Source organism: Rhinoraja longicauda, chromosome 1, assembly GCF_053455715.1.
Source record: "Rhinoraja longicauda isolate Sanriku21f chromosome 1, sRhiLon1.1, whole genome shotgun sequence".
NCBI lineage: Eukaryota > Metazoa > Chordata > Chondrichthyes > Rajiformes > Arhynchobatidae > Rhinoraja > Rhinoraja longicauda.
In genome coordinates, this window is record NC_135953.1 from 142,564,554 (window position 1) to 142,636,642 (window position 72,089).

Below are 72,089 nucleotides of genomic sequence, written 5' to 3' on the forward strand. Positions count from 1 at the left end.
GCACCCTATACAATTTAAAGGATGCTAGTCCTCCTCTACTCCCCCTCCTTCCCCTCCCTCCATCTCCCTCCCCTCCCCCGCCCCCACTCTCCCCTCCCTCCCCTGCCCCCCAACCCCACCCCCTTCCCCCCACCCCCTCTCTGCTCCCCCCCACCCCCCTCCCCCACTCTCTCCTCCCCCACCCACACTCTCCCCCCACCCACACCCCCCCTCCCCCACTCTCTCCTCCCCCACCCCCACTCTCGCCCCACCCACACACCCCCTCCCCCACTCTCTCCTCCCCCACCCCCACTCTCCCCCCACCGCCACCCCATCCTCCCCAACCCCTCGCTCCTCCAACTACCCCCACTCCCCCCATCCCACCCTCCACTCCCCCCATCCCACCCTCCACTCCCCCCACTCCCACTCGGCCCCGACGCCCACTCCCCTCCTTGGATCCGTTGGTGGCGAAAGCCACTTCCCAGCGCTGATTGCCGGCGAGCGGCAGCGGCGGGGTCTGGGGCCCGTTGGGAGATGACACTACACCTCCCATCGGGCAGCGCGGCGGCAGGAACTGGGACTACACCTCCCAGCGGTCAGCGCAACGGCGGGTTTTGGACTGCACGTCCCGGTGGGCAGCGCGGCGGCAGAAATGGGACTGCACTTCCCGGCGGGCAGCGAAACAGCGGGAGGTGGGACTACACTTCCCGGCGGGCAGCACAGCTGCGGCGGGAGCCGGGACTGCATGTCCCGGCGGGGAGCGCGGCGGCGGGAGGCGCACACAAGATGGCGGAGCGGGAGGAGGAGGAGAGCGGCCCCCATTTTGGGGAGTCGTCGACGGCACCGTCGATTGAAGCGGCCGTCGTCGTCAACACCGTCGGTGGAAGCGGCCGCTGGAGGGGACGCAGGAGGAGGAGGAGCTGGAGCTGTATTACGGTGATGGCGGGAACGGGGACTTGATGACGACGTCGGTTGAAGCGGGCGCTAGAGAAGACAGAGGGGAACGTTCAGTGGATGGGGTGAACGACCATCTCCCTCCCGCTTCGAGTCTCTCCCGGGGCCGAGTGCGGGCGAGGGGAGAGGGAGCCACTGACCCGCGTCCTGCCAGCGGCCATCTTGTTTGGCCTTCTCAATGGCGCCGCGCAATTAAAGTCGTACGTGTCCCATTGTGACGTCACACGCTGAGGACCTTGAAGAAATCGGATTGAAAGGTGATTTTAAAACTTTAAATACACAAGATCTGAGTTTTAGCGATAGATAGATAGATAGATAGATAGATAGATAGATAGATAGAAATATAGATTGATAGATATAGATAGATAGATAGATAGATAATATTGCCCAAAGATACTAGAGGAACAAGATAGACCACTCGACCCTAAAAACCGTAGTATGTCACGGCCCCATTTTAGTAGGCAGAAACTTGCAGAACCATTTTAAAAGAAAAATAACAAAAATCTGTGAGTTGATAGATGAGAGATATTCTGCATTTTAATAATATCATCACACATACTGTTCCCCCAAAACACTGATTACACTGCAAGAGGCAGAGCAAACGGCAGGTTTTGCTTACTAAAATGGAGCCTTTGCGTACTACACTTCAGCATAGGCGATTTCAACGGAGTGGTCCATCTTGTTCCACTTGTATCTTTGATATTGCCATCCATTCAGTATGTTGAGCCTTAACTCTTTTACAGTAGTTTGGTGTTGTGGTTTCTTTCCACATCATACTTTACACACTTGCACCAACACGTTAGTCTGACATCGGTGGTGGGGAAGAGGCTGGAGTCAATTATAAAAGATGAAATTGCGGAGCATTTGGATAGCAGTAACAGGATCGATTTACGAAGGGGAAATCAGGCTTGACTAATCTTCTGGAATTTTTTGAGGATGTAACTAGGAAAATGGATAGGGGAGAGCCAGTGGATGTAGTGTACCTGGACTTTCAGAAAGCCTTTGATAAGGTCCCACATACGAGTTTATTGTGCAAAATTAGAGCACATGGTATTGGGGGTAGGGTGTTGACATGGATAGGGAATTGGTTGGCAGACAGGAAGCAAAGAGTAGGAATAAACGGGTCCTTTTCAGAATGGCAGGCAGTGACTAATGGGGTACCGCAAGGCTCGGTGCTGGGACCGCAGCTATTTACAATATACATTAATGACTTGGATGAAGGGATTAGAAGTGACATTAGCAAATTTGCAGATGACACAAAGCTGGGTGGCAGTGTGAACTGTGAGGAAGATGCTATGAGGTTGCAGGGTGACTTATTTGTTCCAGTGCTTGCCAGTCTTCCTATCTTCCTATCCAAGTCATCTTTTAACTTAGTTAACCAATCTATAACCTCCTTTATATGGGGCAATAAGGTTCCAAGGGTTAATAAGTGTACTCTCCAAAGAGGTCGTGAAGTAGGTGGACAGGGCCTTCCTAGTTTTATTCATTATTATTGGGCATCTAATATCCAAAATATATTATTCTGGCTCCACCGACCAGATACAGACTGGTATCTGCTTGAGTCACAGTCTTGTTACTCCACGTCTCTTCCAGCTTTAGTATATTCCTCCCTGCCATTGAAATCCTCTCGATTCACATCCAATCCTGTCGTACTATCCACCCTCAAAATTTTTAATCAATTTCTCTGTCACTATAAGTTCACATCAACTTCAGTTCTGGGTCCCGTTCACAGTAACCATTTATTCCCCCCCTCTACACTTGATTCAACCTTTAGACAATGGGGTTTGAATGGTCTTACGTGCATTAAGGATTAATACACCGACAACATATTTGATAGTTTTGATAACCTGTGCAGAAAATATGGCCTCCCACATAATCATTTCTTTAAATATCTTCAGATCCGCCACTTTGCCATGAAAAACTTTCCTTCTTTTCCTGATCTCCTGCCTGTCACAGTGTTGGATAAACTCACTTACCGTTGCAAATAAAGGACTGATCTCTCTATTATATTCTCAATTGATGTCTTTAGGAGATCAAAACCTGAACAAAATTAAAACTAGGTGGGAGGATGACCTTGGTATGGATCTGTCTGAGGAATGCTGGGCAGAAGCACTGAAAAGAGTCCATTCCTTGTCATCATGTGCAAGATTGGGGCTCATACAATTCAAAGTTTTACACAGGGTTCATTTAAGCAAAGCCAGGCTTGCCGACATATATCCGGGGACAGACGCTGGCTGTGACAGATGCTCCTTCTCTCCAGCCAATCTAGCTCACGCATTCTGATCTTGCCCCAAACTTGGTGACTACTGGGCAGTGGTTTGTAAAACCATCAGTGAAGTCCTTGGGGTGACAGTGAGGCTTTGCCCGCTTGTAGCTGTATTTGGTGTAACAGATGGAACTGGGTTTAATTGCAAACCAATCTGTCATCATTGCATTCACATCACTTTTGGCCCCGTAGGAGAATTTTGCTGGTCTGGAAATCTACAACTCTTCCATCTGCTGCCGCTTGTCTAGAGGACGTAATGTTTTTCTAAAACGAGAAAAGATCAAATTTACACTGAGGGGGTCTGTGAAAAAGTTTTATTCAAAATGGGAACCTTTTCTGTCATACTTTGAGAGTCTAAAAGAACTACCCACTGACTGAGGGCACTTGATTGTAGTTGGGGATCTGCCTTTAATTATGTTTTACTTTTATTTATTTACTTATTTTTGTTTACATAAGTGCCGATTACCTCACAGGATGGCTGATACATAGTGAATGAGTGTATCCTGAACCATCTGACATGTTGTGGATGTGTGTGGGCCTGTGCCTTGGAGGAATGTGGAGGTTTTGCTGTCGGGTTGTGCATTTGTGGTGTATTGTGAACATATCAGCTGCAGCGGGGAGGGTGGGTGAGGGTTATTATTATTATTTTTGTTACTGTGTATAAAAAACAAAATGGAGGGGAATAAAAAAAATTATTTTAAAAAAAGAAAGCCAATGGAATGTTGGCCTTCATAACAAGAGGAGTTGAGTATAGGAGCAAAGAGGTCCTTCTGCAGTTGTACAGGGCCCTGGTGAGACCGCACCTGGAGTACTGTGTGCAGTTTTGGTCTCCAAATTTGAGGAAGGATATTCTTGCTATTGAGGGCGTGCAGCGTAGGTTTACTAGGTTAATTCCCGGAATGGCGGGACTGTCGCATGTTGAAAGACTGGAACGATATATATATATATATATATATATATATATGGAATGTATACACTGGAATTTAGAAGGATGAGAGGGGATCTTATTGAAACATATAAGATTATTATGGGGTTGGACACGTTAGAGGCAGGAAACATGTTCCCAATGTTGGGGGAGTCCAGAACCAGGGGCCACAGTTTAAGAATAAGGGGTAGGCCATTTAGAACGGAGATGAGGAAAAACTTTTTCAGTCAGAGATTTGTAAATCTGTGGAATTCTCTGCCTCAGAAGGCAGTGGAGGCCAATTCTCTGAGTGCTTTCAAGAGAGAGCTAGATAGAGCTCTTAAGGATAGCGGAGTCAGGGGGTATGGGGAGAAGGCAGGAACGGGGTACTGATTGGGTCTGATCAGCCATGATCACATTGAATGGTGGTGCTGGCTTGAAGGGCCGAATGGCCTACTCCTGCACCTATTGTCTATTGTCTAATTGACCCAGCCGAAGTCAAAGATCGAGCCAGACACTATTATAGAGTACAGCCGTTGTTTAACCGCAACCTTCATCAACATATCATTGAAAATCAGTACTGCCATATCTGTGAAGTTGAAGTGTAAGTGCCAAGAGTGTTTTATTGTCATGTGTCCCGAAACGGAACAATGTAATCCTTTCTTGCACCGTACTCTGGAAAAGCTATAATAAATAACAGAAAAGGTTCAGTATACTGAATTTTTGTTGTTTATTCTGGTATACTTGTATTAAATATATTAAATACTTGTATTAAATATATTTAGTACATAGTACTCTGTAAACACAATAATAAATGTTTTCAGAGTATTATCCTTTTGTAACTTGTGCTGCTATAAGTATATTTAATATATTGAATACAAGTATTTAATATATTTAATACAACTATACAATAATATATATACTGAACTTTTGTCGTTTATAATGTTCACAGAGTACTGTGTGTGTATGTACTTATATAAACATATTAGTCCTAGAAGTAGGATTTTAACCTATAAGTTTGTGTCAGGGGTTATGGGGAGAAAGCAGGAGAATGGGATTGATTAGGGAAGATAGATCAGTCACGATTGAGAGGCGCAGTAGACTGGATGGGCCGAATGGCCTAGTTCTGCCCCTATAACTTATGAACATTTCGGACACTCTGTACAAACATGGGTTATTTGGCTCCCTGCTTTATCTACTCTGTCTGAATTTTGTGAGAATTCTTCACAGTCATCTCTCATTTGAATTTTGGTCTCCCATTTTTTCTGTCTTTTTCTGATATCCTCACCTGAGTCACTCAACCTGGGATTTGGAATAGAGTTGTATGATTTATTGTTTTCAACCCATTGCTTAGATCACAAACCTTTGTTGATTTAGCAATTTAAAAAAAATGTATCCTAGGTCAAGCTGTATCTCTAGTTTTTAGTTTAAGAGATACAGCTCAGAAACAGGCCTTTCGGCCCACCAAGTCCACACTGACCAGTGATTCCCGTACACTAGCACTATCCCGCACACTAGGGACAATCTTGCAATTATACCCTGCCAATAAACCGATAAACCTTGCGTCTTTGGAGCACCCAGAGAAAGCCCACGCAGGTCACGGGGAGAACGTACAAACTGTACAGACAAGCACCCCGAGTCAGAATCGAACCTGGGGCTCTGGCGCTGTGAGGCAGCAACTCTACCGCTGGGCCACCATGCCACCCTAGACTAAACTAAAACTATCAGTCAGTCAAAGGCCCATTGTCTTGGTGGCAACACTGAGTCTGTATTGAAAGGGTTAGCCTGGCAGAACTGGGAAGGAGAAGAAGTAGGATTTTAACCTATAAGTTTGTGGTCCATCAGTCTGGATTATATTTTTCCCACTAGCTCGTGTTTATGTGAACACGGCTACTTTAATTACTATCATTGTGATCACCGCTGGACTAAGTCTGACTGCACTTATCGCTGAAACTCAGCTTCTGTACTTCCACATCCGCATGTGCAAGTAATGTACTAAATGTCTACTCCACTATTTTTAGCTATAATATGGACCACTTGTATACTGCTTTGTTAAGGAAATTAAGACCTTCTCACAAATATTAAAATATACCTTAAAATTCCGTTACAAGTAAATGATTGCTAAAAATTAAACTTGATCAAATCTCTGCCATTAATTAGTTAGCATCTACTTTGATTGATCATAGAAAGGATGCCAGTCCATACAAACTAGGCCTCTAATACAGTACATGCTCCTCATGCTTGACAGGTGTTTGATTTCGTGTGTTTTTGAAATAATGCGCTTCATTTAATACCAAAGCTTATTTTACACGCTTGTATTTTTGGAATAATGCACACAATTTTACACCTGGCAGACAGTGTAGTTGTGTATATGTTTAATTTACTCATTTTTGATCTTATGTACTGATTTTCAAGAAGGTAACCCTGTGTTTTCTATAATTTCGCAGTTACAACATTCCAGATGTACTCTGTTGACTTCCAGTCATGAACCGGGGCACTCAACGCTGGTATATGCATGCAAATTAGACTTAACTGAGGTTTTGCCAGTGATTTTTATGTCCATTAAACTATGCAGTACATCCCAGAGGGCAAAAAAGGTACCGCTGGCCTTCTGGCCATCTGGCCATTCAGGCATGAGCATTGAGCTGGAAAATATCTTCATAATATTCCTTCAAGATTCCTTCAGCGTTTGTGTTGGAAACAGTTTGATTTACAATTCAAAAATTAGGCTTTAAGCGTGGATGCAGTGAAAACATGGCATGCATGCAAAACCACTGATGTACCACTCATGTGGAAATACAATACACACGTTGGCTTTTACCACACGAACTTCACGGTTTCTTTAATAAAGGTAAGATCTTATGCTGGGTTTATGAAGCATACATTTTAATCAAGATCATTTAGGGCATTTTTCCTACATTTTAACATCATAATCTATTTTACCCACTGAAGAATTTGATTTTTCATTCATGTTCAAAGCCATCATAAAAAATAGAATAAGAAAATAACTGCAGATGCTGGTACAAATCGATTTATTCACAAAATGCTGGAGTAACTCAGCAGGTCAGGCAGCATCTCGGGAGAGAAGGAATGGGTGACGTTTTGTTTTTTATTCTATAAAAAATAGAATTTTAGTTTGTGATTGCAAATGGTACATAACTTGGATTCCATTCTTCCCTGATAGTGTGGTACTTTTGAATATATGATGAGCCAGCGTCCACTGCCTGTGGCGGAAGATCTCCCTGTGCTTCCGAATGCAAATGAAGGGCCAAAGTCAATTCCAGATACAATGCCAAGTACAAGTTCCAATCCAAAAGCATCACCCACAACATCTATTCAGGTAGGAAAGTGTGAGTCTTCTAAAATGTGATGCAGACGTTTATATTTTTAGATGCTGTCATGTTCAGTAAGCGTTTTGCCTGTGTTCTCAGGTTAAGCTGATTAAAATATTCGTGGTGTGTTAAAATAGTAGAGGCAGCTCTTGTTTTGATGCAGTTCGACTGATAATGGCAGCTGAACGGAAAATAATCTCTTCAAAGATAGACACAAAATGCTGGAGTCACTCAGTGGGCCAGGCAACATCTCTGAAGAAAATACACAGCTGACGTTTTGGGTCGGGACCCTTCTTCAGTGTGACCCGAAACGTTACCTATATATTTTCTCCAGAGATGCGCCTGACCTGCTGAATTACTCCAGCATTTTGTGTCTATCATTGGTACAAATCAGCATTTGCTGTTTCTTTTTATTACATTAAAGATTATTTTTCAGATTGGTTTCAGATTTCCACATTGTTCCTTATATTCCTCCATTCTGTAATAAATTGCTTCAGATGAGGCAGACGTAATTTTAGGTTCTTGGATTGCATCCAGGATAATTATTTTATTTGATTTAGTTTAGAGATACAGCGAGTAAACTGACCAAGCTAATTAGTCTACAAACCAGGACGTCTTTGGAGTGAGGGATGTAAGATTTGAGAAGTTTTCCCTCATTCTACAATCAACAAAACCAAAGAGCTGCAGTTTGGACATTTTATACGGGACTGGGGCTGATAGTAGAGAAAGGCTGCGGTCAGTTTTTAACAAGGGATGTCACAATCAGTGGGTCCCAAGATGGCCGTGGGACCTCGTGACCAGCCACAAAAGCGAAACCCCACAGCCCAGTCTCTAGGTTTCTGCAAAGTCACGGCCAGAACAATAGATAGATATTGGCCGTGCAGAAACCCGCGAAACCAGGTCGAAGTCCAGACACTGGGGCGCTGACATCAGCATACTCACAATGCCCCAAGTCGACCTACACAGTTAATCTCGTTAAGGGGGCACAATAGCCCATAGAAATCTACCTGGCAGGTGATGGGAAACCAGTTAAACCCATCACCTCTTAACGAGAAACAAATTAACAGACCGTCTAGCCATCACCGGTACTCCCGGACATAACGCAGAACAAAGAGAAAGCTCGAAACCCATCTTTGAAGCAAAAAGATCCCGAGATCTGGCGGGAGATAGGACGGGTCAGGATTAGAATAACTGCCCACGATTTTTGGGTTTTAGACAGACAGGAAGACAGACACAGCTTCAGTCACTGAACGAATATTGAGACTTGCGGAGAGAGAGAGAGGACACAGGACAGCGCTTGACGTTCACGGTGGCTATAGTGAGGCACACTCCGGCTGGAGTCCCTGCCACGTGGAAAGAAAAAGATAAGGACTCAGACCCAGAGATGAAAGTTGAGAGCAGTTAAGGGCTCACAAGTTTAAGTGTGGGCTGAAGGAAAGCAGTAGAGAAAAAGGCTGCACGATTAGAGATCGGCTAGACAAGTGCCGGTCTGGCCTAAGAGCGGTGCCAGAAGGCCCGGAAGGCAGTGTAGTCGGGTGCGCTGAGCGGAGACGATCGCGAACGAGAACGACCCCTGGGCAAGGTGAACCCCGGGACCACCCGAAAGGCCGAGACGACCGCCGACGACCCTTCCACAGCTACCTAATCGGAGGAAGCAGCACGACCAGCCAGTAACCCCAGTAATAGCCCCATGGTGAGCATGTACCCCGATCCTGCACATCCTGGACATAGTTTAGTGTAGAGGGGAGGGTGGTTTTTATTAACGTGGGTGTAAGTGAATATGTGCTGGCCAATTTTACGATGTGTCGTACGTTCCCCATCTTACACTCAAGTATTGTATCATAGTTATTGCGTTTATGATTCAGAAACAAGAACTGTAATTATGCATATGTCTTATAGAACTGTGTCAAAGTATTCATGTACCATAGTCCCAACCGCTCAATAAAAGCTTTTCCGTTTAAACCCTGGTCTTCAAATCTGGTCTGGTTGAATTTTCTGCACTATCAACACTCCTGCATCTAAGTCTAGTGTCTAGAACCGTAGGGGGTGAGTGGGTCGAGCCACTCACGGGGAACCAGTGTGCGCGGCCTGGTCGAGGGACCAGAGCAAGGCACAGGGACCTTAGGTCGGGCGAAAGCTCGGCGCAGAAACCCCTTACAGGGAAGAAACCAGAGCATAAGAAAATAACTGCAGATGCTGGTACAAATCGATTTATTCACAAAATGCTGGAGAAGGGTTTCGACCCGAAACGTCACCCATTCCTTCTCTCCCGAGATGCTGCCTGACCTGCTGAGTTACTCCAGCATTTTGTGAAGAAACCAGAGCATCCGGTTTAAACCTATGCAGTTCAAGGGGAGAACCTACAAACTCTGTACAAACAGCACCCTTAGCCCGGATTGAACCCGGATCACTGGCGCTGTAAGGCAGCAACCTTACTGCTGCGCCACCGTGCTGCCCTGTTGTTGCGAAAGGAAGTTGAGAAAGGAAAAATGCTGGATTAATAAACTAATGTTAAATAAAAAGTAAACTAAAAACAAAATATTTCAGGGTTACTAAAAGATGCATATGTTTTAGTGAAGATTATTATAGAGGCAGAAACTCAAAATTGAATGGTTATTTCTCTATTTTCCAGAATATTGAAAATAATTGTGTTCAGTCAGTTGGCATTGGTGGACTAATCATTCAGAGCACTTCATTGACTGACCCAAAGACAATGAAGTAAGTCTTCTCTCTAATTTACCTCCCCACCTGTATTTCAATCGATGACCATTTTAACAGAGTAGGAGGGCAATAGCTGGGAGTCAGTGGGTTTGTAGTAGATGTCGGTCACTGGTCTGTCTCCTGTGATGGAGATGGTGAGATGATCGGTCTGAAGAAGGGTCTCGACCTGAAACATCACCCATTCCTTTCCTCCAGAGATGCTGCCTGACACGCTGTTACTCCAATATTTTGTGATACCTACCATTTTAACAAATGAAGAAAACTGCATTATGTAAATTTGCCACATTTCGTCAGTTCAAATCAAAATTATTTTATAATGAAATTACAATTCAGAAAAGATAAACAGATAACATACGAGAGAACTTTATTGATAAAAGATAACAAAAAAATATTGGTGGCATTAATATTCTGTATGCATTTGTAAGTCTCCAAATTAAACTGACTGGAAGGTTGTAAGGAGTCGAGCTGTAAGCTATTTAGATGGGATGTAGTTTACATTGTCTGTATTGTGCTGATTTGCCCTGTGGGAGGTTCCTGTCTGTCCTGCCTGTCTGTCTATCAGTCTTTCTCATTGCTTGAGTGTCTAAGTTCTGAACACTACTTTGAGTTGGTTGGTCATTGCATGCATGAATATTAAATTCTTTGTGCCATAAAGAGTCCACATATTTTGGGCAGGTGTTGATTCTCAGCTTATTTTCTAGACAGAAACCTGTTTGAGGTATATATTGATTCTTTCCAGTAAACTAAGCAAGTGTGGAAAGTACTTAAAAGAACTGCAATCAAACATGCTCCATCCACATGGGGATTATATGTCGTTTTTATCTTTACTTGCGTGAAAAATCCCACACTTTATTGCTTAAATGGACAAAACGGTCTAGACAACCTTATTATTTCTTCCTTTTCATTATTACTACCTAACAGTTGTCTGTTTCATTATTGGGCATTGGGGCAAAATCAGAGTGCTGGCACAACCATTATCAACATGGAGGATGAAACTCTGCCAATCAAAGAACAGAAACTTAAGGTCAGAGGAGCAAGATTTAATAGGAACCTGAGGGGTAACTGTTTCACATAGAAGCTGGTAGATATTTAAATCGATCTGCCAGAAGTAGTTGAAGCAACTACTGTAAACAACTTTAAAAGGCAATTTTTTTATTCACAAAATGCTGGAGTAACTCAGCAGGTCAGGCAGCATCTCGGGAGAGAAGGAATGGGTGACGTTTCGGGTCGAGACCCTTCTTCAGACTGATGTCGGGGGTGGGACAAAGGAAGGATATAGGTGGAGACAGGAAGATAGAGGGAGATCAGGGAAGGAGGAGGGGAAGGAAGGGACAGAGGAGCTATCTGAAGTTGGAGAAGTCGACGTTCATACCACCGGGCTGCAAACTTCCCAGGCGAAATATGAGGTGCTGCTCCTCCAATTTCCGGCGGGCCTCACTATGGCACTGGAGGAGGCTCATGACAGAGAGGTCAGACTGGGAATGGGAGGGGGAGTTAAAGTGCTGGGCCACCGGGAGATCAGTTTTGTTAATGCGGACCGAGCGCAGGTGTTCAGCAAAGCGATCGCCGAGCCTGCGCTTGGTTTCGCCGATATAAATAAGTTGACATCTAGAGCAGCGGATGCAATAGATGAGGTTGGAGGAGGTGCAGGTGAACCTCTGTCTCACCTGGAAAGACTGTTTGGGTCCTTTGATGGAGTTGAGGGGGGAAGTAAAGGGACAGGTGTTGCATCTCGTGCGGTTGCAGGGGAAAGTGCCCGGGGTTGGGGTGGTTTGGGTAGGAAGTACCAAACTTGGTACTTGGACAGAAACATGGATTGGAAAGGTCCAGCAGGATATGAGCCAAATACGGGCAGGTGGAACTAGTGTAGTTGGAACATCTTGGTCGGCCTGGGCAAGTTGGGCTGAAGGGCCTGTTTCCGTGCTATGTGATGGATGATTTCTGATCCTATTCCACAAACTAGGGTAAAAATGTCTTTCCAGGTAAAGGAGGCTGGTGCACAGAAAATAAAAAAATATGTCAAATAGTTCAGTAGCTAAAGCAACTGGACTATTGATTTCCAAACAGAAGACCCCATATTTAACATGAAAGGTTGATAGCTGATGTTGCTTCTGTAGTCAGTGAGATTTAATAAGTTTGTGACTCATCTGAAGTGCGGTAATCATTTAATTTAGAAACAGTGAAGCTAAATCCATGAGTATAAACAGACATAATGTTCTGGAATAACTCGTCAGTTCGGGCAGTGTCTCTAGAGAACATGAATAGGTGATGTTTTAGGTTTGGATTCTTTTTAGACCAAAATGTTGCCTGTTCATGTTCTCCAGAGATGCTGCCAGACCCTGCTGCGTTACTTCAGCACGTTTTTGTAAACCAGCATCTGCAGTTCCTTGTGTGTCCTTGCAGTCTAACTCTAACGAGATCATAAAACTGCAGCATTAACATAACCTGCATTAGTGATTCGCAAATGTTTCTGCACAACAAGAAACTGAGTATTGATGCTAGTTTACACCCAAGATAGACACAAATTGCTGGAGTAACTCAGCGGGTCAGGCAGCATCTCTGAAGAAAATGATTAGGTAACGTTTTGAGTCAAGACCCTTCCTCAGACTGAAGAGGTCAGGCTGTTGTTGCTCGAACTATGCATTTGTAATTTTCCTGCATCTTAACGTTCCATATAAAAAAAACAATGGAGTAACCCCATCAAAATGCCAATTATCTGATATCTTTTGCCTAATGACACAATTGTTGCATTTGTATTACACCATTAATATGGTGAACTCAACAATACCACAAAAGCACAAAGTGCTGGAGTAATGTGGCAGGTATCACAAAGTGTTGGAGTAACACAAGGTAGATGGCGGGGAACTTCTTCCACTGGTGGAAGGTTCAACAACGAGGGGACATAGATACAGGGTAAGGGGAGGGAGGTTTCGGGGGGATGTGAGAAATAACTTTTTCACCCAGAGGGTGGTTGGAGTCTGGAATTCACTGCCTGGGGTGGTGGTGGAGGCGGGAACACTCACAACGTTTAAGAGGCATTTGGATGGGCACTTGAAATGCTACAACATTCAGGGCTACGGTCCAAATGCGGGAAAATGGGATTAAAATTAGACTGTGTTTGGTAACGGGCGGCGCGGACACGATGGGCCGAAGGGCCTCTTTCTGTGCTGTAGGACTCTATGACTCTAACAGGCAGGTCAGGCATCATCTCAGGAGAGAAGGAATGGGTGACGTTTCGGGTCGAGACCATTCTTCAGACTGATGTCAGGGGGTGGGACAAATAAAGGTTATAGGTGGAGACAGGAAGCCAGAGGGAGAACTGGGAAGGAGGAGGGGAAGAGAGGGACAGAGGAACTATCTAAAGTTGGAGAAGTCAATGTTCATACCGCTGGGCTGCAAGCTGTCCAAGCGAAATATGAGGTGCTGTTCCTCTAATTCCCAGTGGGCCTCACTATGGTACTGGAGGAGGCCCATGACAGAATGGTCAGACTGGGAATGGGAGGGGGAGTTGAAGTGCTCAGCCACCGAAGGTCCGCCTTAACCAACCTGATCTCCCGGTGGATAGACTTTTTGCAGGAGACAGGGTGGGAAGAAGTGTAGTCCAGATAGCTGTGGGAGCCAGTGGGTTTGTAGTAGATGTCAGTCACTAGTCCGTCTCCTGTGATGGAGATGGTGAGATCCAGAAACGGTAGGGAGATGTCGGAGATAGTCCAAGTATATTTAAGAGCAGGATGGAAATTGGTAGGGAAATGTATGAAGTCAGTGAGTTCTGCATGGGTACAAGAGGTAGCACCAATGCAGTCGTCAATGTAGCGGAGGTAGAGTTCGGGGATGGGGCCAGTGTACGTCTGGAACAGGGATTGTTCGACGTACCAGACAAAGACGCAGGCATAGCTAGGGCCCATACGAGTGCCCATAACTACGCCTCTGGTTTGGAGGAAGTGGGAGGAGCCAATGGAGAAGTTGTTAAGGGTAAGAACCAGCTCTGCTAGTCGGAGGAGAGTGTTAGTAGATGGGGATTGGCTGGTTCTACGGTCGAGGAAGAAACGGAGGGCTTCAAGACCATCCTTGTGGGGGTTGGAAGTGTAGAGTGACTGGACATCCATGGTAAAGATGAGGGAGTGGGGTCCTGGAAGTTATCGAGGAGACGGAGAGCATGTGAGGTGTCATGGACGTCGGTGGGGAGGGATTTGACCAGGAGGGATAGAATGGAGTCGAGGTAGGTGAAAATAAGTTCGGTGGGACATGAAGAGACCGAAACAATCGGTCTGCCAGGACAGTTCTGTTTATGGATTTTAGGTCGAAGATAAAATCGGGCCGTGTGGGGCTGGGGAACGATAAGGTTGGAGGCATTAGAAGGTAGAACGCCGGAAATGGTGAGATCCGTGATGGTGCTGATGATTAAGGTCTGGTGCTCGTCGATGGGGTCATGGTCCAAGGATAAGTAGGAAGAGGTGTGATGATAGATACAAAATGCTGGAGTAACTCAGCGGGACAGGCAGCATCTCTGGAGAGAAGGAATAGATGACGTTTCGGGTCAGGACCAGAGATACTAGAGGAGAATGATAGACCACTCGACCCTAAAAACCGTAGGGATGCTGCCTGACCCGAAGTTACTCCAGCTTTTTGCGTCTATCTTCGGTGTAAATGAGCATCTGCAGTTCCATATCCAATGATATCCAATGACTTGGCCTTCGCAGCCATTTGTGGCAATGCTCTCCCTGTGACCGTGTGGGTTTTCTATGGGGTGCTCCGGTCTCCTCCCACATCCTACTGTGCAGCTTTGACAATAGACAATAGGAGCAGGAGGAGGCCATTCGGCCCTTCGAGCCAGCACCGCCATTCACCGTGATCATGGCTGATCATCCACAATCAGTAACCCGTTCCTGCCTTCTCCCCATATCCCTTGATTCTGCTCAAAGATACTAGAGGAGCATGATAGACCACTCAACCCTAAAAATTGTAGTATGTCATAGCTCCATTTTAGTCTGCAGAAACTTGCAAATATTTTAAAAGAAAAATAACAAAAATCTGTGAATTGATAGATGAAATATATTCTGCATTTTAATGGTATCATCACACATACTGTTCCCCCACAACACTGCGAGAGGCATAGCGAACGGTGGGTTTTGCTTACTGAAATGGCAGACGTTACGCTCCTTTGCGTACTACACTTCAGTACAGGCGAATTCAACGGAGTGGTTCATCTTGCTCCACTGGTATCTTTGATTCCGCTAGCCCTAAGAGCTCTATCTAACTCTCTCTTGAATACATCGAGAGAATTGGCCTCCACTGCCTTCTGAGGCAGAGAGTTCCACAGATCTCTGGGTGAAGTTGTAGGTTGATTGGCTTCTGTGGAGAGCCTGATGCTTGTTTTCTATTTCCCCGTGTCGTTCAGGGAAAGGATGGGCAGACTGGGAAGGATCTTCTCCCTCCGGAGGCTCCTGCTCCTGGTTCCCGGCTGCACCCTCGGCCTGTTCCTGGCCCAGCGACTGCTCAGCGTGTCCAAGGTGGCAGGGCCGGCAGAGGGCCCGGGCCAGCCGATCTCCAGCACCGCCATTCTTTGTGATCGTGGCTGATCATCCACAATCAGTAACCCGTGCCTGCCTTCTCCCTATAATCCCTTGATTCCGCTAATCCCAAGAGCTCTTAACTCTCTTTTAAATTCATCCAGTGAATTGGCCTCCACTGCCTTCTGTGGCAGAGAATTCCACAAATTCACAACTCTGGGTGAATAAGTTTCTGCTCGCCTCAGTTTTAAATGGCCTCCCCTTTATTCTTAGACTGTATTCTGGACTCCCCCAACATTGGGAACAATTTTCCTTCATCTAGCTTGTCCAGTCCTTTTATAATTTTATACGTCTCTATAAGATCCCCTCTCATCCTTTTAAACTCTCATCCTTCTAAACCAATCTTTTGCATTCAGTTCAGTAAAAATCATTCAATGTATATGCACAATAATACTCAAATACTTTAGGTTTAGGGTCAGAGTTAGGGTTATAGGGTGTCAGAATAGAGGGTTTTACTATCTTTCCATTCACATTGAAAGAAGTTAAAAAGTGTAGAGTGTTAACTTGGCCATAAAGGCGTTGTCCCGGCAGAGGCGATGGGTTGGAGTTAAGGAGATGGCCTGGCCGTACGATATTTTTGATCTTCTCCATGCCACCCTGGGCTGTTGCAAGCCACATCCGCTCAGCACCATCGGCCTCTTGGAGTGACGCCTCTTGGAGTTCATGTGACAGGAGCAGAATTAGGCCATTCAGCCCATCAAGTTTCAGCGAGTTTTCAATTAGGTCCCCCCTCATCCTTCTACACTTCAGTGAGTAGAGGCCTAGTGCTGTCAAACGCTCATCATATGTTAACCCAATCATTCCTGGGATCATTCTCTTAAACCTACTCTGGACCCTCTCCAGCGCCAGCATATTCCATATGGGGGCCAAAATTACTCACAATACTCCAAATGCAGTGGGACCAGTGCCTTATAAAGCTTCAGGAGTGGTAAGAACTCAGCCTCCTCACCTGCACCTCACTTGCCGCCATCTTGAAGAAGATGAATCTGTGTAGTCATATTTCCTATTCCGCTTGGGTAGCTTACACCCTAGCAGTATGAACATTGACATCTAACTTCAAATAGCCCTTACTTTCCCTCTTTCTCCATCCCCTCCCCCTTCCCAGTTCTCCCACCAGTCTTACTGTCTCCGACTACATTCTATCTCTGTCAGACCCACTCCCCTGACATCAGTCTGAAGAAGGGTCTCGACCCGAAATGTCACCCATTCCTTCTCTCCAGAGATGCTGCCTGTCCCGCTGAGTTACTCCAACATTTTTTGTCTACCTTCGATTTAAACCAGCATCTGCAGTTCTTTCCTCCACATTAAAATTACATGTTTTTTTATAGAACATAGATAAACGATATAAGATCATAAAAAATCGGAGTAGAATTAGGCCATTCGGCCCATCAAGTCCACTCTGCCATTCAATCATGGCTGATCTATCTCTCCCTCCTAACCCCATTCTTGAACCTTCTCCCCATAACCTCTGACACCTCAGATCTAAACATGGTGTTCATATTAAAGAGATTTATTCTGTTAAATTGGAATGAGGGAGGAAAGTAGAGCACCCTTCACAGGGAGAACATACAAACTCGGGTCTCTGGCGCTGTAAGGCAGCAGCTATATTGCTGTGGCACTGTGCCACCCAAATGTTGTTTTTCATATCATATCATATCATATATCTACAGCCGGAAACAGGCCTTTTCGGCCCTCCAAGTCCGTGCCGCCCAGTGATCCCCGTACATTCTCACTTCATTTCTGTGTTTGCAGTTGTTTGAATTTTATTGCTCTTCCTCCAACATTCCACCAATATTCCCTGTAAATATTAGTTACTTACCTTAAATGTCAGTGGTTGAGTGATTTCCATCCCTTTTTATACCATTACACACTATTTATCCCCAGAAAGCAGCCTTTCATTGTGCCTCTTCAGTTTAATCACAAGGATATCTTTTATCTCTTTTATTAAGCTGTTTCATCCTAAAATGAACTCTCCATAGTACAGTATAAGAAAATAACTGCAGATGCTGGTACAAATCGATTTATTCACAAAATGCTGGAGTAACTCAGCAGGTCTGGCAGCATCTCCATAGTATCTCCATACTATCTCCATAGTACAGAATGTGTAGTAGGGAACTGCAGGTGCTGGTTTAAACCAAAGAGACACAAAATGCTGGAGTAACAGCGGCACAGGCAGCATCTCTGGAGAGAAGGAATGGGTGACGTTTTGGGTCGAGACCCTTCTTCAGATCTGATCTGTAGCTTTATCTCTAAAGTACAGCCCTTTTAAAGTGACATGGCAGTAAGTCAGCTTGGGCTGTCACACCAGGCAGGGGTGTAGGAGGAAGGGACCATACATTGTTAACCCTCCTCCTCTAGCTCCCCCTTTCTCCCCCAGACCACACTCTCCCTGCGGGCCGCTCAGGGGCACGTGTGGCATTGTGATGTCACAAAGGGGTGTTTGTGACGCAGGCGACATTGTCGTGGCACCTGGAATGTAGCTGCAAACAAAGGCGATGGTGCACCAGTTGGTCTCAACCGCGCTGAAAGGTGGAAGCACCAGTTAATGTCAAACGCACTGAAAGGTGGAAGCACCAGCTAATCTCAACCGCCCTGAAAGGTGGAAGCACCAGCTAATCTCAACCGCCCTGAAAGGTGGAAGCACCAGTTAATCTCAACTGCATTGAAAGGTGGAAGCACTAGTTAATCTCAACCACTCCTGAAAGGTGGAAGCACTAGTTAATCTCAACCGCCCCGAAAGGTGGAAGCACCAGTTAATCTGAACCTCGCTGAAAGGTGGATGCCATGGACGCTGAAGTGGTCGAAGCAGAAGATGCTCCCATCTCTGAGCGGTAGGAAGGTTTATGTTTTTAGCTCACAATTGAACTTGGGACCTCCTCTAGCCAAATTACCAGAGACAGAGAAACCTTGTTCGTGGTGTTGGCTGACGGCAGCATCGTGCTGCAATGTGAATTGACTGCCCGCCATTAAACCGTGCACGGTGGTGCGGGGAAATGGCCACAGCTGGGTCAGTTCATCAAGCGCCAACCCCAGGGCCAGGCTGGTGATGGAAAATGGGCAGTGGTACATTGTGGGCCTGGTTGACTTTTTGCGAGGATGAATTAGACGGTGATGATCATTGTGTGGTTTCTCAGGGCCTAAGACCCAGAGCCAAGGCTGGCTGTTGCACCAAGCAGTTATTACTTACCAAGCAAGAGGGATGACACAGTCAAATGGCACTTGCATTCCAAAAACCCAGGTATTGATGCCCAGTTTGGGTAGGGCCAAACATGTTGATCTGTTTCTTCAATAACAAGGCAATAGTGGAGGTTTCTTGATGATTGTGCAAACTAATGAAGAGCAGTTAGCGAGAGGAATCGAGGAACCAGCCAAGTGACAAGTATGTTATTACCTGAAAGTAGACACATAATGCTGGAGTAACTCAGCGTGACAAGCAGCATCTCTGGAGAGAAGGAATGGGTGACATTTCAGGTTGAGACCCTTCTTCATTACCTGAGCAGATAGAAAATTGAACTTGTGACCTCCTCCGGCCAAATTACCAGAGTCAGAGAGGGAAACAAGCAGAAGGTGGCCACAGCCAGGGACCCCTGAGATAATCAGTGGTAGAAAGGAGACGTGGCTGTGGTGAAAGATTGGACTTGGGTAGTCAGCATGGTGCATCGTGTTGGGTAGACTGATGGGGAATGAAGGCTAATAAATCCCATGGGCCTGATGGTCTGTATCCCAGGGTACATTTTAGGAAGTGGCTCCAGAAATCGTGGACGCATTGGTGATCATTTTCCAATGTTCTATAGATTCAGAATCAGTTCCCGTGGATTGGAGGGTGGCTAATGTTATCCCACTTTTTAAGAAAGGAGGAAGAGAGAAAACGGGAAATTATAGACAAGTTAGCCTGATATCGGTGGTGGGAAAGATTCTGGAGTCAATTATCAAAGAAGACATTGCGGAACATGTTGATAGCGGTAACAGGATCGTTCCTGTTGCTATTGATGGCGTGCAGCATAGGTTTACTAGGATAATTCCCGGAATGGCGGGACTATCATATGTTGAAAGACTGGAGCGACTAGGCTTGTATACACTGGAATTTAGAAGGATGAGAGGAGATCTTATCGAAACGTATAAGATTATTAAGGGGTTGGACACGTTAGAGGCAGGAAACATGTTCCCAATGTTGGGGGAGTCCAGAACAAGGGGCCACGGTTTAAGAATAAGGGGTAGGCCATTTAGAACTGAGATGAGGAAAAACTTTTTCAGTCAGAGAGTTGTGAATCTGTGGAATTCTCTGCCTCAGGAGGCAAATTCTCTGAATGCATTCAAGAGAGAGCTGGATAGAGTTCTTAAGGATAGCGGAGTCAGGGGGGTATGGGGAGAAGGCAGGAACGGGGTACTGATTGAGAATGATCAGCCATGATCACATTGAATGGCGGTGCTGGCTCGAATGGCCGAATGGCCTCCTCCTGCACCTATTGTCTATTGTTCCGAGTCAGCAAGGGGAAATCATGCTTAACTAATCTTTTGGAATTTAAGAAAATGGACAAGGGAGAGCCAGTGGATGTAGTGTACCTGGACTTTCAGAAAGCCTTTGATAAGGTCCCACATAGGAGATTAGTGGGCAAAATTAGAGCACATGGTATTGGGGGTAGGGTACTGACTTGGATAGAAAATTGGTTGGCAGACAGGAAACAAAGAGTAGGGATTAACTGGTCCCTTTCAGAATGGCAGGCAGTGACTAGTGGGGTGCTTGGTGCTGGGACCACAGCTATTTACAATATACATTAATGACTTAGATGAAGGGATTAAAAGTAACATTTGCAAATTTGCAGATAACACAAAGCTGGGGATGCAGGGTGACTTGGACAGGTTGTGTGAGTGGGCAGATACATGGCAGATGCATTTTATTGTGGATAAATGGGAGGTTATCCACTTTGGTGGTAAGAACAGGAAGGCAGATTATTATCTGAATGGTGTCAGGAAATGGGGAAGTACAAAGAGATCAGGGTGTCCTTGTTCATCAGTCACTGAAAGTAAGCATGCAAGTACAGCAGGCAGTGAGGAAAGCTAATGGCACGGTGGCTTTCATGACATTAGGAGTTGAGTATAGAAGCAAAGAGGTCCTTTGTACAGGGCCCTAGTGAGACAACATCTGGAGTACCGTGTGCAGTTTTGGTCTCCAAATTTGAGGAAGGACATTCTTGCTATTGAGGGAGTGCAGCATAGATTCACTAGGTTAATGCCAGGAATGGCGGGACTGTCGAATGCTGAAAGACTGGAGTGACTGGGCTTGTATACACTGGAATTTGGAAGGATGAAAGGGGATCTTACCAAAACATATAAGATTATTAAGGGATTGGACACGCTAGAGGCAGGAAACATGTTCCCAATGTTGGGAGAATCCAGAACCAGGGGCCACAGTTTAAGAATAAGGGGTAGGCCATTTAGAACGGAGATGAGGAAAAACCTATTCACTCAGTTGCAAATCTGTGGAATTCTCTGCCTCAGAAGGCAGTGGAGGCCAATTCTCTGGATGCTTTCAAGAGAGAGTTAGATAGAGCTCTTAATGATAGCGGAGTCAGGGGGTACGGGGAGAAGGCAGGAACGAGGTACTGATGGTGAATGATCAGGCATGATCACAGTGAATGGCGGTGCTGGCTCGAAGGGCCAAATGCTCTACTCCTGGAACTATTATCTATTGACTTTGTGAGGGGGCAGTGGGAGAAAGAGATCGCACATTGTTAACTCTGCAGGTAGGAACTGCAGATGCTGGTTTAAACCGGAGATAGACAGAAAAACCTGGAGTAACTCGGTGTTCCTCCCCTCTGTGCCACTTTCTCCCAGACGGCGCAGGCGTGTCGTGGCAGTTTGAGGTGTTTGTGACGTTGGCATCCGTTGCCAGGGGCGGGGCCGGCGTTGCTGGGGTGCAGCCTGCGTTGCCAGGGGCGGGGAATGACGCGTCATCAGGCACTCTATGGCGCGGGGAATGACGCGTCATCAGGGCTGCTGCGCGCGACCATGCAGAAAGGCAGATGCAATGGGCGTCGATGCGAGCCCGAGCGCCCGGCCATATATTAATGGTGTTGAATGGCTGCCGGCCATTCAAACCTGAGCGGGGAACTGGCCTCGGCCGGTCCAGGCCGGCCTGCGGATGGGAAGTGGGCAATGGTACATTTCAAAATTTAAATGGAACGGGTTGACTTTCCGCAGGGATCCATTCATGATGATTATAATCGTCCCGCGGTTCCTCACCACATTTATCTATATACGAGGAGTGGAGAGAGTGGGGGTGTAGGGAAAAGGGGGGTGGGTGAGTGGGGGTGGAGGGAAAAGAGGGGTGGGTGATAGCGGGTGGGGGAGGAGAGTGGGTGTGTTGGGGAGGAGTGAGTGGTGGGTGGGGGAGGAGAGTCAGGGAGGAGAGAGTGGGGGGGTGGAGGAGGAAAGAGTGGGGAGGAGAGACGGGGTGGTGGTGGAGGGGAAGAGAGAGTGGGGGAAAGGGAGAGTAAGGCTCGGCAGGAGGGTAGGGTGGGGTTTGAAGGTGGGAAGAGTAGGTGGGGGTTATATATATATATATACACACACACACATATATATATATACACGCACGCATATATATATATACACATATATAGACACAAACATACATATATACATACAAATACACACATATATACACATATATGTGTGCATATACACATATCCATGTATGTACATATGTATACATGTATACATACATGCATACATATACATATGTAAACACACACACACATATATATATATATATATATATATATACATATATATCCATACATATGCATATATATTACATACAAATATCGTTCCCCAGTCCCGCACGGCCCGATTTTACCTCCTACCTAAAATCCATAAACAGAACTGTCCCGGCAGACCCATTGTCTCTCTCTGCCTGTTCATGTCCCACCGAACTTATTTCCACCTACCTCGACTCCATCCCATCCCCCCCAGGTCAAATCCCTCCCCACCTACGTACAAAACACCTCACATGCACTCCATCTCCTTGATAACTTCCGGGTTTCCAGGCCCACACTCCCTCATCTTTAACATGGATGTCCATTCACTCTACACTTGAAGCCCTCCGTTTCTTCCTCGATCGTAGAACCAGGCAATCCCCATCTGCTACACTCTCCTCCGCCTAGCAGAGCTGGTTCTTATCCTTAACAACTTCTCCTTTGACTCCTCCCATTTCCTCCAAACCAGAGGCATAGCTATGGGCACTCGCATGGGCCCTAGCTCTGCCTGCCTCTTTGTCGGGTACGTCGAACAATCCCTGTTCCGGACGTACACTGACCCAAACCTCAAACTCTACCTCCGCTACATCGACGACTGCATTGGTGCTACCTCTTGTACCCATGCAGAACTCACTGACTTCATACACCACTTCCAATTTCCATCCTGCTCTTAAATATACTTGGACTATCTCCGACATCTCCCTCCCGTTTCTGCAGCTCACCATCTCCATCACAGGAGACAGACTAGTGACTGACATCTACTTTGAACCCACTGACTCACACAGCTATCTGGACTACACTTCTTCCCACACTGTCTCCTGCAAAACATCTATCCCCTACTCCCAATTCCTCCGTCTACGCCGCATCTGCGCCCGGGATGAGGTATTTCACACTAGGGCATCAGAGATGTCCTCATTCATCAGGAAACGGGGCTTTCCCTCTTCCATTATAGATGGGGCTCTCACTAGGGCATCCTCTATATCCCGCAGCTCCGCTCTTGCTCCCCCCTACCCCCATTCGTAACAAGGGCAGAATCCCCCTCGTTCTCACCTTCCATCCCACCAGCCAGCGTATCCAACAAATCATCCTCCAACATTTCTGTCACCTACAACGGGACCCCACCACTGGCCACATCTTCGCATCCCCTCCCCTTTCTGCATTCCACAGAGACCGTTCCCTCCGTAACTCCCTGGTCCACTCGTCCCTTCCTACCCAAACCACCCCATCCCAGGGCACTTTCCCCTTTACCTCCCCCCTCAACTCCATCCAAGGACCCACAGTCTTTCCAGGTGAGACAGAGGTTCACCTACACGCACACATATATATGTATAAAAATATGATACTGGAGAGATTTTTTAATGTTATTTTCATTTGTATGCAAAAGTATATTCTGTTTACTTGATGGGAAAGTTTTGCTTGTATGTGGTACTTCATATAGCCATGTAATACATAATATAAACTTATGGTTCCAGACTTTCTTCAACTGTTGTAAAATTAAAATTTGTTTTTGATTTTGACCCATAATTGGAAACAAAAATGTGACGTTTTTTACACATGATAACTTATGTGAAAATATATAACATAACATAACATAACAGAACAGAACTTTATTGTCATTCGGTATAAATACCGAACGAAATTTCAGCAGTCACAAGACACAGCAAAAAAGAAAAGAACACAGGACACACGACCCCAACACAAACATCCATCACAGTGACTCCAAACACCCCCTCATGTATCTTAATGGCCTACATTTGTCTCAACAATTTTTTTTTGAGGACCTTTGATATGCCTTTCCAAACCTGACTTTGCTTGGAGAAATTAGTTGCACATATTCATTTGGGAGAGTAAAAAATATCATGCTCATGTACGTAATTCATCGTGTCCTGAGAGTTAAGTACGTAAGATGCCGTTGGAAATCATGAAAAATGAATATTTTTCGGATCGATATTCATTTGTTTCAATGATGCTCAAGCCAAGTAAAAAATATATATGTCCAAAAATTCTTAACTCAACATACTTTAAAGCAAACGAGACATAATGTGCTTACTTTGTTCTCCGTGTCCAAATCGTTACGTACATAAGCAGGCATCATTAACCCGCTGTTTTCATGTCTGGTGGATTTGTCAACTTATAAAAACATTTTATAAGTAAGTGTAAGTGTAGTTTGTCAGTTTTCTGCTGACGGTGCTGCAGCCTGATGACCCTTCGTGTCTTCGGATCGTCTGCTGGTTAAATACAGGAGACTTTCAATTGTCCAGCGCTATCTTCCTAATGAAAGTTGCCCATCGGACACCATCTTGTTTGCGTTTTGAAAGGTAAGATTTTGTTTGTATTTTAAATGTATTTTGGGGGAAATACTAGCCGAGTCAGGTCGAGATTACACCGTCTTCTGAAACATCGCGAAAATTCCCACACTCAATGCTTCTCCGGCGTCCTAATTTTCGCTGAAATCACTGACAAGTCGGTAAGTACTTGAGAGTTTTGAAATAAAACATCTTGTATGGGTTACTTAAAAACCAAGCTTCACTGTAACAAGGAATAAACCGGATTTACTTCCAGTTTACTAAGAGCTGTATTAAAAACAAATTTTTTTAAAGTGGTTACGTGAATTTTTGCGAAAAGTGTGTGGGCATTCTTTGAAAATGTAAGGGAGATGCATATCAGGTTTCTGAGTTGAATATCTGGGTTTGGAGCCCACTTTACATGTAATGGCGGAGGCCAAAAACATCGCGAAAATTTCCACGCTGTCAAACTGTTGCCTCCAATCTACCTGTCAAATGGCCTGACGGTAAATAAATTGGTTTACTGTCCAATTTCATTGTGGACCGCCACGGATAGGATGTATAACTACACTTTAATGAATTAGAAAAAAGAAGTTCTACCATTGCAATAAAATGCCATTGAGACACCATGTTACGTACGTTAACACTTTTGTGGTAAATTTTAAATTACCTGAAAAAACTACTTGCGGTTGTGGAACTATCTTTCTTTCTTTTTGATAGAGTCAGACGGTTGTCAAACTTGTAAATAAATGTGTTTGCATTGGTTTTTACAACAATTAATTTTTGGGTGTCTATGTCATATCATATCATATCATATATATACAGCCGGAAACAGGCCTTTTCAGCCCTCCAAGTCCGTGCCGCCCAGTGATCCCCGTACATTAACACTATCCTACACCCACTAGGGACAATTTTTTTTTTTTACATTTACCCAGCCAATTAACCTACATACCTGTACGTCTTTGGAGTGTGGGAGGAAACCGAAGATCTCGGAGAAAACCCACGCAGGTCACGGGGAGAACGTACAAACTCCTTACAGTGCAGCACCCGTAGTCAGGATCGAACCTGAGTCTCTGGCGCTGCATTCGCTGTAAAGCAGCAACTCTACCGCTGCGCTACCGTGCCGACACGCTTCTATGTCCCAGTATCATATTTATACACATATATATAGACATACACATACATATAGACACACACACACATATAGACATACACACATATATATATATATATATATATATATATATATAGACATACACATGTGTGTATATAGACACACACACACATATATATATATAATGTAAGAAGATAACTGCAGATGCTGGTACAAATCGAAGGTATTTATACACAAAATGCTGGACTAACTCAGCAGGTCAGGCAACTTCTCAGGAGAGAAGGAATGGGTGACGTTTCGGGTCGAGACCCTTCAGACAATATATATATATATCTCTCTCTCTCTCTGAAAATGTGAACCTACAGCCAAAACGGTAAACCATAGCGCCATTGCCCCACCTTAATCACCACTCTCCTGCCGACTGTTAAAAGCAAATGTTATTTAGATTGGTCGTATATTTTTTAAGTTAGAGACGTTTTAGAGTTTAAAACATTTCATTTGTAAACACATTTTCAAAGTGCTGTGGTGCGTCTGACGTCACCAGAGGCCTCTCTCCTCACTCGCACAAACAAGATGGACGCCGTTAGCGGGGCCGCCCGCCCGCAATCACGGGCTCCCTTCTCACCTCACCTCTCCCCACTCTCCCACACCCGGGGGACACTCCGAGCGGGAGGGAGATGGTCGGACTGATGGTCCACTCATCCGTCCCTTCAACCCACGACGTCCTCGAGTCCCCCCTCCCGCCCGGGCCCAGCACCGTCACAGCACACGGGCCTCAGCGCAGCGGGCAGCTTCTCCTCCTTCAGCGGCCGCTTCCACCGATGGCCCCGTCGCGACTTCAGAAAGATGGCGGCCGCTCTCCTCCTCCTCGCGCTCCGCCATCTTGTGCGCATGGCTCGGCCACGCCACAGTAATGGCCGCTCTCCTCCTCCTCTCGCGCCGCCATCTTGTGCGCGCGGCTCGGCCACGCCACAGTAACGGCCGCTCTCCTCGCGCTCCGCCATCTTGTGCGTGCCCCCCGCCGCGCCACCAGCCTCGAGTAGTGCCAGCCCCCGCCGCCCTATCCGTCTGCCAGCTCACACCGCCATGTCCGCCTCGAGTAGTCCCCGGGCCGCCGTCCTCGAGTAGACCCGGCGGGGTGGAGGAGAGAGAAGGTGGTGGGGAGGAGAGATTGGGTGGGGGTGGGGGTGGGGAGGAGAGAGTTGGGGGTGGGGGAGGATAGAGTGGGGGGTGGGTGGGGAGGAGAGAGTGGGGGGGGTGGGGGAGGAGAGAGTGGGGGGGGGTGGGGGAGGAGAGAGTGGGGGTGGGGGAAGATGTACTTTGTTGAAGCATACATTTTAATCAAGAGCATTTAGGGCATTTTTCCTACATTTTAACATCATAAGGGTGGGCTGAAAGATGGCAGATGGAGTTTAATGCTGATAAGTGTGAGGTGCTGCATTTTGGTAGGACAAATCAAAATAGGACATACAGGGTAAATGGTAGGGAATTGAGGAATGCAGTGGAACAGAGGGATCTGGGAATAACTGTGCATTGTTCCCTGAAGGTGGAATCTCATGTGGATAGGGTGGTGAAGAAGGCGTTTGGTATGCTTGCCTTTATAAATCAGAGCATCGAGTATAGAAGTTGGGATGTAATGTTGAAATTGTACAGGGCATTGGTGAGGCCAAATCTGGAGTATGGTGTGCAGTTCTGGTCGCCAAATTATAGGAAGGATGTCGACAAAATGGAGAGGGTACAGAGGAGATTTACTAGAATGTTGCCTGGGTTTCAGCACTTAGGCTACAGAGAGAGGTTGAACAGGTTGGGTCTTTATTCTTTGGAGCGTAGAAGGTTGAGGGGGGACTTGATAGAGGTTTTTAAAATTTTGAGAGGGACGGACAGAGTTGACGTGGGTAGGCTTTTCCCTTTGAGAGTGGGGAAGATTCCAACAAGGGGACATAGCTTCAGAATTGAGGGACAAAGGTTTAGGGGTAACATGAGGGGGAACTTCTTTACTCAGAGGGTTGTGGCTGTATGGAATGGGCTTCCGGTGGAAGTGGTGGAGGCTGGCTCGATTTTATTATTTAAGAGTAAATTGGATAGGTATATGGATAGGAGGGGATTAGAGGGTTATGGTCTGAGTGCAGGTAGATGAGACTAGGTCAGGGAGAATGGTTGGCGTGGACTGGTAGGGCCGGACAGGCCTGTTTCCATGCTGTAGTTGTTATATGTTATATGTTATATAATCTATTTTACCCACTGATGAATTTGATTTTTCATTCATGTCCAAAGCCATCATTAAAAAATAGAATTTTAGTTTGCTGTTGGTGATTGCAAATGGTACTTAACTTGGATTCCATTCTTCCCTGATAGTGTGGTACTTTTGAATATATGATGAGCCAGCGTCCACTGCCTGTGGCGGAAGATCTCCCTGTGCTTCCAAATGCAAATGAAGGGCCAAAGTCAATTCCAGATACAATGCCGAGTACAAGTTCCAATCCAAAAGCAACACCAACAACATCTTTTCAGGTAGGAAAGTGTGAGTCTTATAAAATGTGATGCAGACGTTTATATTTTTAGATGCTGTCATGTTCAGTAAGCGTTTTGCGTGTGTTCTCAGGTTAAGCTGATTACGATATTCGTGGTGGGTTAAAAGAGTAGAGGCAGCTCTTGTTCTGATGTAGTTCGACTGATAATGGCAGCTGAACAGAAAATAGATAGACACAAAATACTGGAGTCACTCAGTGGGCCAGGCAACATCTCTGAAGAAAATACATAGCTGACGTTTTGGGTCGGGACCCTTCTTCAGTGTGACCCGAAACGTTACCTATGTATTTTCTCCAGAGATGCGCCTGACCTGCTGAATTACTCCAGCATTTTGTGTCTATCATTGGTACAGATCACCATTTGCTGTTTCTTTTTTATTACACTAAAGATTTTTTTCCACATTGGTTTCAGATTTCCACATTGCTCCTTATATTACTCCATTCTGTAATAAATTGCTTCAGATGAGGCAGATGTAATTGGTTCTTGGATTGCATCCAGGATAATTATTTTATTTGATTTAGTTTAGAGATACAGCGAGTAAACGGACCAAGCTAATTAGTCTACAAACCTGGACGTCTTTGGAGAGAGGGAAGAAACCAGAGCATCCGGTTTAAACCTATGCAGTTCACGGGGAGAACCTACAAACTGTGTACAAACAGCACCTTTGGCCCGGATTGAACCCGGATCACTGGCGCTGTAAGGCAGCAACCTTACTGCTGCGCCACCATGCTGCCCTGTTGTTGCGAAAAGAAGTTGAGAAAGGAAAAATGGATTAATAAACTAATGTTAAATAAAAACTAAACAAAAAACAAAATATTTCAGGGTTACTGAAAGATACATATGTTTTAGTGAAGATTATTATAGAGGCAGAAACTCAAAATTGAATGGTTATTTCTCTATTTTCCAGAATATTGAAAATAAATGTATTCAGTCAGTTGGCATTGGCGGACTAATCAATCAGAGCACTTCATTGACTGACCCAAAGACAATGAAGTAAGTCTTCTCTCTAATTTACCTCCCCACCTGTAGTTCAATTGATGACCATTTTAACAGAGTAGGAGGGCAATAGCTGTGGGAGTCAGTGGGTTTGTAGTAGATGTCGGTCACTGGTCTGTCTCCTGTGATGGAGATGGTGAGATGATGGGTCTGAAGAAGGGTCTCGACCTGAAACGTCACCCATTCCTTCCCTACAGAGATACTGCCTGACCAGCATTTTGTGGTACCTACCATTTTAACAAATGAAGAAAACTGCATTATGTAAATTTGCCACATTTCATCAGTTCAAATCAAAATTATTTTATAATGAAATTACAATTCAGAAAAGATAAACAGTTAACATATGAGAGAACTTTATTGATAAAAGATAACAAAAAAATATTGGTGGCATTAATATTCTGTATGCATTGTAAGTCTCCAAATTAATCTGACTGGGAGGTTGTAAGTAGTCGAACTGTAAGCTATTTAGATGGGATGTAGTTTACAGAGTCAGCGTGTGCTGATTTGCCCTGTGGGAGGTTCCTGTCTGTCCTGTCTATCTGTCGATCAGTCTTTCTCATTGCTCGAGCGTCTAAGTTCTGAACACTACTTTGAGTTGGTTGGTCATTGCATGCATGAATATTAAATTCTTTGTGCCCTAAAGAGTCCACATATTTTGGGCAGGTGTTGATTCTCAGCCTATTTTCTAGTCAGAAACCTGTTTGAGGGATATATTGATTCTTTCCAGTAAACTAAGCAAATGTGGAAAGTACTTAAAAGAACTGCAATCAAACATGTTCCATCCACACGGGGATTATATGTCGTTTTTATCTTTACTTGTGTGAAAAATCCCACACTTTATTGCTTAAATGGACAAAACGGTCTAGACAACCTTATTATTTCTTCCTTTTCATTATTACTGCCTAACAGTTGTCTGTTTCATTATAGGGCATTGGAGCAAAATCAGAGTGCTGGCTCAACCATTATCAACATGGAGGATGAAACTCTGCCAATCAAAGAACGGAAACTTAAGGTCAGAGGAGTAAGATTTAATAGGAACCTGAGGGGTAACTGTTTCACATAGAAGCTGGTAGATATTTCAATCGAACTGCCCAAAGTAGTTGAAGCAACTACTGTAAACAACTTTTAAAAGGCACTTGGACAGAAACATGGATTGGAAAGGTTCAGTAGGATATGAGCCAAATACGGGCAGGTGGAACTAGTGTAGTTGGGACATCTTGGTCGGCCTGGGCAAGTTGGGCTGAAGGGCCTGTTTTCGTGCTATGTGACGGACGATTTCTGATCATATTCCACAAACTAGGGTAAAAATGACTTTCCAGGTAAAGGAGGCTGGTGCACAGAAAATAAAAATATATGTCAAATAGTTCAGAGTAGCTAAAGCAACTGGACTATTGACTTCCAAACAGAGGACCCCATATTTAACATGAAAGGTGTGAAACATGAAAGGTTAACATGATAGCTGATGCTTTTTCTGTAGTCAGTGAGATTTAATAAGTTTGTTACTCATCTGGAGTGTGGTAATCATTCTATTTAGAAACAGTGGAGCTAAATCCATGAGTATAAACACACATAATGTTCTGGAATAACTCAGCAGGTTGGGCAGCGTCTCTAGAGAACATGAATAGGTGATGTTTTAGGTTTGGATTCTTCTTCAGACCAAAACGTTGCCTATTCATGTTCTCCAGAGATGCTGCCAGACCCTGCTGCGTTACTTCAGCACGTTTTTGTAAACCAGCATCTGCAGTCCCTTGTGTCTCCTTGCAGTCTAACTCTGACGAGATCATAAAACTGAAGCATTAACATAACCAGCATTAGTGATTTGCAAATGTTTCTGGCCAACAAGAAGCTGAGAATTGATGCTAGTTTACACCCAAGATAGACACAAATTGCTGAAGTAACTCAGCGGGCCAGGCAGCATCTCTGAAGAAAATGATTAGATAACTTTTTGAGTCAAGACCCTTCCTCAGACTGAAAAAGTCTCGAACAATGCGTTTGTAATTTTCCTGCACCTTAACGTTCCATATAAAAAAAACAATGGTGTAACCCCATCAAAATGCCAATTCGCTGATATCTTTTGCCTAATGACACAATTGTTGCATTTGTATTACACCATTAATATGGTGAACTCAACAATAGCACAAAGACACAAAGTGCTGGAGTAACTCGGCAGGTTCACCTCAGTTTTAAATGGCCTCCCTTTTATTCTTAGACTATGGCCCTTTTCCAATCGGTGGATGCCTGGAATACACTGCCGTGAGTGGAGGTGGAGTCAGTTATGATGGTGATATTTGACAGGCTTTTAGAAGTGCAGTGATTGAGGGATATGGATCACATGCAGGCAGAAGATATTAGTTTAACCTGGCATCATGTTTGGCATGGACATTGTGGGCCGAACGGCCTGTTCTTGTGCTGTACTATTCTATGTTCTATTATAATGAACAGTAACGAATAAACCTGTGACCTCACGATGAAGGAAAGTTCATTGAGAAAACAGTATGCCCAGAATATTGAAATGTCATGCCTTGGAGTTGACATGGATTCTTTTACTATTTGATTATTTTGGGAAGTGCATATTGTTACTTGTAGATTTTTGCATATGTTTCTCTTCTTGCATTTGAGGCAGCAAACGTAATGTAATGCCCTCCAGGTGCTGTAGCCAGTGCAATGTGCTGTTGTTGCATATGTGTGAAGAGGTTTTAGGATGTTTTGTTCAGAGTGGCGTCAAATCAATGAAAACAGTTGCTGAGCTGACCAGGTTGAAGTGTTCTTTAGTTGTTTACAAGTTTCTCAGGGAATCCCAAAAGGAAGGTGTAGTGTGCCCCTCTCTCGAATATTTAATGTTCATATTTTATGCTTATTTCTTCTCTCACAGTTATTCCATTTGTGTGGAACTCTTACAATAATTATCTCGCATTTGGCAATGGGTCAAGAGTTAACCTTTTCAATCCAATGATTGTAAATCTTTGAAATTCTTCATCCTAAGGTGCATGGACCAGGCTTCATCAAAATTGATCTCTTCTTCATTGCATGCATCTTGAGACAATTTTATTCTTTAAAAAAAATACAGCTAATTCCAGTACATTATATTCAAAAAGCCACAAGCAGTTTCTTGGGTAATATTTTCATCTACTTATTAGGGTGCTTCTGGAGCCCCATGATTTTTTTAAATGTTTGCATTAAACTTCTACCTACGTTCAGGTTGTTCCACTTCCTAAATGGACCACATACAAAATTTGGTTGAAATCAATTATTGCCTAGGGGGTTCACGAGCCAATCAAAATTGTATCGCAAGTTTATCATTTTATGCAAAAGGTAGCTATATTTATGCAATGAGTTACTCTGAATAATAATAGCTCTTGTATAATAATTTTGCATATTTCCCCTATTCAAGTTTACGTTGAGTCATTTCACTGTTCATATCCACAAAATTAAGCATGAGGCTTAATTTGATAGATATTGACATAATTAAAGAATTAGCTGCCTGATGTTTTATTTTCGTCTGAGTTGCCAATGACACTAGTTTTGGTGATTTCAATATATTGTGTGGAATGAAGGTAGTTGTTCCAGTAGAGGTCCGACGATGACTCCTGGTGGTACTAGATGAAGATTCAGATGTACATTGTACACTATCACCAATACCAGTCATGTTATTTTCACTGCCACTGTCTTCACTGCTACTGAATCTCTGTGAACTAGTTGAAGCTAAATCAGCCATCTCTTGGTGAGCTTTTTCCTTTCTTTTTGCTTCAGCATTTGCACGTGCTTCCTTGCACTGCATTCTTCCAGCAAGTACCTTGTCACTAGATCCGAATGATGCGGTAGGATCTGTCTTCATTGAAGAAATTGAAGATCTTCTTGATGAGCATTCGTGGCCATAATCGAAAGGTCTTATTAAGTTCAGTGTCCATTTGTTTGAGCTTAGCAAGAGTAGCTGGTGCTGTTCTGCGTGCAATTGGTATGGCCCTGAATTTTGCATTTTCATCTAACAGTTTTATCATCTTCTGACAAGCCTTGATCTCAGAAATCACTGGAATGTTTGCTTTTCCATAAAATGGAAGAAATTTGGCAAGAACAATTTTTGCAGCTTCAGTTCTAGTTTGGGGTTCTGAGACTCCCTTCTGAAGGTGATACATCAAACAGCGTAGTAGTTGGCGACATGTTGGTAGACGTGAACCTGCGATTTCTGCATCTGAAGCTGTAATTCCACTTCCAAGACCAAAGATTTCAGCTGTTTTACGTGTCACCTTTGCAGCAGATGTAGGTGTGCTTAATCGTTCTGATGGTGGAGTTGACGGTGCTTGACTTCCAGTTGATTGTTCATCCATTTTCATCTACGTAAAACTTTATTTCATAATAGGTAATGAAAGCGAGAAGGGTCACAAGATGCAAAAGCAGGGATGAAAATTATAAATAATCCCAATTCACTTCAACGTAATAAGGCTTGCAGACAGTCCCTATCACAAAAAATAGACAGGAGAGTTTCCACACTCAGGCAATTAGATATTCCCCTTGTCAAGCTTTTGGAAATGTACTCTCCAGCACACTAAAAATAGACTTGACTTAATCTTTCGCAGAATTGGAAGAGAAACCAAATATCATCAATTAGCAATTTGTATGGGAAAGCACCCATGTTTTTCTATGAAATTCACAAAAAGTCGCCAAAAAAAAAAATGGCAGCTATTATTGTGCACATATTTAAACTCCAAAAAAGCTGCCTTATGTTGTTTTATACATATCTGAAGAAAAAGGACTCACTAGAACATGGCAACTAATATATGTTACATTAAATAATGGATCCTATTCGAATAGCTGCCGTATGCACATAGAGGACATAGCCCTCCAACATCAGGCTACCGGTGGACCCACTAAACAACTTCCGATTTAATTTAAATTTCACAGAGGTTATTATTTTCACTAATGGAACATTTTAAGACTAGGTAGAAGTTAATTGCTTACTATGAGGACTCCAGAAGCACCCTACAACTTATTAACAAAATTAAACATGGCAAAATACCAAACAACCATTGATTCCTTGCATTGAAGGGCCAGTGTTTATAGTGGGCACATTATACCTTGATAGACACAAAATGCTGGAGTAACTCAGCAGGTCAGGCAACATCTCGAGAAAGAAGGAATGGGTGACATTTCGGGTCGAGACCCTTCTTCAGACACTATACCTTCTTCCTTGCCAAGTATCACGATGTACGTAACACAAAGCAGTTGGAAGTTTAAAAAACTGTAGTTTGTGGTTTATTATGGTTCATTTGTCAGGGTTTGGTATTGTTTCCTTGGGCGTGTGGCTGACGCTGGATGTATATAGTATTTTTTGATGGGGTTGGAGTTCCCCTGCAGTGTCTCCAATTGTGCCATGTAATCAGTTGGACGCTGGATGTCTGGGAAGACTCACGCTGAACAACATCCTTTACACTAGGAAACGTACTGGCCTTAATTACCCACTGAAATTAGATTCCAGGGCCAGAAACTAGGAAACCTTTGCCAACAATAACCATGATCTTAGATTAACTAAAATTGAGGTGCGTTTGAGTGAATTTTAACTTTACACAGAGACTATGAAAATTAATTTTATGCTCATGAAAAAGTTAATGTAATGTGAATTAAATTTCACCCCTGCAGTGAAACTCCATAAGCTTTGTGCTGTATCGATGTTGGTTTCGGTGTGACTTTTTAATATTACGTTACGGATGAATTGCTTGTTATTTCAGCAACTGCATCCTAAATTCATGTCCTTCAGAAGACGATCAAGAAGGAATGGATGGACTTGGCCGCTGCATCCATATCAACTAACTTGCTGGGTGCTCTACCTATAGAATTATATTGCCATATTTGGCATTCTTATCCCACTTATTCCAGTTCACTGGTCGTATGCTGTGTACATTGTATCCTTTTCAATACAAGCATAAAACTGGATTTTAAAATGCTTTTTCAGGAAATGGATCCAGGAAATTTTAGAAGATGACAACCATAATCTTCATATCTACCTGTCGTTGTTATTAGAGTGACAATTTAATGCACCCTATACAATTTAAAGGATGTTACTCCTCCTCTACTCCCATTCCCCTCCTCCTTCCCCCTCCCCTCACCCCCACCTCCCTTCCCTTCCCCCACCCAACCCCCTTCGCCCCCCCACCATCCCTGCCACCCACCCCCACCCCACGTTCCCCAACCCCCACTCTCGCTGCCTCCCCACTCTCCCCTGTCCCCCACTCTCCCCTGTCCCCCACTCTCCCCTGTCCCCCACTCCCCCCGTCTCCCACTCTCCCCACCCCCCTTCCCCCACCGCCACTCTCTGCCCCCCCCCTCTCCCCACCCCCACTCTCTCCTCCCCCACCCCCACTCTCTCCTGCCCCACCCCCACTTTTCTTCCCCACCCCCACTCTCTCCTTCCCCACCCCCACTTTTCTTCCCCACCCCCATTCTCTCTTCCCCCCACCACCACTCCCCCACCCCCACTCTCTCCTCCCTTCACCCCCCACTCCCACTCTCCCCCCACCCCCTTCCACCCCACCCCCTTTCCCCCCCACCCCCTTTCCCCCCCACTCCCCCCCCACCCCTCCCCTCCCCCCACTCCTACTCACCCCCAACACCCACTCCTCTCCGTGGACCAGTTGTCAGCGAAAGACACTTACCAGCGCTGATTGCTGCACCTTCCAGCGGCGCAAGCTGGGATTACACCTCCGGTGGGCAGTGCGGGGTTGGGACCTGGACTGCACCTCCCGGTGGGCAGTGCGGGGGCGGGAGCTGGACTACACCTCCCGGTGGGCAGTGCGGGTGCGGGAGCTGGACTACACCTCCCAGCGGGCAGTGTGGGGGCGGGAGCTGGACTGCACCACCCGGTGGGCAGTGCGGGGGCGGGAGCTGGACTGCACCTCCCGGTGGGCAGTGCGGTGGCGGGAGCTGGACTGCACCTCCTGGTGGGCAGCGCACAAGATGGAGAAGTGGGAGGAGAAGGAGAGCGGCCGCCATTTTTGTGGAGTTGTCGACGGCGCCGTCAATTGAAGTGTCCGTCGTCGACTATGTCGTCGGTGGAAGCGGCCGATGGAGGGGACGCAGGAGGAGGAGGAGAAGATGCTGGCCGCTGGGGGCTGTATTCCGGTGATGGCGCGGGGCGCTGGGCGCGGGCGGGAGCGGGGACTTGACGATGTCGGTTGAAGACGGAAGCGAACGATCAGTGCACGGGGCGGACGACCATCTCCCTCCTGCTCGGTGTCTCCCCCGGGGCCGGGTGCGGCGAGGGAGAAGAGGAAAGGGGAGAGGGAGCCACTGACCCCCATCCTGTTAGCGGCCATCTTGTTTGGCCTTCTCCTTGGCGCCGCCCAATTAAAGTCGTACGTATCCCATGTTGAGGACCTTGAAGAAGTCGGATTGAAAGGTGATTTTTAAACTTTAAATATCCAAGACCTGAGTTTGATAGATAGATTAGATAGATAGATGGACAGACAGGCAGGAAGACAGACAGATAGACAGACAGACAGTCTTGCCCAAAGATAGTAGATGAGCAAGATAGACCACTCGACCCAAAAAAACATAGTGCGCCAAGGCGCCATTTTAGTAGGCAGAAACTTGCAGAAACATTTGAAAAGAAAAATCACAAAAATCTGTGAGTTGATAGATGAGATATATTTTGCTTTTTAATAGTATCATCACGCACACTGTTCCCCCAAAACACTGATTACACTGCGAGAGCCATAACGAACGGTGGGTTTTGCTTACTAAAGTGGCACCTTTGCAGACTACACTTCAGTATAGGTGATTTCAACGGAGTGGTCCATCTTGTTCCTCCAGTATCTATGATATTGCCACCCATTCAGTATGTTGAGCCTTAACTCTTTTACAGTGGTTTGATGCTGTGTTTTCTTTCCACATTATACTTTACACACTTGCATCAACAATTGACCCAGCCAATGTCAAAGTTCGAGCCAGACGCTATAAATAAAGTACTGCCTTTCTTTAACCGCAACCTTCATCGACATGTCATTGAAAATCAGTACTGCCATATCTGTGAAGTTGAAGTGTAAGTGCCAAGAGTGTTTTATTGTCATGTGTCCCGAAACGGAACAATGTAATCCTTTCTTGCACCGTACTCTGGAAAAGCTATAATAAATAACAGAAAAGGTTCAGTATACTGAATATTTGTTGTTGTTTATTCTGGTATACTTGTATTAAATATATTAAATACTTGTATTAAATATATTTAGTACATAGTACTCTGTAAACACCATAATAAATGTTTGCAGAGTGGTATCCTTGTGTATCTGTTGTGCTGCGATAAGTATATTTAATGTATTGAATACAAATATTTAATATATTTAATACAACTATACAATAATATATATGCTGAACTTTTGTTGTTTATAATGTTCACAGAGTACTGTGTGTGTATGTACTTATATATACATATTCAATTATTTATCATAAATTAAGGATCATAGATATTTATAGATGTTCCTGATATCTTATTCACAGAGGTTTTAAAGACCAAGCATTGCGGAATGTGCAACTCACTGTACTCCCTGTACACACATGACCGTGTGGCCAGGTTCAGCTCCAACTCCATCATCAAGTTTGCTGATGACACTGTGGTGGTGGACCTGATCTCCGATAATGATGAGAAGGAGGTGGCTGATCTGGCACTCTGGTGTCAGGACAACAGCCTCTTCTTGAATGTCACAAAAACGAAGGAGCTGATTGTAGATTTTAGAAGGGCCCAACATCCGAGGACGTACACGCCACTGGAGTTAAATGGGATTACTGTGGATAGGGTGAGCAGCTTTAAATACCTGGGAGTCCACATTACAGAGGATCTGACATGGACAACACACATTGCCGTACTGGTGAGTAAGGCAAGGTAGCGCTTTTACCACCTCAGACAGTTGAGGAAATTTAGGGTCTCTGAGGATCCTTCAGTGCTTCTACTCTGGGGCTGTCGAAAGCATCTTGCCGGGAACATCACAATCTGGTTTGGGAATAGCTCTGCCCAGGACGAAGGCTCTGCGGAGAGTAGTGCGTTCGGCTGAATGCACTATGGGAACTACACTCGCCCCCCTGCAGGAGATATACATCAGGAGGTGCAGATCCAGAGCCAGCAATATTATGGGGAACCCCTACCACCCCAGCAACGGACTGTTCCAGCTGCTACAGTCAGGCTAACACCTCCGCTGTCACGCTGTGAAAACAGAGAGGATGAGACGGGGTTTCTTCCCACAGGCCATCAGGACTGTTAACTCTCATATCACCAGGGACTAATTTAATTTACTGTATTCGTTTATTTTTTGTGTTAAAATTTGTTTTTCTATTCTGTTTTGTAGTTTAGCACAATCCGCAGGCGTTGCCACTTTCATTTCACTGCACATCTTTTATATGTACGTGACAAATAAAGTAGACTTGATCATCATTGTAAATGGCTCAATAATTGCGTCGGGGCCAGGAATTACAAGTAAGTCTAATATTTGTGTGCTTGCATTAATTTTTAAAATCTAGATTGGGGGAAGAGGAGTGGGGAGAATGAAAAGTGGGATTTTTGCAAGATTAGTATAAATGGGTGGTTGATGGCCCTTGCAAATGCATTGGGTCGCTAGTGGGAGTTGTGTACAGGCCACCTAACAGCAGTAGTGAGGTTGGGGATGGCATCAAGCAGGAAATTAGAAATGCGTGCACTAAAGGTGCAGCAGTTATAATGGGTGACTTCAATTTACATATAGATTGGGTGAACCAAACTGGCAGGGGTGCTGAGGAAGAGGATTTCTTGGAATGTTTGAGAGATGGTTTTCTAAACCAACATGTCGAGGAACCAACGAGAGAACAGGCCATTCTAGACTGGGTATTGAGTAATGAGGAAGGGTTAGTTAGCAATCTTGTTGTGTGAGGCCCCTTGGGCAAGAGTGATCATAATATGGTAGAGTTCTTCATTAGGATGGAGAGTGACAAAGTCAATACAGAAACAAGTGTTCTGAACTTAAAGAAAGGTAACTTTGAGGGTATGAGGCGTGAATTGTCCAAGATAGACTGGCGATTGATGCTGAAAGGGTTGACGGTGGACATGCAATGCAAGGCATTTAAAGGTCGCACGGATGAACTACAACAAGTGTTCATCCCAGTTTGGCAAAAGAACAAACCAGGAAAGGTAGTGCATCCGTGGCTAACAAGGGAAATCAAGGATAGTATTAAAACAAAAGATGAAGCATACAGATTAGCCAGAAAAAGTAGCATACCAGAGGACTGGGAGAAATTCAGAGTCCAGCAGAGGAGGACAAAGGGCTTAATTAGGAAAGGGAAAATAGATTATGATGGAAAACTGGCAAGGAACATAAAAACTGACTGCAAAAGCTTTTATAGATATGTCAAGAGAAAAAGATTAGTTAAGACAAATGTAGGTCCCTTGCAGTCGGAAACAGGTGAATTGATCATAGGGAACAAGGAGATGGCAGACCAATTGAACAAATACTTTGGTTCTGTCTTCACTAAGGAAGACATAAACCGTCTGCCGGAAATAGCGGGGGACCGGGGGTCTAATGAGATGGAGGAACTGAGGGAAATCCAGGTTAGTCGGGAAGTGGTGTTAGGTAAATTAAATGGATTAAAGGCAGATAAATCCCCAGGGCCAGATAGGCTGCATCCCAGAGTGCTTAAGGAAGTAGCCTCAGAAATAGTGGATGCATTAGTGATAAGTTTTCAAAACTCTTTAGATTGTGGAGTAGTTCCTGAGGACTGGAGGGTAGCTAATGTAACCCCACTTTTTAAAAAGGGAGGGAGAGAGAAAACGGGGAATTATAGACCAGTTAGCCTAACATCGGTAGTGGGGAAAATGCTAGAGTCAGTTATTAAAGATGTGATAGCATCACATTTGGAAAGTGGTGAAATCATCGGACAAAGTCAGCATGGATTTACCAAAGGCAAATCATGTCTGACGAATCTTATAGAATATTTTGAGGATGTAACTAGTAGAGTGGATAAGGGAGAACCAGTCGATGTGTTATATCTGGACTTTCAGAAGGCCTTCGACAAGGTCCCACATAGGAGATTGGTATACAAACTTAAAGCACACGGTATTGAGGGTTCAGTGTTGAGGTGGATAGAAAATTGGTTGGCGGACAGGAAGCAAAGAGTAGGAATAAACGGGTCCTTTTCGGAATGGCAGGCAGTGACTAGTGGGGCACCGCAAGGCTCAGTGCTGGGACCCCAGTTATTTACAGTGTATATTAATGATTTGGACGAGGGAATTGAATGCAACATCTCTAAGTTTGCGGATGACACGAAGCTGGGTGGCAGTGTTAGCTGCGAGGAGGATGCTAGGAGGCTGCAGAGTGACTTGGATAGATTAGGCGAGTGGGCAAATGCATGGCAGATGCAATATAATGTGGATAAATGTGAGGTTATCCACTTTGGCGGCAAGAACAGGAAAGCAGAGTATTACCTGAATGGTGACCGATTGGGAGAAGGGGAGATGCAACGTGACCTGGGTGTCATGGTGCACCAGTCATTGAAAGCAAGCATGCAGGTGCAGCAGGCAGTGAAGAAAGCGAATGGTATGTTGGCATTCATAGCAAGAGGATTTGAGTTTAGGAGCAGGGAGGTTCTGCTGCAGTTGTACAGGGCCTTGGTCAGACCGCACCTGGAGTATTGTGTGCAGTTTTGGTCTCCTAACCTGAGGAAAGAGGGAGTACAGAGAAGGTTCACCAGATTGATCCCTGGGATTGCGGGACTTTCATATGAGGAAAGACTGGATAGACTGGGCTTGTACTCGCTGGAATTTAGAAGACTGAGGGGGGATCTTATAGAAACATATAAAATTCTTAAGGGGTTGGAGAGGCTAGATGCGGGAAGATTGTTCCCGATGTTGGGGGAGTCCAGAACCAGTGTCTTCTGTCCCAACAGGTTCCAAGAGGGCGAACCCCCGGGGTCTCCTGTACTCCAAACTTCCTTCCCTTCCTCATCCACACCCACCTCTCTTCCGGCATCTTTGGTGTAACGATCTCGCTGTAGGTTCTGTCCAGGAAACACTCTTTTTCCTGGATGATCCTGAGGTCATCCAGGTGCCTCTCCAGTGCCCCAACACGGTCCTTCAGGAGCTGAACCTGGACACACGTTCCACAGGTGTAGCAGCCAGAGGCACCACCAGTGTCCCTGACCTCCCACATCCTGCAAGCATCACAATGAATCAGTTTGCCTGTCATTACTTCACTGCGTCTCACCCTCTCCAACGTTTGGCGTAGTCTCCTCCCTCAGCCTCCTCACCGAAGACACTCGAGCCAAAGACACGCACTTTTCTCACAAGGCACTTCCTTCGACAGTTGATAACTCCAGCATTTTGTGTCTACCTTCGATTTAATCCAACATCTGCAGTTCTTTCCCACACATGGAATTTGAAAAGTTTCAGAGTACTGAATTCATTACAATGTGTATTGCTTAAAGTTCATAAATACCATGGCATGCATTATTAACATTTGTCTTTCTTTCTGGTGTAGGTTTTTCCTGGGCTGTCTTATCTCGGGGGTAATTGGTGCTTGCTAATTTTCTGCTTTTGGCCCTTTCGTTCATTGGCTACATAATGAATCGAGATATTCTTCGGACCATCCCACTATATGGGTGCAAGCTAATCTCGTTGAGTTTTAATTTCAGTAACACATCTGGTGTCAGCAGTTATGGGGAGAAGGCTGGAGAATGGGGTTGAGAGGGGAAGATAGATCAGCCATGATTGAATGGCGGAGGAGACTATGGGCCGAATGGCCTAGTTCTGCCCCTATAACTTATGAACACTCTGCACAAACATGGGTTATTTGGCTCCCTGCTTTTATCAACTCTGTCTGAATTTTGTGAGAATTCTTCACAGTCATCTCTAATTTGAATTTTGGTCCCCCATTTTTTCTGTCTTTTTCTGATATTCTCACCCGAGTCACTCAGCCTAGGATTTGGAATAGAGTTGTCTGATTTATTGTTTTCAACCCATTGCTTTCGACTCCAAGCCTTTGTTGATTTAGCAATTAAAAAAATATATATCCTAGGTCAAGTTGTATCTCTAGTTTTTAGTTTGAAAGATACAGCACAGAAACAGGCCTTTTGGCCCACCAAGTCCACACTGACCAGTGATCCCCGTACACTAGCACTATCCCACACACTAGTGTTGCACTATCCCACACACTAGGGACAATCTTACAATAAACCGATAAACCTTGCGTTTTTGGAGCACCCAGAGAAAACCCACGCAGGTCACGGGGAGAACGTACAAACTGTACAGACAAACACCCCGAGTCAGGATCGAACCTGGGTCTCTGGCGCTGTGAGGCAGTAACTCTGCCACTGGGCCACCATGCCACCCTAGACTAAACTGAACTAAACCTATCAGTCAGTCAAAGGCCCTTTGTCTTGGTGGCAGCACTGAGTCTGTATTGAAGGGGTTAGCCTGGCAGAACTGGGAAGGAGAAGAAGTAGGATTTTATCCAACGTAAGGCATCATCTGGCAGAAGATCTTCACATGTAATGGGGTAGAGACTGATTGTTGAAATGGAAATATTGAAGGTTTCTCTATTCTGAGTGGTCAGAACTTATACCATGAACCATACAGAGGTAGGTGGGGGGGAAACTGGTGGAGATTAAATCTAATTAAAATGTTATACTCTTACTTCCAGCAACCGTAGGTGGTCCATCAGTCTGGATTATATTTCTCCCACTAACTCGTGTTTATGTGAACACGGCTACTTTAATCACTATCATTGTGATCACTGCTGGACTAAGTCTGACTGCACTTATAACTGAAACTCAGCTTCTGTACCTCCACATCTGCCTGTGCAAGTAATGTACTATATGTCTACTCCACTATTTTTAGCTATAGGATCGACCGCTTGTATACTGCTTTGTTAAGGAAATTAAGACCTCACAAATATTAAAATATACCTTAAAAATGTTGTTACAAGTAAATGATTGTTCAAAATTAAACTTGATTAAATCTCTGCCATTAATTAGTTAGCATCTACTTTGATAGATCATAGAAAGGATGCCAGTCCATACAAAGTCCATTCTTGCTATTGAGGGCGTGCAGCGTAGGTTCACTAGGTTAATTCCCGGAATGGCGGGACTGTCGTATGTTGAAAGGCTGGAGCAATTAGGCTTGTATACACTGGAATTTAGTATGAGGGGGGATCTTATTGAAACATATAAGATAATTAGGGGATTGGACACATTAGAGGCAGGAAACATGTTCCCAATGTTGGGTGAGTCCAGAACAAGGGGCCACAGTTTAAGAATAAGGGGTAGGCCATTTAGAACGGAGATGAGGAAGAACTTTTTCAGTCAGAGAGTGGTGAAGGTGTGGAATTCTCTGCCTCAGAAGGCAGTGGAGGCCAGTTCGTTGGATGCTTTCAAGAGAGAGCTGGATAGAGCTCTTAAGGATAGCGGAGTGAGGGGGTATGGGGAGAAGGCAGGAACGGGGTACTGATTGAGAGTGATCAGCTATGATCGCATTGAATGGCTCGAAGGGTTGAATGGCCTACTCCTGCACCTATTGTCTATTGTCTATAAACTAAGCCTCAAATACAGTCCAGGCTCCTCGTCCTTGACAGTGTTTGATTTCATGTGTTTTTGAAATAATGTGCTTCATTTAATACCAAAGCTTATTTTATACGCTTGTATTTTTTGAATAATGCACACAATTTGCCACCTGGCAGACAGTGTATATGTTTAATTTACTCATTTTTGAATTTATGCGCTGATTTTCAAGAAGGTAACCCTGCGTATAATAGTCTTTGGATCGTTATCCAGGTGTAAGGCTTCTGTTATTATACGGTCACCACAACAGCTGGCCATGTGTACAGTCATTCAGGCATGAGCATTGAGCTGGAAAATATCTTCACAATATTCCTTCAAGATTTCTTCAGCGTTTGTGTTGGAAACAGTTTGGTTTGCAATTCAAAAATTAGGCTTTAAGCATGGATGCAGTGAAAACATGGCATGGATGCAAAACCACTGATGTACCACTCATGTGGAAATAAAATACACACGTTGGCTTTTACCACATGAACTTCACGGTTTCTTTAATAAAGGTAGGATCGTATGCTGGGTTTATGAAGCATACATTTTAATCAAGAGCATTTAGGGCAATTTTCCTACATTTTTACATCATAATCTATTTTACCCACTGATGAATTAGATTTTTCATTCATGTCCAAAGCCATCATTAAAAAATAGAATTTTAATTTGCTGTTTGTGATTGCAAATGGTACATAACTTGGATTCCATTCTTCCCTGATAGTGTGGTACTTTTGAATATATGATGAGCCAGCGTCCACTGCCTGTGGCGGAAGATCCCCCTGTGCTTCCAAATGCAAATGAAGGGCCAAAGTCAATTCCAGATACAATGCCAAGTACAAGTTCCAATCCAAAAGCATCACCCACAACATCTTTTCAGGTAGGAAAGTGTGAGTCTTCTAAAATGTGATGCAGACGTTTATATTTTTAGATGCTGTCATGTTCAGTAAGAGTTTTGCGTGTGTTCTCAGGTTAAGCTGATTAAAATATTCGTGGTGGGTTAAAAGAGTAGTGGCAGCTCTTGTTCTGATGCAGTTCGACTGATAATGGCAGCTGAACAGAAAATAATCTTCAAAGATAGACACAAAATGCTAGAGTCACTCAGTGGGCCAGGCAACATCTCTGAAGAAAATACACAGCTGACGTTTTGGGTCGGGACCCCCCTTCAGTGTGACCCGAAACGTTACCTATGTATTTTCTCCAGAGATGCGCCTGACCTGCTGAATTACTCCAGCATTTTGTGTCTATCATTGGTACAAATTTGCTGTTTCTTTTTATTACATTATAGATTATTTTTCAGATTTGTTTCAGATTTCCACATTGTTCCTTATATTCCTCCATTCTGTAATAAATTGCTTCAGATGAGGCAGACGTAATTGTAGGTTTTTGGATTGCATCCAGGATAATTTATTTTATTTTATTTAGTTTAAAGATACAGCGAGTAAACGGACCAAGCAAATTAGTCTACAAACCTGTGCGCCTTTGGAGAGAGGGAAGAAACCAGAGCATCTGGTTTAAACCTATGCAGTTCACGGGGAGAACGTACAAACTCTGTACAGGCAGCACCCGTAGTCCGGATTTAACCCGGATCACTGGCGCTGTAAGGCAGCAACTCTGCCGCTGCGCCACCATGCTGCCCTGTTGCGAAAGGAAGTTGAGAAAGGAAAAATGCTGGATTAATAAACTAATGTTAAATAAAAGGTAAACTAAAAACAAAATATTTCAGGGTTACTGAAAGATGCATATGTTTTAGTGAAGATTATTATAGAGGCAGAAACTCAAAATTGAATGGTTATTTCTCTATTTTCCAGAATATTGAAAATAAATGTATTCAGTCAGTTGGCATTGGTGGACTAATCATTCAGAGCACTTCATTGACTGACCCAAAGACAATGAAGTAAGTCTCTCTAATTTACCTCCCCACCTGTAGTTCAATCGATGACCATTTTAACAGAGTAGGAGGGCAATAGCTGGGAGTCATTGGGTTTGTAGTAGATGTCGGTCACTGGTCTGTCTCCTGTGATGGAGATGGTGAGATGATGGGTCTGAAGAAGGGTCTCGACCTGAAACGTCACCCATTCCTTCCCTCCAGAGATGCTGCCTGACCCCCTGAGTTACTCCATCATTTTGTGATACCTACCATTTTAACAAACGAAGAAAACTACATTATGTAAATTTGCCACATTTCGTCAATTCAAATCAAAATTATTTTATAATGAAATTACAATTCAGAAAAGATAAACAAATAACATACGAGAGAACTTTATTGATAAAAGATAACAAAAAAATATTGGTGTCATTAATATTCTACGTGCATTGTAAAGGGCCTGTCCCACTTAGGCGATCTTTTCGGCGACTACCGGCGACTGTCAAAGTCGTAGCAGATTGCCGAACTTTTCTTTTCCCCGACGACAATGCCGAGTCTGGTCAAGATTACAGCGTCTTCTGAAACATCGCGAAAATTCCCACGCTGTCAACCCGAAGGACGAACAACAACTAATAGCTGTATTTTAATTTAAAAAAATTAAGTGGTGCAGTGGTTTTTTGTGAAAAGTGTGTGGGCATTCTTTGAAAATGTAAGATGTATATCTAGTTTTTGGGTTGCATATCTGGGTTTGGAGCTCACTTTAAATGTAATGGCTGAGGGAAAATTCCCACGCTTACCTGACCGTCAAACTGTCGCCTCCAATCTACCTTTCAAATGTCCTGACAGTAAATAAATTGGTTAAACACAAGCATTTTATAGTATTTTGAAATGACTTTACTTATTTTAGTATTATGTGCTTCTAAATGTATCTTAAGAGAACCTATCAAGCCTGGGGACAGCATGCGACAGCGACCGTAATAAGCTACAATGCCTGGCGACAAGCCAGCTGTCGCCGAGAGATTTCAAACCGTTTGATTTCTCGGCGACGTGCCGAGATCCACTACGATCTTTGGAAGACTCCTCACGATCATGCCCGCAACACCCCGCCGAACGTTCGGCAACAGCCTAGTCGCCTTAAAATCGCCTAAGTTGGACAGGCCTTAAGTCTCCAAATTAATCTGACTGGGAGGTTGTAATTAGTTGAGCTGTAACTATTTAGATGGTATGTAGTTTACAGTGTCAGCGTGTGCAGATTTGCCCTGTGGGAGGTTCCTGTCTGTCCTGTCTATCAGTCTTTCTCATTGCTCGAGTGTCTAAGTTCTGAACACTACTTTGAGTTGGTTGGTCTTTGCATGCATGAATATTAAATTCTTTGTGCCTAAAAGTACTTAAAAGAACTGCAATCAAAGATGCTCCATCCACATGGGGGATTATCTGTCGTTTTTATCTTTACTAGCGTGAAAAATCCCACACTTTATTGCTTAAATAGACAAAACGGTCTAGGCAACCTTTATTATTTCTTCCTTTTCATTATTACTGCCTAACAGTTGTCTGTTTCATTATAGGGCATTGGGGCAAAATCAGAGTGCTGGCTCCAACCATTAACAACATGGAGGATGTAACTCTGCCAATCAAAGAACTGAAACTTAAGGTCAGAGGAGTAAGATTTAATAGGAACCTGAGGGGCTGGTAGATATTTAAATCAAGCTGCCGGAAGTAGTTGAAGCAACTACTGTAAACAACTTTTAAAAGGCACTGGATTGGAAAGGTTCAGCAGGATATGAGCCAAATACGGGCAGGTGGAACTAGTGTAGTTGGGACATCTTGGTCGGCCTGGGCAAGTTGGGCTGAAGGGCCTGTTTCCGTGCTATGTGACAGACGATTTCTGATCATAATTCCACAAACTAGGGTAAAAATATCTTTCCAGGAGGCTGGTGCACAGAAAATTAAAAAAAATGTCAAATAGTTCAGAGAGTAGCTAAAGCAACTGGACTATTGATTTCCAAACAGAGGACCCCATATTTAACATGAAAGGTTAACATGATAGCTGATGCTTTTTCTGTAGTCAGTGAGATTTAATAAGTTTGTTACTCATCTGGAATGTGGTAATCATTCTATTTAGAAACAGTGGAGCTAAATCCATGAGTATAAACACACATAATGTTCTGGAATAACTCAGCAGGTTGGGCAGCGTCTCTGGAGAACATGATTAGGTGATGTTTTAGGTTTGGATTCTTCTTCAGACCAAAATGTTGCCTATTCATGTTCTCCAGAGATGCTGCCTGACCCTGCTGCGTTACTTCAGCACGTTTTTGTAAACCAGCATCTGCAGTCCCTTGTGTCTCCTTGCAGTCTAACTCTGACGAGATCATAAAACTGCAGCATTAACATAACCTGCATTAGTGATTTGCAAATATTTCTGCACAACAAGAAGCTGACAATTGATGCTAGTTTACACCCAAGATAGACACAAATTGCTGGAGTAACTCAGCAGGTCAGGTAGCATCGCCGAAGAAAATGATTCGATAACTTTTTGAGTCAAGACCCTTCCTCAGACTGAAGAAGTCAGGCTGTTGTTGCTCGAACTATACATTTGTAATTTTCCTGCATCTTAACGTTCCATATAAAAAAAACAATGGAGTAACCCCATCAAAATGCCAATTATCTGATATCTTTTGCCTAATGACACAATTGTTGCATTTGTATTACACCATTAATATGGTGAACTCAACAATAGCACAAAGATACAAAGTGCTGGAGTAACTAGGCAGGTCAGGCGGCATCTCTGGAGGATATAAATGGTTTGTGGTTTTGACACAAGGAAGTGCAGATGTAGCATCTACAGTTCCTTGTATCAACACCACAAAGCATTTAGCGATTTGAAACCTGTACTCAATTACACATAAACAACGTAATAAAAAACTACGTGAAGTATGACCCACCTGTCCTGCACTAAACTGACACTTCATTGTGTGCTGAGGAGCAGTAAGTCTTGGGGAAGCATCCTGGACCACAAGGGCAACATGATGGCACAGCAGGAGAGTTGCTGTCCTGACTACTGTTGCTGTCTCTATGGAGTTTGTACCTTCTCCCCGTGACCTCAGCGTTTCCTCCCACACACCCTTTCTCCAGAGATGCTGTCTGATCTGCTGAGTTACTCCAGCATCTTGTGTCTATCTTCGATGTAAACTAGCATCTACAGGAAAATTCTGTCAGATGTACAGGCGTAGAGGTTAATTGGCTTGGTAAAATTGTTCCTAGTGTGTGTAGGGATAGTGTTATAAGAAAATAACTACAGATGCTGGTACAAATTGAAGGTATTTATTCACAAAATGCTGGAGTAACTCAGCAGGTCAGGCTGCATCTCAGGAGAGAAGGAATGGGCGACGTTTTGGGTCGAGACCCTTCTTCAGACTGATGCCAGGGGGGCGGGACAAAGGAAGGATATAGGTGGGGACAGGAAGATAGAGGGAGATCTGGGAAGGGGGAGGGAAGAGAGGGACAGAGGAACTATCTAAAGTTGGAGAAGTCAATGTTCATACCACTGGGCTGCAAACTGCCCAGGCGAAATATGAGGTGCTGTTCCTCCAATTATATTGGATAGTGTTGGTGTGCATGGATCGCTGGTCGACGCGGACTTGGTGGGCCGAAGGGCCTGTTTCCGCATTGTTTCTCTAAAGCTTAAACTAGAACCATGTTTTCCTTGCCTGGAATGTTTTCAAGAGGACTCAATATATCTGTAGCTTGGAGTGGAACGGTTCTAGATTAGTTATTGATTGATGCAGTGGTGCACAAAGCAACAACGTGTTGGATTCTAGAGCAACCACAAAAGTCTGTCCAATTTTATAGCAGACCCATGTCAGTTTCAGCAAAATTTAAGTTAATTTGCGAAGGGGTGACAGTAATTTATTAGCAGGAGTTGGAATTTCCATGTTATGAGTTGAAAATCAACTAAATAGTTGATCAATCAGCATCCAGAAAGCTGATTATATTTGCATTCAAAACCATTATATTTGCAATGCTGTAAGACAAAATGACCATTAAATAATGAGGCAAAATATTGAGATTCTTTCAGATCAGTTTGAATTGAATAAATTGTATCAGCTATGTATGTATACATACAAGGAATGTGCCTTGGTGCTTTGCCCGCAATAACAACACAATATACAGTAAACAATTAAGAATAAAACACTATAGTTTAAACATGTGAAGAATAAAACAAAATACCAGAGCAAAAGGAGGCTACAGACATTTGGTTGAGTAGAGCTGCTGCTCGTGGAAAAAAGCTGTTTTTATGTCTGGCTGTGGCTGCTTTGACAGACCGGAGTTGCCTTCCAGAGGGAAGTGCTTCAAAGAGTTTGTGGCTAGGGTGAGAAGGGTCAGAGATGATCTTGCCCGCTCACCTCCTGGCCCTTGCAGTGTACAGTTCGTCGATGGGAGGGAAGGTTGCAGCCAACAACCTTCTTGGTTGATCGAATGAAGCGCTGCAACCTCCGGATGTCGTGCTTGGTGGCTGAGCCAAAATAATGGAGAAGGTAAGGACAGACTCTATGAGAGCAGTATAGAATTGAACCATCATTGCCTGTGGCAGATTGTGTTTCCTCAGTTGCCGCAGGCAGTACATCCTGTGTTGGGCCTTTTTGACTGGAGTGGATGGTGGCCCCCCATTGGTACCCCACGACGAGTTTGCCAACTTGCGGAGGAGGCTGTTCCTCATCCTCACTTTGCCCTTCACCTTTTCTACGTGTTGCTTGAAGGAAAGGGCTCAGTCCAGAGTGACACCAATATAAACAGTGTAGTCAGTGTCTCAAAGGGAAACCATTCCATGTTAAGGACAGCTTCCTCCCAGCTTCGTGATTGCGAAGGTGGAACAGGCTAACATGGGTCTTAGCAGGGTTTGCCTTCAGTTGGTTGTCGTTGTAGTAGTTTGTCAAGTTGTCTAAGGATGATGAGAGGGCAGCTTCCACCCCATCTATGTGAGTGCTCTGGGCTGCTATTCCAAGGTCTTCAGCATAAATGCAGCTTCTCGTCCTGGCAACACTAGCTGATCATTAGTGTCCACATTGAACAGCACCGGAGCAAGGACGCTGCCCTGAGGTTGGCCATTCTTTTGTTTCCTCCATCTGTTGCGTTTACCATTTAGCTCAACATACAGCGTCTGTTTTCCAGTAACAGTTGAATCAGTTTTGTCAAGTGGAAGTCCTCTGTCATGTCATGGAGCTTGTTGAGGAGCAGCCGGTGGTTCACAGTGTTGTAAGCAGCTGTCAGATCAACAAAGACCACGCCAGTTGGTTCATTCCTCTCAAAGCCATCCTCACTGTGCTGAGTTAGATTGAGCACTTGGCTGATACATGATCTCCCAGGCCGGAAGCCAGCTTGCTCTGGTATAAGGTGCAGTTCTGTGATTGGGCCTTGCCTGTTCAAGATGAGGCGCTCAAAGAGCGAAGAGATGGCAGAGCGGGGAGATCGGTCTGGAGCTTTTTGCTTCTTCAGGGTCTTTCCCTGGCTTAAGGATAGTAATCACACCAGCTTTCCGCTATATTTTACGTAGCTGGGAGAGGGTTACACAATTGTTGAACAGCAAGAGGAGCCACTCTCATGTAATCTGCCCCAAATGTTTGATCTGTTCTGTGCGTATGTCATCAAGGCCAGCTGCTTTGCCGTTCTTGAGGGAATCGATTGCTGTGTGGAATTCCTTGCTGTTAAAGTACCAGGTTGACACTTTATCACCCTGATGCCATGGACTCCTTCTGTAGCGCTTCTTGTATGTCGGTTTACCGTTCAGAAGCAGGTGGTGAGCAACCTGATCTGCTGTAACGTTAGAGTGCAGCGTTGCCTTCTGAGGGTCGTTGTTGAGCTTCCTGATGACCAATCTCTCTTACGGTCGTGTTATATAATCTCTTAATCAGCTCTTGCAGGATCTCCTTCGTTCCTCTGATATTGCTGCCATGAGCATCTCCCCTGTGCTCATAGTTTCCTCTGAGAAGGGAACTTCCTCGTACAGTTTTGGGTACTTCTCGTACAATGAGGCACTCAGCTGAGATTCCAGGGGTATTGTACTCCCTACATCCGTAGAATATACTTTCTAAAAACGCCTTGCACTGTTTTAACGAAGTGATCATAGTTTGCTGGGACTGGCTCGAGGGCAGACGGGGCTTTGTCCAGATTGCTGGCAAACTGCTCCCAATCAGCTTTTTTGAAAGTTGAAACGCTGTCTAAGAGGAACTCTCTGAGGTACCACAGCAGCAGTAATGCCGATGATGATTGGTCTGTGTTGTGAGCGTGGTATTGGCTCTTAGACTAGTTTTTTGTTTTGACATGTTAAGGCAAACACTTGTAAAGGCAAAGTCTGGATTATAGCGATTCTTCCATTAGCAGCTATTGAAGGAAGGAGGAAGCTTAGCATCATGAATTAGGTCAAGATGATTTGCTTCTGCCCAACCCTCCACAAGATTACCATCCTCGCTGGTTTCTTTATAGCCCCATGAGGTGCTGTGGCTGTTGAAATCCCCAATGATAACGTTCATGAGTTGGTCACTGAACGTTTGTGGTTCTTCAAAGGCAAATGTAGAGCCTGGCGGTTTATAAACAGAGGTCACAATTAGTTTCCCCAGGTTAGAGCAAGGATTTCTATGTTGTCCCTTTCTGTCATTGAAGTCTGGTCGATGATATGGTCTCTTTTAATGAAGATAGCACAGCTAAATTTCTCATGTGGCCTTTCAATAACTAGCTTCATTCCAGGGATCTTAAGTTGATGCTGTTGCTGGTCTCTGTGGGTCTCTTGTAGACATAAGACATCACAGTCATTCTCGTTGCAGAGCTTTCCAATCAGTTATTGTTTTGCAGATGAAAGCCCCTCGGCATTGATGGACATCACTGTCATTGTCCTTCCACAAAAGGACACAAGCTTCCGGCGACAATCAGTGGGAACCATCACTTGTTAAGACTTGGTAGGCTGGTGGTTGTAGTTTTGCAGGGATTGGTACAACAGGTACAATTGATGATGGTGGTAGTGAAATTAGCTCAGGACACTTCCAGTTTCCAGCCCTAAGACGTGGACGCTTCTGCTCTGGGGCCATTGGCCCGGTATGCAAACTGCAGGGGGTTTGTGATATTTTTCAGGTGGGCCAGCACAAGTCATTCCAAGGGTCTTCATGATTATAAAGGTCAGTGCGACAGGCCTGTAGTCAGTAAGACCAGTAATCATTGGCTTTTTGGGTACAAGAACAATAGTGGAGACTTTGAAGCAGGCAGGGACAGTGCAGGTTTGCAGGGACTGGTTGAAAATGTCTGTGCAGATCGGTGCCAGTTATTCAGCACAGAGCTTGAGGGTAGAGGGACTGTCCAGTCCTAGAGATTTTGGGCTTTTCTGTCTCCTGAATAGCTTCTCCGCCTCCTCAATTTCTATTGTTAGTGATGGAGAAGTGGCCAGACTGATGTTGGGCAGTAAGGAGGGGGGTGTGTAGTGGATGAGGGATGCAGACTGGAGTCAGGCAGTAAGCAGCTGTGAAGTAAGATTGGGGAGGAGTGGGTGGGGGAGGGAGGGAGGGGGTACTGGGGTTATGTTTCTGTCTATCGAACCTGCAGTAGAACTCGTTCAGGTCGTTGGTCAGCTGCCGATTGTCCAAGGAGTGGGGGGGTTTCCTCTTGTAGCTGGTGATTTCTTGCAAGCCCTTCCAAACTGAAGAGGAATCATTAGCTGAGAACTTGCTCGTCAGCTTATCAGACTACCTTTCCTTGGCAGCTCTGATTCCTCTTCTCAGCTTGCACTTGGCCTGCCTGTAGAGGTCTGCATCCATGCTCCTGCAGACCTCATCTTTAGACTGGTGGAACTGTCTGAGTTCTATCAAAAAACAATTGCAGTATTTTTTAAAGTTGTGTAAATGAAGTTTGGAGACTATGAAATAATTAAAGTACTGTGTTTGTTTTACATGTGTGGCTCTGTCACATTTCTAACTGGTGAATAAGTATCCCTCTGGGAGAGCTTTACATTGGACGATCAATTTGAATAACTAATGCTAATCTTTTTTTGTCATTGTAGAGGAAGGCCAAATCGAACAGAGACGTAGTTGACAATACACCTTCAGCCAGTGCTGAAATTCCACCGATTCCCCGATCATCAATATAGGTAAAGATTAACTAATTAAATAAGCAATGCAGCTAAAAGTAATGTACTTTTTTTACGATATGTCAAATTTTAGGAAATTCATACTGGCCTGTTTTATGTTTATTTTCTTAAGTTGAAATGTGCAAATTAAATAAAACATTTGCCTAATTGAAATCAATATTAAAAAAGACACAAAGTGCTGGAGTAATTCAGCTGGTCCGGCAGCATTTCTGGAGAACATGGTTAGGTGACAATTCTTCAGAAGGGTTGCCCACTGTCCTGTATTAGCCGGGACATCCAATATATTGGGCTAAATTTGTTTGTCCCCTGCGGGACCGCCCTTGTCCCGTATTAGGCCCGGGTGGGGCACTGTAGGCCCGGAGGCCGCTGTAGGGGGACAGTGTAGGTTAACAGAGTGTGTTTGGAGAGCGGGGCTGAATATGTTTGCCTCACGGAAGTTGCATAGCAACCCGCCTCCCGGCCTGGGTGGCCGCAATTGGAGGAGCGGGAGCATGTGGCCGCTGGCTGGGTGAGGTCACCTGGGTGCGGGTGGTGGTGTCACCTTTTGTCCCTTATTTGGGAGTTAGAAAGTTGGCAATCCTATTCAGAAGGGTCCTGAACTTACCCATGTCCTCCAGGGCTGCTGCCTGACCAGCTGAGCCATTCCAGCACTTTGTCATTTTTAATCAGCATCTGCAATTCCTTGTTTCTAAATATAAATTCAATTTTCTTTTAAATAGATGCAAAACTATCATTCTTACTGCACTTTGTTTCAGCCTGGTGAAATAGTTTCAGCCATAAGAGTCAACAAGGTTGATCAACAAGTGTTGATTTTCATTTTGTGTTGAGTGTAAGTTACTGTATGGAGTTTCCCTGAAGTTTAATTCATTGTGGTGCTGTTCTTTGTTTCTAATATTCCGGGTAATCAGAAGAACATATAAATGTAATGAAGAATTTCCAGAATGATTTAGTTATTTAATTCCACTTGTTTGCTCATTCCACAGAAAAGGGTTCTACGTTGCAGACTAGAGCACTGCTGGTCCCAGTCCACCTGTCAAAGCCTAGTCTTCCCCCAATACGGAAAGGGATCATTGTAAGCAAGCAGGAACATTCTGTGCAGGCTGCAGGCCCTCCGGCTGAGTACCATTCCGATTCTGTAGAGTCCATGGTTGAAATTCCAGTGGCCCAGATAAGCACCGCGGGCAGTGTCACAACTGCCAACCAAACCAACACAATCGCAAATGACAACTTCAGAAAGGTTTCTCAAGAGTCGAATTCCCAAACGGCCCTCTTTAGCTAAAGAATTGGTGGTGCTCCCAACGCATAGAACCAAAAGGAGGAGTGGTGGAAGATATCCAGGATCAGATCCAAAGAGTAAGATGCCTCAAACTGCTCCTCCTGTGGTTGTCCCTCAAAAGAGTGACGACATGCCCCTCCCCGAACCATCGCAGAAATCTAGATATGGGAACAAGAGATTCAGTAATCAGGTCTACCCAGACCTACCTGCATCTCGTGCCCCAGACAGCAAATAACGTAGACACAAACGCAGACAACATCTGGATGATTCTAAATTCACATTTTAAAACTAGATCCCTAACCATTATCCAGCTTTGACATATGACAATGACAAAACTGTAAACGCTCTGTACATTTCCCCTTTTTTCTATTCATACATCAAAAGGGGGTGAGATATTTCCTCGGGCACGGTGGTGCAGCGGTAGAGTTGCTGCCTTACAGCGAATGCAGAGCCGGAGGCTCGGGTTCGATCCTGACTACGGGCGCCATCTGTACGGAGTTTGTACGTTCTCCCCGTGACCTGCATGGGTTTTCGCCGAGGTCTTCGGTTTCCTCCCACAGTCCAATGACGTACAGATATGTAGGTTAATTGGCTGGGCAAATGTTTTTAAAAAATTGTCCCTAGTGTGTGTAGGATAGTGTTAATGTGCGGGGATCACTGGGCGGCGCGGACCCGGTGGGCCGAAGGGCCTGTTTCCGCACAGTATCTCTAAAATCTAAAACCTTCAATATGCATACATCAAAAAGGATTGATATAATTTCCTCTTTAATCTCCGTATATCAATTGTAGTTGAGATAATTCGCTCTTTAACATCCATTCATTAATGAGGGTTTCACAAAATGCTGGAGTAACTCAGCGGGTCAGGCAATATATCAGGAGTGGGTAACGTTTCGGGTCGAGACCCTTCTTCACACTGATGTCAGGGGAGGGGGCGGGACAATGAAAGGATGTGGATGGAGACAGGAAAACAGTGGGAAGTTAGAGAAGTCAATGTTCATACCACTGGTGTGAGCTGCTCAAGCGAAATAGGAGATGCTGTTCCTCCAATCACTATAACAATGGAGAATGTGATACCTTAGATACCAGCATCTGCAGTTAATCTCATACACATTAAAGGGGAAATATTATCAATCCTCATTAATGTCCATACATCAATGAGGATTGATAATATTTCCCCATTTTTTAAATCCATACATCAATAGGGCTTGTAACTAAGTGTGTCTAGTTTATTTTTAATATAAATGTTATTTATTAATATACATCGATATATCATCAGTCCAATTATGAAATGGAACTGTTTCTCGGGGCACAGATTCACTGCTAAGTTTTGAAAGTACAGTATATATTTTTAAACATTCTGCTTGCACTCCAATTTACAAATTATGTACATTGGAATTGGAAATTGTGACAATCTGTGGGGAGAATATTAACAGATTTTATCAATCCATTTCCTGGAAACGTAGTTTTTATATTGTGTGGCCTTAGCATAACTTTAAATGTAATCTTAAGAATCTTTATGATGTCCATTTCATTCAAATCTTCAATAGATAATCTCAAGTGCCAATCGCTTTATGTGAAACATCCGTACATCAATAAGGGTTAATATAATGTGTGCAGGATAGTTTTTTGCAGCAATACGTAGAGGTGCCTACCAGAGAAGGGGCAGTGTTGGACCTCCTGTTAGGAAATGAGATGGGTCAGGTGACGGAGGTATGTGTTGAGGAGCACTTTGGGTCTAGTGATCATAATGCCATTAGTTTCAATATCATTATGGAGAAGGTCAAATCTGGACCAAGGGTTGAGATTTTGGATTGGAGAAAGGCTAATTTTGAGGAGATGAGAAAGGATTTAAAAGGAGTGAAATGGAAATTGTTGTTTTATGAAAAGGATATAATAGAGAAATGGAGGATATTTAAAGGTGAAATTTTGAGAGTACAGAGTCTTTATGTCCCTGTTCGGTGGAAAGGAAAGAATAATAATTTGAAAGAGCCATGGTTTTCCAGGGAAATTGGACACTTGGTTCGGAAAAAGAGGGAGATATACAATAAATATAAGCGGCAGGGAGTAAATGAGGTTATTGAGGAATATAAAGAATGTAAAAGGAATCTTAAAAAGGAAATTAGAAAAGCGAAAAAAAGATATGAGGCTGCTTTGGCAAGTAATGTAAAAGTAAACCCCAAGGGGTTCTACAGATATGTCAATAGCAAAAGGATAGTGAGGGATAAAATTGGTCCATTAGAGAGTCAGAGTGGACAGCTATGTGCTGAGCCGGAAGAAATGGGGGAGATATTAAACAATTTCTTTTCTTCGGTATTTACCGAGGAGAAGGATATTGAATTATGTGAGGTAAGCGAAACAAGTAGAGTAGTGATGGAAATTAGGACGATTAAAGAAGAGGAGGTACGGACACTTTTGAAGAATATAAAAGTGGATCAGTCTCCAGGTCCTGATAGGATATTCCCTAGGACATTGAGGGAAGTTAGTGCAGAAATAGCAGGGGCTATGACGGAAATATTTCAAACGTCATTAGAAACAGGGATGGTGCCGGAAGATTGGCGCATTGCGCATGTTGTGCCTTTGTTTAAAAAAGGTTCTAAAAGTAAACCTAGCAATTATAGACCTATTAGTTTGACGTCTGTGGTGGGAAAAGTAATGGAAAAGATACTTAGGGACAATATATATAATTATTTGGATAATCAAGGCCTGATTAGAAACAGTCAACATGGATTTGTGCCTGGAAGGTCATGTTTGACTAATCTTCTTGAATTTTTTGAAGAGGTTACCAGGGAAATTGATAAGGGCAAGGCTGTGGATGTTGTCTATATGAACTTCAGTAAGGCATTTGACAAGGTTCCACATGGAAGGTTGATTAAGAAGGTTAAATCGTTGGGTATTAATAGTGAGGTTGCAAGATGGATTCAACAATGGCTGAATGGGAGATACCAGAGGGTAACGGTTGACAATTGTATGTCAGGTTGGAGGCCAGTGTCTAGTGGAGTGCCCCAAGGATCTGTGTTGGGTCCACTGTTGTTTGTCTTTTACATTAATGATCTGGATGATGGTGTGGCAAATTGGATTAGTAAATATGCAGATGATACTAAGATAGGTGGAGTAGTTGATAGTGAGGTAGATTTTCAAAGTCTACAGAGAGACTTGGGCCTTTTGGAAGGGTGGGCTGAAAGATGGCAGATGGAGTTTAATGCTGATAAGTGTGAGGTGCTGCATTTTGGTAGGACAAATCAAAATAGGACGTACAGGGTAAATGGTAGGGAATTGAGGAATGCAGTGGAACAGAGGGATCTGGGAATAACTGTGCATTGTTCCCTGAAGGTGGAATCTCATGTGGATAGGGTGGTGAAGAAGGCGTTTGGTATGCTTGCCTTTATAAATCAGAGCATCGAGTATAGAAGTTGGGATGTAATGTTGAAATTGTACAGGGCATTGGTGAGGCCAAATCTGGAGTATAGTGTGCAGTTCTGGTCGCCAAATTATAGGAAGGATGTCGACAAAATGGAGAGGGTACAGAGGAGATTTACTAGAATGTTGCCTGGGTTTCAGCACTTAGGCTACAGAGAGAGGTTGAACAGGTTGGGTCTTTATTCTTTGGAGCGTAGAAGGTTGAGGGGGGACTTGATAGAGGTTTTTAAAATTTTGAGAGGGACGGACAGAGTTGACGTGGGTAGGCTTTTCCCTTTGAGAGTGGGGAAGATTCCAACAAGGGGACATAGCTTCAGAATTGAGGGACAAAGGTTTAGGGGTAACATGAGGGGGAACTTCTTTACTCAGAGGGTTGTGGCTGTATGGAATGGGCTTCCGGTGGAAGTGGTGGAGGCTGGCTCGATTTTATTATTTAAGAGTAAATTGGATAGGTATATGGATAGGAGGGGATTGGAGGGTTATGGTCTGAGTGCAGGTAGATGAGACTAGGTCAGGGAGAATGGTCGGCGTGGACTGGTAGGGCCGGACAGGCCTGTTTCCATGCTGTAGTTGTTATATTTTATATGTTATATGTTATAATTTCCCTTTTTTATATCCATACATCACCAGAGGTTTAAAGTAATTGTAAATAGTTTATATTCTTACAAGAATATTATTTATTATTAAATATGCATCTATATCATCAGGTCAATTTTAAAATGGAATTGTTTCTCGGGGACTATGTTTTGGAAGTTATTTTTTAAACATTCTGCTTGTCCTCTGATTTACAGATTGGATATCTGTGACAACCTGAAAAGAAATTAAGAGGTTCTTTTAATTGAGTTCCTGGAAACGTATTTTATGTGGCCTTAGCAATCTTTTAGCGGTAGTATGACAGATCTTTTTAATGTTTATTTTATTCTATAGATAAGTTTAAGTGCCAATCTCTTTTTTGGATATAATTTTCATGTTAAGACTGTAGTACTGTTTCATTATTTAAATAAACATTCAAAATTACAGCTTTTTAAAAGTTTATTCCGATATTACTGTAGAATCACTGCTTCACTAAAATGTCCCGTTGCATACAATTAAGGGTTGTTTCCTCCTGTTTTCTATAAAATCTCCGCAATGTAAAATTAAATATTGGGAAGACCAAACTGATTGTCTTCAGTTCCTTGCCACAAACTGCAACAATAGTTGCTCGTCTGTTTGTGATGGCAATGGGATATTTACAACTCTTTTCCCACTTATTTAACACTAAGCTAGGGAGTACCCCGGTGGCTGTACCCCTTGGAAATAAGTACTCCTGTTTAAGTACTGTTGGGGGGGACAGCCTACCTGGGGGCAACGACGGTGCCCGGGCCTCTGTCAAGGAGTCCGGCCCTGTTGCTCAGAAGGGTAGGGAAAGGAAGAGGAGAGCAGTAGTAATAGGGGACTCTATAGTGAGGGGGTTAGATAGGCGTTTTTGTGGACGCAGTCGGGAGACCCGGATGGTGGTTTGCCTCCCTGGTGCCGGTGTCCGGGATGTGTCTGAGCGTGTCCAGGATATCCTGAAAGGGGAGGGAGAGGAGCCAGAGGTCGTGGTACATATAGGTACCAACAATATAGGTAGGATAAGGGAAGAGGTCCTGAAAGGAGAATTCAGGGGGCTAGGAAGTGAGTTTAAAAAAAGGACTTCCAAAGTAATAATCTCAGGCTTACTGCCTGTGCCACGCGATAGTGAGAATAGGAATGGAGTGAGGTGGAGGATAAATACGTGGCTGAGGAACTGGTGCAGGGAGCAGGGTTTCAAGTTTCTGGATCATTGGGACCTCTTCTGGGGGAAGTATGACCTGTACAAAAAGGACGGGTTGCATCTGAACCCGAGGGGAACCAATATCCTGGCGGGGAGATTTGCTAAAATAACTGCGGAGACTTTAAACTAGTACGGTTGGGGGGAGGGACTCAAACACAGATAGCTAATAGGCAGTGTGTGAGGCAGGAGGCAGAAAAGGGAAACACTCAGACCCAATATGTAGGAGAGAAAGAAGGGAAAAGAAATAAACTGAGAATAAGAAATGATGGGTCCCTTAAATGTGTATATTTTAATGCTAGGAGCATTGTAAGAAAGGTGGATGAGCTTAGAGCCTGGATTGACATCTGGAAGTATGATGTTGTGGCGATCAGTGAAACATGGTTGCAGGAGGGTTGCGATTGGCAATTAAATATTCAAGGATTTCATTGTTTCAGATGTGATAGAATCGGAGGGGCAAGAGGTGGGGGTGTTGCATTGCTTGTCAGGGAGGATATCACAGCAGTGCTTTGGCAGGACAGACTAGAAGGCTCGATTAAGGAGGCTGTTTGGGTGGAACTCAGAAATGAGAAAGGTTTAGCAACACTTATAGGGGTGTATTATAGACCGCCAAATAGGGAACGAGAATTGGAAGAGCAAATATGTAAGGAGATAGCAGATATTAGTAGTAAGCACAGAGTGGTGATTGTGGGTGATTTCAATTTTCCGTATATAGACTGGGAATCACATTCTGTTAAAGGGCTGGATGGTTTGGAGTTTGTAAAATGTGTGCAGGATAGTTTTTTGCAGCAATACGTAGAGGTGCCTACCAGAGAAGGGGCAGTGTTGGACCTCCTGTTAGGAAATGAGATGGGTCAGGTGACGGAGGTATGTGTTGAGGAGCACTTTGGGTCTAGTGGTCATAATGCCATTAGTTTCAATATCATTATGGAGAAGGTCAAATCTGGACCAAGGGTTGAGATTTTGGATTGGAGAAAGGCTAATTTTGAGGAGATGAGAAAGGATTTAAAAGGAGTGAAATGGAAATTGTTGTTTTATGAAAAGGATATAATAGAGAAATGGAGGATATTTAAAGGTGAAATTTTGAGAGTACAGAGTCTTTATGTCCCTGTTCGGTGGAAAGGAAAGAATAATAATTTGAAAGAGCCATGGTTTTCCAGGGAAATTGGACACTTGGTTCGGAAAAAGAGGGAGATATACAATAAATATAAGCGGCAGGGAGTAAATGAGGTTCTTGAGGAATATAAAGAATGTAAAAGGAATCTTAAAAAGGAAATTAGAAAAGCGAAAAAAAGATATGAGGCTGCTTTGGCAAGTAATGTAAAAGTAAACCCCAAGGGGTTCTACAGATATGTCAATAGCAAAAGGATAGTGAGGGATAAAATTGGTCCATTAGAGAGTCAGAGTGGACAGCTATGTGCTGAGCCGGAAGAAATGGGGGAGATATTAAACAATTTCTTTTCTTCGGTATTTACCGAGGAGAAGGATATTGAATTATGTGAGGTAAGCGAAACAAGTAGAGTAGTGATGGAAATTAGGAGGATTAAAGAAGAGGAGGTACGGACACTTTTGAAGAATATAAAAGTGGATAAGTCTCCAGGTCCTGATAGGATATTCCCTAGGACATTGAGGGAAGTTAGTGCAGAAATAGCAGGGGCTATGACGGAAATATTTCAAACGTCATTAGAAACAGGGATGGTGCTGGAAGATTGGCGCATTGCGCATGTTGTGCCTTTGTTTAAAAAAGGTTCTAAAAGTAAACCTAGCAATTATAGACCTATTAGTTTGACGTCTGTGGTGGGAAAATTAATGGAAAAGATACTTAGGGACAATATATATAATTATTTGGATAATCAAGGCCTGATTAGAAACAGTCAACATGGATTTGTGCCTGGAAGGTCATGTTTGACTAATCTTCTTGAATTTTTTGAAGAGGTTACCAGGGAAATTGATAAGGGCAAGGCTGTGGATGTTGTCTATATGAACTTCAGTAAGGCATTTGACAAGGTTCCACATGGAAGGTTGATTAAGAAGGTTAAATCGTTGGGTATTAATAGTGAGGTTGCAAGATGGATTCAACAATGGCTGAATAGGAGATACCAGAGGGTAACGGTTGACAATTGTATGTCAGGTTGGAGGCCAGTGTCTAGTGGAGTGCCCCAAGGATCTGTGTTGGGTCCACTGTTGTTTGTCATTTACATTAATGATCTGGATGATGGTGTGGCAAATTGGATTAGTAAATATGCAGATGATACTAAGATAGGTGGAGTAGTTGATAGTGAGGTAGATTTTCAAAGTCTACAGAGAGACTTGGGCCTTTTGGAAGAGTGGGCTGAAAGATGGCAGATGGAGTTTAATGCTGATAAGTGTGAGGTGCTGCATTTTGGTAGGACAAATCAAAATAGGACGTACAGGGTAAATGGTAGGGAATTGAGGAATGCAGTGGAACAGAGGGATCTGGGAATAACTGTGCATTGTTCCCTGAAGGTGGAATCTCATGTGGATAGGGTGGTGAAGAAGGCGTTTGGTATGCTTGCCTTTATAAATCAGAGCATCGAGTATAGAAGTTGGGATGTAATGTTGAAATTGTACAGGGCATTGGTGAGGCCAAATCTGGAGTATAGTGTGCAGTTCTGGTCGCCAAATTATAGGAAGGATGTCGACAAAATGGAGAGGGTACAGAGGAGATTTACTAGAATGTTGCCTGGGTTTCAGCACTTAGGCTACAGAGAGAGGTTGAACAGGTTGGGTCTTTATTCTTTGGAGCGTAGAAGGTTGAGGGGGGACTTGATAGAGGTTTTTAAAATTTTGAGAGGGACGGACAGAGTTGACGTGGGTAGGCTTTTCCCTTTGAGAGTGGGGAAGATTCCAACAAGGGGACATAGCTTCAGAATTGAGGGACAAAGGTTTAGGGGTAACATGAGGGGGAACTTCTTTACTCAGAGGGTTGTGGCTGTATGGAATGGGCTTCCGGTGGAAGTGGTGGAGGCTGGCTCGATTTTATTATTTAAGAGTAAATTGGATAGGTATATGGATAGGAGGGGATTGGAGGGTTATGGTCTGAGTGCAGGTAGATGAGACTAGGTCAGGGAGAATGGTCGGCGTGGACTGGTAGGGCCGGACAGGCCTGTTTCCATGCTGTAGTTGTTATATGTTATATGTTATATGTTAAGCTGTGTTTCTGATCCCAAATGATTCCCATCAACAAGCATAAATAATTCCTTCTCCTTCACTGCTTCTGGTCATCTAATGCTAAATCCTCTTTGATGCCTTTGTTCCTTCCGTAATTGACTTTGTGAATGGACTCACGCAAATCTCCTTTGTTCTGCATTGTAAACTTAGGTTAGCCAAAACTCTGCTCCCTATAACCTGTGCGTCAGATCCAGTCATCCATGTGCTTGATTGTAAAATTCTTGTCCTTGATTTACACATCCTTCATAGATCTGTGTGAGAAGGAACTGCAGATGCTGATTTACACAGAAGATGGACACATAATCCTGGAGTAACTCAACGGGTCATGCAGCATCTCTGGAGAAAAGGAATAGATGACGTTTCGGGTAAAGACTGTTCATCAGTCTGAGTACTGCAGCATTTTGTGTCCATCCTCCATGAATCTGCCTCTTTTCTATCTCTGCAACATTCAGCAGTTCTGCAGTTAAATGTTAGAACTGTATCAAAAAGTTAAAATAAATACTAATCAGTTAAAACGCAAGTCATTTAAGCCATCAACTGTTTAGTGGAGATTATCATTACTCTACCACCGATTATTGTGATGCCTTAATGTGGCACCTCTGGTGGACTTGGATAGGTGGTATTTTGGGTTGGGGCCGTTCTACAAGCTGATGGTATCTACGTATCATAGCGTGATACATGCATGTAAAGCCACATGTATAATTATCCGAGCACTAAAGTCAACAGGAATTGACTGTCTTCCAACATTATCCAACATAGGTACCCAGGATTTTAGACGAGAAACATCAATCCCATTTCAGCAAATCCACCACACTTGTTCCAACATATGAACTGCTGGTAGCATGGATGGAGGGCATGGATAGATGACATTTTGGGTCGGGTTTCCTTCTTCAGACTGATTGTAGTGGGGTGGGGGGAGGGAGAAGGCTGGAAAATAAATGGGGGCAGGACAAGGGTGAGGTGGGGGGTTTGGCAGGTGGGTGGACAAAGGCTAGAAACCAGCGTGTTCGCCCGCCCCGGGTTGCGGGGCTTGGGTCGTGGACATTTCACCGTCCGGCGCGGCCTAAAATATGCCGCGGGATTTTTCTCTGCTGGGCGGGGGCTTCAATGTCGGGAGCCACGACCGTCCCGACGTACAGCAACAGCGGCAGTGTGTTCGCCCGCCCCGGATCGGACATCATCGGCGGAGCCGGCCGTCTTCGGAGGCTGCGGGAGCGGCTGCGACTCGCTTTAGGCTCGGGCCGCTGCGGACCGTCCGGCGCGGCCTGCAACCACAACAACCTGACTGCGGGAGAGGACGGCAGGAGAAGGGAAAAGACATTGTGGCCTTCCATCACAGTGAGGAGAGGACTGGAGGAGACTCACTGTGATGGATGTTTCTTTGATGGATGTTTCTTTTTTTGTGTGTTTTTGGGGTTGTGTAATTTTAATGCCTATTTAATGCTTTTATTGTTGGACTGTGGGTGACTGAATTTCGTCCAATATTGGATGACAAATAAAGCTATCTTGAATCTCTTGAATCTTGAATGAAAAGCTTTCAAAAGGCTGTGTGATAAGGCGAGCAGAGTAGCAAAATGTAAAGCCAGATTGCTACTGCTGATTGCTACTGTTGCTGCTGCTACTGCCGCCGCCGTGACTTCCAGGGCCCTGTCCTTGTGTGATTTTTCAAGGTGAAGTCATTGCAATAATTAATATCCAACTAGGATGGGTGAGCAAATGATGTGCCAATACTGCGAGATGTGGGAATTCGTGGACACCATTGATGTTAACGATTCCCATGCAGTAAGTGTTTGAAGATACAGGAACTCTTGCTCCGTATAGAGGAGCTGGAGGCCCGGATTCATACGCTGAGACACATCAGGGAGGGGGAGAGGTACATGGATATTATGACCCAGGGGATGGACACACCAACTAGTTTAAATAGTACAGTAGATAGGGAGCAAGGACAGGAAGGTGTGTCTATGAGTGAGGCAGGTATGGGGATCCAGGAGGAGGTGCTGCAGGAGCCACGGCCCTTGCACTTATCAAACAAGTTCAAGGTTCTTACTGTGAGGAAGGGAACGGGGGCTGTGGGGCGGATGAGCAACCTGGCCACAGCACCATGGAACGGGGTCGTTCAGGAGAGAGGAGTTAGAGGAAATGTTGTAGTGGTAGGGGATAGTATTATTAGGGGGATAAATTGGGTACTCTGTAGTCGAGAGGAGACCCGAAGGCTGTGTTGCCTGCCCGGTCGGTGGGTGCTAGGGTTAAGGACATCTCCGCGGAGCTGGAGAGAAATTTGCAGTGGGAAGGGGAGGATCCAGAGGTCGTGGTCCATGTCGGTACCAACGACATAGAAAGGACGAGGAAAAAGGTTCTGTTAAGGGAGTTTGAGCTGTTTGGGAACAAATTAAAAAACAGAACCTCTAGGGTAATAATCTCAGGATTACTACCTGAGCCACGGGCTAAATTTGCGAGGGTAAATAAAATTAGAGAGTTGAATGCGTGGCTCAAAGACTGGTGTAGGAGAAATAGGTTTGGTTTCTTGGGACACTGGCATCAGTACTGGGACAGGGGGGAGCTGTTCCGTGGGGACGGACTCCACCTGAACAGGGCTGGATCTAGAGTCCTGGCGAATCAGATAACTAGGGCAATAGAGAGGTCTTTAAACTAAGTAGCGGGGGGGGGGGGGGGGAGGTTTCAAGAGAGATGTTAACGTCAGGGGAGAAGGAAATAGAGCAGGGTTTCAGTGGGGAATCTGAAAATCAAAGTGTGTTAGGAGGACACAGAATGTATTCACTATCACACACAATGTATGAAGATAAAGGTAACTAAAGGTCAGTAAAAGGGGCAAAAACAGGAACTAAGTGTAGTAAAGCACACATGAAAGTGCTTTATTTGAATGCACGTAGTATTCGTAATAAAATAGATGAATTGACGGTACAATTAAGCACGTATAGGTATGATATTGTGGCCATTACAGAAACATGGCTGCAAGGTGATCAGGACTGGGAGTTAAACAGAGGGTTACTTGACAATCAGAAAAGACAGACAGGAAAGGAGGTGGGGTGGCCTTTTTAATAAAGGATGGAATAACTGCAATAGAAAGGAAGGAAATTGGGTTAAAGGATCAGGATAGTGAAACAGCATGGGTACAGATAGAGAATAATAAGGGGAAAAAAACACTAGTGGGTGTAATCTATAGACCTCCAAATAGCTGTGACTGTTGGACAAAATATAAATCAGCAAATAGTTGAAGCATGCAATAAGGGAACAGCGGTAATTACGGGGGACTTTAACTTTCATATAAACTGGGCAAATCAAACTGGGCAGGGTAGACTAGAGGAAGAGTTTATAGAGTGTATTAGGGATGGGTTCTTAGAACAGCATGTAACTGAACCGACTAGGGGGGAGGCAATTTTGGATCTGGTCCTGTGTAATGAAACAGGACTAATTAAAAATGTCATAGTTAAGGACCCTCTTGGGATGAGTGACCATAATATGGTTGAATTCCATATTCAATTAGAGGGGGAGCAAATTGAAACTCAAACCAGGGTACTTAGTCTAAATAAGGGAGATTATGAAGGTATGAGAACAGAATTGATTAAAGTAGATTGGGATAACAGACTAAAGAATAAGACGGTACATGAGCAGTGGTGTATTTTTAAGGAGTTAGTGTACAACTTTCAAGAAAAATACATTCCACTGAAGAAAAAAAAGAGGTAAAGGAAAGGACAGCCAACCATGGCTAAGTAAAGTAATAAAGGATAGTATTCGGCTAAAAGCAAGGGCATATAAGGTAGCCAGATATAGTGGCATGACAGAAGATTGGGAAGCATTTAAAAGTCAGCAAAAAATAACAAAGACATTAATTAAGGGAAAAATAGATTATGAAAGTAAATTAGCGAAAAATATAAAAACTGATAGCAAGAGTTTTTATAGTTATATAAAAAGAAAAAGGGCGGCTAAGGTAAATGTTGGTCCATTGGAGGATAAGACGGGGAATTTGTTGGTGGGGAACATGGAGATGGCAAAAGCATTAAACGAATATTTTGTATCAGTCTTTACTATAGAAGACATTAAAAATATTCCAACGCTGGATAAACGGGGAGCTATAGGAATGGAGGAGTTAAGCACTATTAAGATCACTAAGGAGATGGTATTAGGTAAATTAATGGGACTTAAGGTGGAACAGTACTGAAACTGCACTCCTCAAAATCACAAACGACCTTTTCCTCTCCTCTGACGCTGGCAACCTCAACATCCTCATCCTACTTGACCTCAGCGCCGCCTTTGACACCATAAATCACTCCATTCTCCTCACCCGACTTGAAACCTCCTTTAACATCACCGGCACAGCCCTATCCTGGATCAAATCTTACCTCTCCGACAGGCACCAGTTCATCTCCATTAACAACTGTAAATCCCCCACCGCTCCCCTCCCCCAAGGTGTCCCCCAAGGCTCAGTCCTTGGCCCCCTCCTCTTCATCCTCTACCTGTTCCCCCTTGGTCAATTAATCCGCCGTCATGGTCTCAACTTCCACTGCTTCGCCGATGATATCCAGCTCCTCATCTCCACCAAGTCAATCTCCACCACCACACACACTACACTGACAAACTGCATCACTGAAATAAAATCTTGGCTTCAATCAAATTTCCTCAAACTCAACTGCAACAAATCTGAAATCATCATCATTGGTCCAAAAACGCTCACCAAATCCACCCAAAACTTCATCCTCAATATTGATGGTCTCCCAGCATCCAGCTCCCCTCACATCCGGAATCTTGGAATCATCTTTGATCAAACCCTCTCCTTCGACAAACACATCAAACACATCACAAAGACAGCCTTCTTCCACCTCAAAAACATCGCCCGTCTCCGTCCATCCCTCTCCTCCACAGCTGCAGAAACCCTCATCCACGCCTTCATCACCTCCCGTCTGGACTACTGCAACAGCCTCCTTTATGGCTCACCCTCAAAAATCATCAGTAAATTTCAATACATTCAAAACTCCGCTGCCCGTCTACTCACCCACTCCCCGATCCGTGACCATATCACCCCCGTCCTTTACAAGCTCCACTGGCTCCCCATCCCCCAGAGAATCCAGTACAAAATCCTCCTCATGACCTACAAAGCCCTCCATAACCTGGCCCCATCCTACCTGACTGACCTCCTCCACAGGCACACTCCCACCTGCACCCTCCGCTCTGCTGCTGCCAACCTCCTGTCCCCCCCCATCCGGACCAAACTCAGATCCTGGGGGGACAGGGCTTTCTCCATCGCTGCTCCCACCCTCTAGAACTCACTGCCCCAAACCGTCAGAGACTCCTCCTCACTCACCACATTCAAAACATCACTGAAGTCTCACCTGTTCAGCACTGCCTTCAACCACTGACCGTCATCTCACCTTCTGTCTCCTTTTTCTGTTTGTTTACTTTTTTATCTATTTACTTTCTTCTCTATGTTCTAGTAATCCCTGTAAAGCGTCTTTGAGTGTCTGAAAAGCGCTATATAAATGTAATGCATTATTATTATTATTATTATTATAAATCCCCTGGGCCTGATAGATTACATCCTAGGGTCTTGAGAGAAATAGCGGTGGGGATCGTGGATGCATTGGTGATAATTTTCCAAAGCTCCCTGGAGTCAGGAAGGGTCCCGGTGGATTGGAAAATGGCTAATGTAACACCTATATTTAAAAAGGGAAGTAGACAGAAGGCTGGTAATTATAGACCGGTTAGTCTAACATCTGTGGTGGGTAAAATGTTGGAGACCATTATTAAAGAAATACTGAGGGGGTATTTGGATAAACATAACTTAATTGGACAGTCAGCATGGTTTTACGAAGGGGAAGTCATGTTTGACTAATTTGCTTGAATTCTTTAAGGAAGTAACATCTCCTTGTCAAACAGGAAATTAGAAATGCGGCAACAAAGGTAAAACAGTTATAATGGGTGACTTCAATCTACATATAGATTGGGTGAATCAAATTGGCAGAGGTGCTGAGGAAGAGGATTTCTTGGAATATGCGGGATAGTTTTCTAAACCAACATGTAGAGGAACCAACGAGAGAGCAGGCTATTCTAGACTGGGTATTGAGTAATGAGGAAGGATTGGTTAGCAGTCTTGATGTGCGTGGCCCCTTGGGCAAGAGTGACCATAATATGGTTGAGTTCTTCATTGGGATGGAGAGTGACATAGTTAATTCAGAAACAACGGTTCTAAACTTAAAGAAAGGTAACTTTGAGGGCATGAGACGTGAATTGGCCAAGATAGACTGGCAATTGATTCTTAAAGGGTTGACGGTGGATATGCCATGGAAGGCATTTAAAGACCGCATGGATGAACTACAACAATTGTTCATCCCAGTTTGGCAAAAGAATAAATCAGGGAAGGTGCATCTGTGGCTAACAAGGGAGATTAGGGATAGTATCAAAACAAAAGATGAAGTGTACAAATTAGCAAGAAAAAGCAGCCTACCAGAGGACTGGGAGAAATTCAGAGTCCAGCAGAGGAGGACAAAGGGCTTAATTAGGAAAGGGAAAATAGATTATGAAAGAAAACTGGCAGGGAACATAAAAACTGACTGCAAAAGCATTTATAGATATGTGAAGAGAAAAAGATTAGTTAAAACAAATGTAGGTCCCTTGCAGTCAGAAACAGGTGAATTGATCATGGGGAACAAGGACATGGCAGACCAATTGAATAACTACTTTGGTTCTGTCTTCACTAAGGAAGACATAAATAATCTGCCGGAAATAGCAGGGGACCGGGGGTCAAATGAGATGGAGGAACTGAGTGAAATCCAGGTTAGTCGGGACGTGGTGTTAGGTAAATTGAATCCGGACCAAACTCAGATCCTGGGGGGACAGGGCTTTCTCCATCGCTGCTCCCACCCTTTAGAACTCACTGCCCCAAACCGTCAGAGACTCCTCCTCACTCACCACATTCAAAACATCACTGAAGTCTCACCTGTTCAGCACTGCCTTCAACCACTGACCGTCATCTCACCTTCTGTCTCCTTTTTCTGTTTGTTTACTTATTTATCTATTTACTTTCTTCTCTATGTTCTAGTAATCCCTGTAAAGCGTCTTTGAGTGTCTGAAAAGCGCTATATAAATGTAATGCATTATTATTATTATTATTATTATAAATCCCCTGGGCCTGATAGATTACATCCTAGGGTCTTGAGAGAAATAGCGGTGGGGATCGTGGATGCATTGGTAATAATTTTCCAAAGCTCCCTGGAGTCAGGAAGGGTCCCGGTGGATTGGAAAATGGCTAATGTAACACCTATATTTAAAAAGGGAAGTAGACAGAAGGCTGGTAATTATAGACCGGTTAGTCTAACATCTGTGGTGGGTAAAATGTTGGAGACCATTATTAAAGAAATACTGAGGGGGTATTTGGATAAACATAACTTAATTGGACAGAGTCAGCATGGTTTTACGAAGGGGAAGTCATGTTTGACTAATTTGCTTGAATTCTTTAAGGAAGTAACATCTCCTTGTCAAACAGGAAATTAGAAATGCGGCAACAAAGGTAAAACAGTTATAATGGGTGACTTCAATCTACATATAGATTGGGTGAATCAAATTGGCAGAGGTGCTGAGGAAGAGGATTTCTTGGAATATGCGGGATAGTTTTCTAAACCAACATGTAGAGGAACCAACGAGAGAGCAGGCTATTCTAGACTGGGTATTGAGTAATGAGGAAGGATTAGTTAGCAGTCTTGATGTGCGTGGCCCCTTGGGCAAGAGTGACCATAATATGGTTGAGTTCTTCATTGGGATGGAGAGTGACATAGTTAATTCAGAAACAACGGTTCTAAACTTAAAGAAAGGTAACTTTGAGGGCATGAGACGTGAATTGGCCAAGATAGACTGGCAATTGATTCTTAAAGGGTTGACGGTGGATATGCCATGGAAGGCATTTAAAGACCGCATGGATGAACTACAACAATTGTTCCTCCCAGTTTGGCAAAAGAATAAATCAGGGAAGGTGCATCTGTGGCTAACAAGGGAGATTAGGGATAGTATCAAAACAAAAGATGAAGCGTACAAATTAGCAAGAAAAAGCAGCCTACCAGAGGACTGGGAGAAATTCAGAGTCCAGCAGAGGAGGACAAAGGGCTTAATTAGGAAAGGGAAAATAGATTATGAAAGAAAACTGGCAGGGAACATAAAAACTGACTGCAAAAGCATTTATAGATATGTGAAGAGAAAAAGATTAGTTAAAACAAATGTAGGTCCCTTGCAGAAACAGGTGAATTGATCATGGGGAACAAGGACATGGCAGACCAATTGAATAACTACTTTGGTTCTGTCTTCACTAAGGAAGACATAAATAATCTGCCGGAAATAGCAGGGGACCGGGGGTCAAATGAGATGGAGGAACTGAGTGAAATCCAGGTTAGTCGGGACGTGGTGTTAGGTAAATTGAATGGATTAAAGGCCGATAAATCCCCAGGGCCAGATAGGCTGCATCCCAG

The 72,089-nt window shown here is 44.1% G+C and overlaps 1 protein-coding gene and 1 pseudogene across 5 annotated transcripts; both read left to right on the plus strand.

Moving 5' to 3' along the window:
* The first annotated feature begins 772 nt into the window (after positions 1 to 772).
* Positions 773 to 38,919, plus strand: LOC144597950 (uncharacterized). Of its 4 annotated transcripts, none has more exons than XM_078407801.1 (9): positions 773 to 1,190; positions 7,288 to 7,443; positions 10,068 to 10,153; positions 28,239 to 28,394; positions 29,320 to 29,405; positions 30,336 to 30,420; positions 35,132 to 35,305; positions 37,264 to 37,440; positions 38,735 to 38,919. In XM_078407801.1, the coding sequence occupies exons 4-7, from the start codon at positions 28,257 to 28,259 to the stop codon at positions 35,234 to 35,236; spliced, it is 414 nt and encodes a 137-aa protein (XP_078263927.1). In that variant the 5' UTR covers positions 773 to 1,190; positions 7,288 to 7,443; positions 10,068 to 10,153; positions 28,239 to 28,256; the 3' UTR covers positions 35,237 to 35,305; positions 37,264 to 37,440; positions 38,735 to 38,919. The 4 variants fall into 4 exon arrangements, with proteins under 4 accessions (XP_078263927.1, XP_078263935.1, XP_078263908.1 ...); XM_078407809.1 differs by lacking the exon at positions 773 to 1,190 and adding an exon at positions 6,585 to 6,954; XM_078407782.1 differs by lacking the exons at positions 773 to 1,190; positions 10,068 to 10,153 and adding an exon at positions 6,585 to 6,954.
* On the plus strand, positions 36,465 to 58,430 carry LOC144594155 (uncharacterized; annotated as a pseudogene). Its single transcript, XR_013547359.1, has 8 exons — positions 36,465 to 36,573; positions 41,409 to 41,534; positions 43,052 to 43,056; positions 44,671 to 44,826; positions 45,758 to 45,843; positions 47,379 to 47,464; positions 53,855 to 53,920; positions 54,906 to 58,430. The product of XR_013547359.1 is annotated as an uncharacterized LOC144594155 (transcript).
* The last annotated feature ends 13,659 nt before the right edge of the window (positions 58,431 to 72,089 follow it).

Excerpts from the sequence above, each read along its gene's own strand:
- LOC144597950 (XM_078407782.1), top strand. The coding sequence starts at position 6,892 with ATGTGGAAATACAATACACACGTTGGCTTTTACCACACGAACTTCACG. Across the intron at positions 29,406-30,335 it reads ACTGACCCAAAGACAATGAA|GGCATTGGAGCAAAATCAGA; the intron begins GTAAGTCTTCTC and ends GTTTCATTATAG. Across the intron at positions 30,421-35,131 it reads TCAAAGAACGGAAACTTAAG|CAACTGCATCCTAAATTCAT; the intron begins GTCAGAGGAGTA and ends TTGTTATTTCAG.